Source organism: Condylostylus longicornis, unplaced genomic scaffold (genome assembly GCF_029603195.1).
Source record: "Condylostylus longicornis isolate FDR11 unplaced genomic scaffold, ASM2960319v2 ptg000153l, whole genome shotgun sequence".
NCBI classification, from domain to species: domain Eukaryota; kingdom Metazoa; phylum Arthropoda; class Insecta; order Diptera; family Dolichopodidae; genus Condylostylus; species Condylostylus longicornis.
Window position 1 is genome coordinate 1,172,341 of NW_026578121.1, and position 72,089 is coordinate 1,244,429.

General features: G+C 24.4%; 1 protein-coding gene across 1 annotated transcript; it reads right to left on the bottom strand.

Moving 5' to 3' along the window:
* Nucleotides 1-13,024: 13,024 nt before the first annotated feature.
* On the bottom strand, nt 13,025-56,320 carry LOC129615926 (zinc finger protein 112-like). Its single transcript, XM_055531351.1, has 8 exons — nt 56,027-56,320; nt 26,986-27,268; nt 26,346-26,687; nt 24,480-24,531; nt 24,190-24,307; nt 17,394-17,559; nt 14,719-14,802; nt 13,025-13,302 (listed from the first exon to the last, which is right to left on the bottom strand). The coding sequence occupies exons 1-8, from the start codon at nt 56,207-56,209 to the stop codon at nt 13,112-13,114; spliced, it is 1,419 nt and encodes a 472-aa protein (XP_055387326.1). The 5' UTR covers nt 56,210-56,320; the 3' UTR covers nt 13,025-13,111.
* Nucleotides 56,321-72,089: the final 15,769 nt, after the last annotated feature.

Sequence of the window (72,089 nt, forward strand, 5' to 3'; positions counted from 1 at the left end):
TCACACAGATCGACATCTCTTTCAAATTGTTTATTTATGTTTCCTTACCATAAAGAAGGACATTCCAGCGACAATTTGATATGCAAAATTTGGAGCCATTACATCACCTCCCTTATTGTACGCAATGTGGTCGGTGAAAAGAAACAATAATAAAAACACAATGGCGTTTTTTTTTCGACTTTTGTACCGTTTATTTCTTAACAACCATGTATACTTAGAATATCTACATAAATACAAGGGTTAATTCAAAAATATTGTTGCGATTTATCAGGTAAAATGTATATTGTCAGCAAAATAACGGGAAAGTGAACAACTTAAAAAACATGCACTGTTAATTAGAGCAGAATTGCATTTACTACTCGTAAATGTCAAAATTATCGTCAGAAGAGTACATATAAATTTAAAATTAATCACAAACACGTTACTTGAACCTAACATTAGAATAACATAGATTGTAGATTGTAAATTTCAAGGGAACCGAATTGGGCAACCACCCGAACCACCATGTCCAAGACAATTGCAGCGCCGAACAGCCAGTGCCGGACAGTCGTAAAGGATGTGCACGGCGGTTTCGTCGCCGCCCGCACAAAATCTGCACAGGGGGAGCCCGTCTTCCCCAGCCTATGCAAGTGGTACTTCACTGCAGGAACCCGGTTCCAGCTTATCCCCAGCAACTCTGCGGTGGATCAGCTGGAGCACGCCGAAAAAAACACCTTCGCATGACGGCACCGTTTCGTGCCCCGCCAGTAAAGGCCGCATTCCGTCCCAAACAGACAGGCAAGCCTGGTCATCACGGCGGAAGAAGGTAGACTACAGAAAGGCAGCGTCTGCACAAAGTCAACGCCAGATCCCCTCCGCGCTAGTCCATCGGCAACCTCGTTGCCCGCATGGCCACTGTGCCTAAACACCTAAAAAAGCATGACTCTTTTCTCCGATGCCAATTCCACAAGTCCAGCTTGGATGTAACCTGAGCCGAATGAAGCGCCAACAATGCAGCCCTGCCTAGAATAATATAACTTTCAAAGCTAAAATCAAGGATTTTGATATTAAAAGTTATTCTACTTAAAATTATTTTTCTCATTTTTCTCATTTGAAAGCTTTTATTTTGCTTAAACTTTTTCATCTCACATTTAAAATTATAATAAATTTGTAAATCTATGCGAACGTATCTCCAGAGATTCCAACCTCTTAGAGACCGGCGTTGTTTCTGTTATTCATCAATTAGGATTCGAAAAAGAATGGTAAATCGTCTGGAACATACCTTAATTGATCAAAATTTTTCAAATGTCCCTATTTAGTTTTGTGTAGGAATGACAATTTTTATTTGTTATAAATAGATTGAAGACAAACGGTAAATTTTTTTACTGCTCTTCTTTTATACATAAATTCATCGTCATAAATTACACAAACTTTCAATTTCTTTTATTTTTAACCGCACTATAGAGGGGCAGTTTTACAATGAAGAGAGAAAAAAAAACAACAATGTCCTAAACAAAAGAACAAAACTAATAAAATGAAGAGAAATAAAAAAAATTCTTTGGAAAAAATCACTTCTTTGACAATATGGTTTTATCGATTTCCTTTCTGTTTTTTTTTCAAGCCCGTATTCTTCAATTTACGGGAATAAAAAGTAGAATAAAAAACTAAGTTTCTTCTATTGTTTTTTTACCTCTATATTCATTTAAAATGCCGTTATTTTAGATCCTTTAAAATTCTTTTTTCTCTTTTCCCGATATGAGAATATGGGAGGGGTTGGGAATCAAATTGATAGGAAAATGCATATAGGGATACGGCGACGCACATTTCTCACAAATCTTGAATTCCTTTCGTTTTACAAATTACCCATTATAAATCATTATTGTGTCCTGTACTCAATAGTTCTGTTGCCTAATTACAAATATGCTTAGCTCCAAGAGATTATTTCTCGTTTAATCCTTGGTGAATAAATTACTGAAGCTCTTACATATTTACACATAAATCTTACAATAAATAGTCGGGAAAACTACACAATTTAGTTCTTTTTTTGCGTTTTTTTATAAACTAAATATGGAATAAATAAAATCAAAATAAATATTCTGCGGCTGATAAGCTCAACTTATAAACAGTAGAGACTGTTATTTGATATAATTTCCGTTTCTCTTTTTTCGTTTTTTGAATGGCATTTAAATTAGATTGAACAAAATTTTCTCATGCAGTAGTTCTGTAGACTGTACGTGATACCAAGAGATGATTCATTTAACATATATAATGTCATTTTGAATACAGGCTTAGAGTTTTTGAATTAAATTTTATAAATATTATAGTTAACATGCTAATACGAAAATATCAACTGTTATATCATAAGTTTATAAAATCTAAGCTTTTTAATAGTAATTTAGTTATTGACTTGTACAGTTACTGTACTTACTTCTATACAAGTTCTTTTCAGGTTTCCGACCATTAGAATCTACAAATAAATTAGAATTTACAAATCTCAGCCACAACTTAGACTCTTACCCAATTGTAGTATTTTGGCCAAGTAAAGGTGCGTGGTCTTCAATGTGTCCATCACAGAAATAACTCAGCTTTAATTGAACAAAAATTTCAAATTCGTAAAAAGATACCTTCCTAATTCATATTCTTTCACATAAAACTAGATAAATTTGTTCTTCGCACTGATCGACCCTTTTCAGATAGGCAACAGAAGGAGATAAGTACACTGAATAGCCCAAGTCCTTTAACAAATATTCTTAACTCTGGTGATCGTAGGCCCGTTCTTATACACGCAAACAGATGACATGAATTTTTGCTTTAAACATGAATAGATAGTACCCAAAGCAACTAATTACATTCGTAACCTTGCTATACTCTACCCAAACCTATATTATATTTGATATTTAATTCTTCCATCTTAACCATCTCAATCTAAAATTTGAGTCGTGGATTCGTCTCATTTGTGAAAACTTAATATTTCGCAACGTGTTTTTTTTTGTTCTCAATATAATTAACACAATAACGTTTATCAATTCATCTTAGTTCTCCAAAAAGTGACCTTCAAAAAGAGAATAATTCAGGCGTTCAATATAAGAAAGCAATATAAAATGTAATTAAGTTGAGAATATAACACTTATGCATTATACAATTACATATATAGGTAAATGGAGGCAATTCGTTTTTAGTATATATCGAATAGATCACTAGATCTTATCGTTGGAGTTAGGAATCTGCTTGGACAGCCAGCAACATTCCTTCATTTCAAAATAAACCACATTAAAATTTTTTTTATTTTTTAAATTAATTTTTATTATACAAATTTTGACTAGAAATTATAAAAGTATTATATACATTTTGTGTGTGTAACTCTTGTCATAATTAAAAAAAAAAATCAATCAATTATTAATAATAAAATTTAAATTTATGTAAGTTTGTTTGTTTTTTTACTTTTTTTTTACTTTTTTTTTGTAAATATTATAAAAAATGTTATATGAATTTTCTAAATCTAATTTCAAGTATATAATGATTATGATATATTAAATGTGTGTGATATTAACATTATATAAAGTGGTTATGAAAACTGTTATATTTTTGAATTTTGTTTATTACTTAAAATATAATAAAAATAATAATAATTTTTAGTATTAACATTAACTTTGGAAAAATATTGTTTTTATTTTTTTCTGTTTATTATTTCTCTAATAATAATAATTATTATTGATTAATTATGTTATATAATTATTATATTCTTTCCTATATAATTATTAACTGTTATAATTATATAATGTATGTATACTTATGTATAGAATTAAAAAAAAAAAGAGTTATTTACAATAACATAAAAATCTATTAAGAAAATCATATTTATTTAATTTAATTAAATTTCTATATTAACATTAAATTATTGGGTATATAAGATAAGTATGATAAAATAAATGGAATTAATTTCTAATCTTAAGTGAAATGTATTCTAAATACAGTGTGTGTTGTTATAAGATAAATGAGTATTTGTTGCCAGACCATTATCATTAATTCAATTTTATTCAGAGTAGTTTTTTTTTTTTGATATTATAAAACAAAATGCCGATAATATTACCAGAGCCTAGATAACAAATACAATGTTGCCATTGTAATTTATTTTTAAGTGAATATATTTTAATTATTAGTATATGATTTGATGAAATAGATGACAAAGCAATTAATTTAGGTCCTGATCGTATATCGGCCTATCTAAAATATCTCGCTATTTTACTCGGCAAGTGAGAAGAAAGTGAAGTGTAAAGAAGTAGTTATATTTGTATAATGTTATTTTCAAGCGAGAAGAATTATTCGGTAGTTGGCGTATGCCGTTTTTTTTTCTAAAATGTATACAAATTTTATTTACTTTGTTTTTGAAAATGCGACATTCAGTCGATAATTTAAGAATAAAAATTCAAAAAAGCAAATTAAAAAAATTAATAAGTAATCAATTTGAGTAGAAATTTTAAGTCTGCAAAACATACGATTTGATAGTATAAATCTTAGTCTTTTTTTGTTATATTACTGCACAATTTTGTAGTTATAAAATTTTGAAGTGTTGCTATTTGTATCTCTACTATGCCAACATGTAACTTTTAATTAGTCAAAACTGCTAATGGGTTATTAATTAAGTTGATTACATACGTAGACTCTCTATTTAAAATAACATAAGTAGATGATGTTGAATTCCTCGGAGGAAATATGTCAGATTTCAAAATTCTAATGCATTTGAGTAAATAAAATATTTAATTTTGTAATATACAACTTCAAAATAATACCGTTATGTGCCATACAACTTAATTATTTGTATATAAGAAAATATTTTACATTTTGTTTATTTTTTGTAATTAAACCTGATAAAATCTTGAATGCCATCATTTATTATTGCCTCAGACGTAATAAACACATTTACCTTATAACATTTTTTTTTATAATTTCTCTTTTTTTTTTGTATTTTTATTTTATAATATTTTTTTTGTTTTTGTTTTTTATGTTTAATAATAATATATAAGCATAAAATATTGAAGATGTTCAAATAAATCAATAAACAAATAATGTTAAAATTATTTTATTAATTTATTTTAATTAATATATAATATCGGACGGATTTATAAGATAAGTTTTAGATTTAAGATTATAGACACAATACAAATATGTCATAAATTATAATTTATTGTTAAACATGAAAATTTTTATTATAATTTTCACATGTATTTAAAAAAATATTTATCTAGCAGATACACAGATCGACATCTCTTTCAAATTGTTTATTTATGTTTCCTTACCATAAAGAAGGACATTCCAGCGACAATTTGATATGCAAAATTTGGAGCCATTACATCACCTCCCTTATTGTACGCAATGTGGTCGGTGAAAAGAAACAATAATAAAAACACAATGGCGTTTTTTTTTCGACTTTTGTACCGTTTATTTCTTAACAACCATGTATACTTAGAATATCTACATAAATACAAGGGTTAATTCAAAAATATTGTTGCGATTTATCAGGTAAAATGTATATTGTCAGCAAAATAACGGGAAAGTGAACAACTTAAAAAACATGCACTGTTAATTAGAGCAGAATTGCATTTACTACTCGTAAATGTCAAAATTATCGTCAGAAGAGTACATATAAATTTAAAATTAATCACAAACACGTTACTTGAACCTAACATTAGAATAACATAGATTGTAGATTGTAAATTTCAAGGGAACCGAATTGGGCAACCACCCGAACCACCATGTCCAAGACAATTGCAGCGCCGAACAGCCAGTGCCGGACAGTCGTAAAGGATGTGCACGGCGGTTTCGTCGCCGCCCGCACAAAATCTGCACAGGGGGAGCCCGTCTTCCCCAGCCTATGCAAGTGGTACTTCACTGCAGGAACCCGGTTCCAGCTTATCCCCAGCAACTCTGCGGTGGATCAGCTGGAGCACGCCGAAAAAAACACCTTCGCATGACGGCACCGTTTCGTGCCCCGCCAGTAAAGGCCGCATTCCGTCCCAAACAGACAGGCAAGCCTGGTCATCACGGCGGAAGAAGGTAGACTACAGAAAGGCAGCGTCTGCACAAAGTCAACGCCAGATCCCCTCCGCGCTAGTCCATCGGCAACCTCGTTGCCCGCATGGCCACTGTGCCTAAACACCTAAAAAAGCATGACTCTTTTCTCCGATGCCAATTCCACAAGTCCAGCTTGGATGTAACCTGAGCCGAATGAAGCGCCAACAATGCAGCCCTGCCTAGAATAATATAACTTTCAAAGCTAAAATCAAGGATTTTGATATTAAAAGTTATTCTACTTAAAATTATTTTTCTCATTTTTCTCATTTGAAAGCTTTTATTTTGCTTAAACTTTTTCATCTCACATTTAAAATTATAATAAATTTGTAAATCTATGCGAACGTATCTCCAGAGATTCCAACCTCTTAGAGACCGGCGTTGTTTCTGTTATTCATCAATTAGGATTCGAAAAAGAATGGTAAATCGTCTGGAACATACCTTAATTGATCAAAATTTTTCAAATGTCCCTATTTAGTTTTGTGTAGGAATGACAATTTTTATTTGTTATAAATAGATTGAAGACAAACGGTAAATTTTTTTACTGCTCTTCTTTTATACATAAATTCATCGTCATAAATTACACAAACTTTCAATTTCTTTTATTTTTAACCGCACTATAGAGGGGCAGTTTTACAATGAAGAGAGAAAAAAAAACAACAATGTCCTAAACAAAAGAACAAAACTAATAAAATGAAGAGAAATAAAAAAAATTCTTTGGAAAAAATCACTTCTTTGACAATATGGTTTTATCGATTTCCTTTCTGTTTTTTTTTCAAGCCCGTATTCTTCAATTTACGGGAATAAAAAGTAGAATAAAAAACTAAGTTTCTTCTATTGTTTTTTTACCTCTATATTCATTTAAAATGCCGTTATTTTAGATCCTTTAAAATTCTTTTTTCTCTTTTCCCGATATGAGAATATGGGAGGGGTTGGGAATCAAATTGATAGGAAAATGCATATAGGGATACGGCGACGCACATTTCTCACAAATCTTGAATTCCTTTCGTTTTACAAATTACCCATTATAAATCATTATTGTGTCCTGTACTCAATAGTTCTGTTGCCTAATTACAAATATGCTTAGCTCCAAGAGATTATTTCTCGTTTAATCCTTGGTGAATAAATTACTGAAGCTCTTACATATTTACACATAAATCTTACAATAAATAGTCGGGAAAACTACACAATTTAGTTCTTTTTTTGCGTTTTTTTATAAACTAAATATGGAATAAATAAAATCAAAATAAATATTCTGCGGCTGATAAGCTCAACTTATAAACAGTAGAGACTGTTATTTGATATAATTTCCGTTTCTCTTTTTTCGTTTTTTGAATGGCATTTAAATTAGATTGAACAAAATTTTCTCATGCAGTAGTTCTGTAGACTGTACGTGATACCAAGAGATGATTCATTTAACATATATAATGTCATTTTGAATACAGGCTTAGAGTTTTTGAATTAAATTTTATAAATATTATAGTTAACATGCTAATACGAAAATATCAACTGTTATATCATAAGTTTATAAAATCTAAGCTTTTTAATAGTAATTTAGTTATTGACTTGTACAGTTACTGTACTTACTTCTATACAAGTTCTTTTCAGGTTTCCGACCATTAGAATCTACAAATAAATTAGAATTTACAAATCTCAGCCACAACTTAGACTCTTACCCAATTGTAGTATTTTGGCCAAGTAAAGGTGCGTGGTCTTCAATGTGTCCATCACAGAAATAACTCAGCTTTAATTGAACAAAAATTTCAAATTCGTAAAAAGATACCTTCCTAATTCATATTCTTTCACATAAAACTAGATAAATTTGTTCTTCGCACTGATCGACCCTTTTCAGATAGGCAACAGAAGGAGATAAGTACACTGAATAGCCCAAGTCCTTTAACAAATATTCTTAACTCTGGTGATCGTAGGCCCGTTCTTATACACGCAAACAGATGACATGAATTTTTGCTTTAAACATGAATAGATAGTACCCAAAGCAACTAATTACATTCGTAACCTTGCTATACTCTACCCAAACCTATATTATATTTGATATTTAATTCTTCCATCTTAACCATCTCAATCTAAAATTTGAGTCGTGGATTCGTCTCATTTGTGAAAACTTAATATTTCGCAACGTGTTTTTTTTTGTTCTCAATATAATTAACACAATAACGTTTATCAATTCATCTTAGTTCTCCAAAAAGTGACCTTCAAAAAGAGAATAATTCAGGCGTTCAATATAAGAAAGCAATATAAAATGTAATTAAGTTGAGAATATAACACTTATGCATTATACAATTACATATATAGGTAAATGGAGGCAATTCGTTTTTAGTATATATCGAATAGATCACTAGATCTTATCGTTGGAGTTAGGAATCTGCTTGGACAGCCAGCAACATTCCTTCATTTCAAAATAAACCACATTAAAATTTTTTTTATTTTTTAAATTAATTTTTATTATACAAATTTTGACTAGAAATTATAAAAGTATTATATACATTTTGTGTGTGTAACTCTTGTCATAATTAAAAAAAAAAATCAATCAATTATTAATAATAAAATTTAAATTTATGTAAGTTTGTTTGTTTTTTTACTTTTTTTTTACTTTTTTTTTGTAAATATTATAAAAAATGTTATATGAATTTTCTAAATCTAATTTCAAGTATATAATGATTATGATATATTAAATGTGTGTGATATTAACATTATATAAAGTGGTTATGAAAACTGTTATATTTTTGAATTTTGTTTATTACTTAAAATATAATAAAAATAATAATAATTTTTAGTATTAACATTAACTTTGGAAAAATATTGTTTTTATTTTTTTCTGTTTATTATTTCTCTAATAATAATAATTATTATTGATTAATTATGTTATATAATTATTATATTCTTTCCTATATAATTATTAACTGTTATAATTATATAATGTATGTATACTTATGTATAGAATTAAAAAAAAAAAGAGTTATTTACAATAACATAAAAATCTATTAAGAAAATCATATTTATTTAATTTAATTAAATTTCTATATTAACATTAAATTATTGGGTATATAAGATAAGTATGATAAAATAAATGGAATTAATTTCTAATCTTAAGTGAAATGTATTCTAAATACAGTGTGTGTTGTTATAAGATAAATGAGTATTTGTTGCCAGACCATTATCATTAATTCAATTTTATTCAGAGTAGTTTTTTTTTTTTGATATTATAAAACAAAATGCCGATAATATTACCAGAGCCTAGATAACAAATACAATGTTGCCATTGTAATTTATTTTTAAGTGAATATATTTTAATTATTAGTATATGATTTGATGAAATAGATGACAAAGCAATTAATTTAGGTCCTGATCGTATATCGGCCTATCTAAAATATCTCGCTATTTTACTCGGCAAGTGAGAAGAAAGTGAAGTGTAAAGAAGTAGTTATATTTGTATAATGTTATTTTCAAGCGAGAAGAATTATTCGGTAGTTGGCGTATGCCGTTTTTTTTTCTAAAATGTATACAAATTTTATTTACTTTGTTTTTGAAAATGCGACATTCAGTCGATAATTTAAGAATAAAAATTCAAAAAAGCAAATTAAAAAAATTAATAAGTAATCAATTTGAGTAGAAATTTTAAGTCTGCAAAACATACGATTTGATAGTATAAATCTTAGTCTTTTTTTGTTATATTACTGCACAATTTTGTAGTTATAAAATTTTGAAGTGTTGCTATTTGTATCTCTACTATGCCAACATGTAACTTTTAATTAGTCAAAACTGCTAATGGGTTATTAATTAAGTTGATTACATACGTAGACTCTCTATTTAAAATAACATAAGTAGATGATGTTGAATTCCTCGGAGGAAATATGTCAGATTTCAAAATTCTAATGCATTTGAGTAAATAAAATATTTAATTTTGTAATATACAACTTCAAAATAATACCGTTATGTGCCATACAACTTAATTATTTGTATATAAGAAAATATTTTACATTTTGTTTATTTTTTGTAATTAAACCTGATAAAATCTTGAATGCCATCATTTATTATTGCCTCAGACGTAATAAACACATTTACCTTATAACATTTTTTTTTATAATTTCTCTTTTTTTTTTGTATTTTTATTTTATAATATTTTTTTTGTTTTTGTTTTTTATGTTTAATAATAATATATAAGCATAAAATATTGAAGATGTTCAAATAAATCAATAAACAAATAATGTTAAAATTATTTTATTAATTTATTTTAATTAATATATAATATCGGACGGATTTATAAGATAAGTTTTAGATTTAAGATTATAGACACAATACAAATATGTCATAAATTATAATTTATTGTTAAACATGAAAATTTTTATTATAATTTTCACATGTATTTAAAAAAATATTTATCTAGCCAGTGCCGGATCTACCATATATGCAAAGTAAGCATATGCAATGGGCGCCGGAAAACATGGGCAAAATTATAATGCGAAAATTGCAATGGTTACTGGTTTAAAAGCGGGAGGAGTGTATTTTTTTTGGAAACCACGTAGGGCAGCGAACAAATGAGAACGATGCCTGCATATGATGTTGTAGTTATATAAATTAGTATTTTTGTTTTATTTTCCTAAATAAAATTTATGATATTTTAGTATTTTTAGTATACGCACGTATCAATACATAAATGTAAGCTATAATAATTTGATATTAAATGTAAATTATATATAATATATTAGTATATAAGTTTGTTAATTTATTAGTTAATAATATAATAATATGAAAAAAATTTTCTTTGTGAGTACGATAAATGAAAGAATGTTAATCAAACGAGATCTTATAATATTTGGTGTTCATCAATTACATAAAATATATAATATTATATATGAATATTGTCATGTATAATAATAATAATAATAATAATAATAATAATAAACTGTTATATTAATAAATTTTGTTAATAAACGAGTATTATATATATATGTATGTATATTTTAAGAAAATTTAATTTATGATTTTAGAATAATAAAATATATATGTATATACATATATAAATTAAAATATAATCATTTATAATGTATAAAATTCAATTTATATTTAGTATGTCGCAATATTTAATATATACTTATGTGTATTATATATACATACTTTCATATATATATATATACGTTCTGAAACTTATATTGAATTTATTATTATGTAGTACTGTAATATTTTTTTTTTTATTTTATTATCATTAACTTAAAATCAGTAAAAAAAAAATTAAAAAAAAAAAATACGATATAACTTAATTTTTACATATTATATACGTTATTGAATGAAAATTTGTGCTCGACCTTTGGGCAAATATATATTTACATAATATTATAATATAATATATGTATGTAATTGAATATGTTATACAGAATATTTGTATATATATTAAGATTATATCTATATGTACATTTAATAAATTTAAATTCTATATTTATTTGAAAAAGAAAAAAATATGTTAAAAAACCAAATAAAATTTTAGTTTTCTTCTTAAAAAATAAAAATGTATTTACAGTGTTAGTGTGTGTATGTGTGTATAAGGATTTTTTTTGTAAAATAAATTCAATTTTTTCATTCCATATATTTTATATTTATATACGGCATAAAGAAGAGGTAAGTGAACAAAGGGGTTAACTAACATTTTAACGAAAATTAAGCTTTTCGAATAGAAAATCATTTAATTTCATATATTTTCAACTGTTTGATTACTCTTATAGCTAGAAATTTAATAGAAGACGAGATTGACAGTGCACATATGAGATAAGTAATAAAAAAATTTCTAGTTTTACAATTTGTCAATGAAAAAATGTGTGTAAATTAACCCCTTTGTCCACTTACTGCTTTATATTCTATACTTTTTGTATAGAATATAATGCAGTAAATGTACTACAATATTAATTATTAAACAATTATTGTTTATTAAAATTTTGTATAATTTTATGTATAAAATTTATATATGAACAGTAAAACACATTTTATCGGAACTCAATTCAATTATTTTTGTATAGTAGGACTTTTTTCAAATTTTTAATTTATTATTTAAAAGCTCAGTTTTTGAAATTAAAGAAATTAATTACTCAATTTTCATTATTCATAAAAAATTTTGCTGAAAATGAGATTTTAGAACAAAATTCATAATGATTGATTTCGAAAATTTTTTTAAGAGTATTTTGTTTTTAATCAAATATTTCAAATAAGCTATATAAAGTTTTTTAGCAATATTCAATTGAAAAATTATATTGAATTATTTCTTTTATAATTTTATGCTATTTTATACTATTGATGCAATGAAATATAAAATTTGAACATAATTTTTCATTTCTAAGACAAACTCATCAAATTTATTCATTTAATTCCGAATCGAGTTCATTATAAAAATGTTTCTCTGTGTAAGGTTAGAAAACAAAAATTTTAATTTTAATATAAGCTGTTTTCATTTTTCTCTCTCTTCAATTCTTATTGTGCCTCGCTAAAATTATAACATTCAATGTACACACTTAGTGTTTGTATATTAAAATGCAATATACTAATACGATTATAAATAATATGCACAATGTATATTAATAGTTTGACGTATACTAGTTTCTCATATATCCATTAGCATTTCATACACACGTACATACATGTATATACGCGTATGCTAATGTAATTTGATTTTATATGCTCATGTTATGAATTTATTTTTTTTTTAACTCATGCCTTACACTACACGTTATTAGAGAGTAGTGGACACATTTTGATTTTAATTTCTGTCCCTTTTATTTAAAATCATATATATATATAATATGCACATATGACATATTAATATATATATATATATATATATATATACATATATATATATATATATATATATATATATATATATATATTATACCTACATATGTAAATAAGTATTTCTTAAGTAAAAGTTACATATTTTATAATGTTGATTAAAAAAATTACAAAAAAAAAAAAATAAAACAGACAAACGAGAAAAGAAAACCAAAAAAAAAAAAAAAAAATCATATAATAAAAAAACCAAAGTTTAAAATCTTGAATTTCATTTATCGCTAAATTCTGTTTCGCCATTCGAAGATTCATCTTCAGTTGTAGATTCACCGGATGATCGAAAACCAGTTTTATGATTTTCATTTGATTCTTTAGAACATTTTGTGCAAATACCTTGCTTTAAATCATTTGAATTTGCTAAAAATACTTTACCACATCGGACACATTCATCTTGTGGATCACCTGCATATTATAAATAAAAATAAAAATAAAATATTTAGTTATACAATGCTATTTATATTAATTTGTATATAGATGTGTGTATATGTAAAATATATGTGAAATAAAAAACATTGAAAAATGAATGGACGGTAATATATTAATATGGAATTCAAATCAATTTTAACCAGATTTAAATCAATTGTGAATTAAATTTATCACAATTTTTTTTTTTTTGCTTTAATTTTTCATATACCTATACTACGAGTATATAGTTATTGGTTAGAGATTTTAAATCAAAATTTTCAAATACGAGTAGTAAAGAGTATTTTTAAAATCATATACAGTAAAAAGTTCTCTACAATCTTGTATTCACAAGATTTATTAACAAAATATTAGTATCTAGATGAATTTCTACCTGAATTCATTGAATAGATGGCATTGTGCAATCTAAATACAATTTTTACTAAAATCGTCAAAAATTTTTCCAAAACAAATTTTCTTGTAATACATAAAAGCGGCTGACATAACAAATCGTCACTAGTGTTATAAATCGTGACTAGAATAAAATGTAATATCTCATTCCTTAATATGAATCATATATATATATATATACACAGGCTCTATCAGAGGTTGAGACAAGAGAGACATTTGCCCTGGGCCTCACTATCTGCGGTGTCTCAAATTAACAGGTTAATATTTTAAACAAAATATTTTAATTGTCTTCAATGAAGAGAATTGTAAATATTTTGAATAAGTACTAAGAATCAATGAGTATTAAGAATATTGAACATTTGTATACGTAAGTCTAAATGAAATAATTCATAATTCACCATGAAAAAGATTTGAATTAATTAAACATTTCATCGAGAATATGTCAGGACCGACTAAATGGACTAGTAATTATAAACATTAATTATGAAACAGCACGTTTTTTATAGATAATTCGAACATAATTATTAAATTTGGTGATATAAAAGTGAGTAAAGCTTCTAAATATCAGTTGCCACAGACCTCACAGTTTCTTTGAAAGCCCCTGTATATATAAACATATTTCCAATAAATATTATTTCCGAATTAATTATAAAACATTGAATATCAGCCTAAAAATAGGCAATTTTTCAAAATAATATTTAATTATATATCTACATTTTAGTATATAGAGTACATTTAATTTGGTATAAAATTTGAAATCATTTGAAGGAGTCGTCTGCCGAGAGTACTTGCATATACATTCTTTCTTAGTCTAAAATTCAAAATTCTAATTTCAAATATTTGCATTATTTAAAATATGTGTTCAATCAACAGTGAAAAATTACATTCATATTATCTTAATTAAATATAATAATATAGTCATTGATTTCGATTCAAATATCTACAATATTGTACATTATATACATACATATAAATTATTATTTAATGCAAAAATGCTAATATTACCTTCATGTGTTTTCATATGCGCCCTCAAATTACAGGCTAAAGCAAATTTCTTATTGCATAGCTCACATGCATGAGGTTTGTCACCTATAGATATAGAACAGAAAAAAATAAAACAACATTAGCTATACATAATATATAAAAGAAAATAAATAAAATTGAAAATTCAAAAAAAAAATAAAATAGTCTCTTTAGATCTTAATGGCAATCAATATAAGTCGAACATAAATTTATACAAGAAAAACTCTACAAAAAAAAATCCAAGATTTTTTTTTTTTATTTTATTTAGTGTTATATAAGTATATCGAAGAATTGAACTTAAAAATTATAATCATATATTTCCATTTCAATGCATTTCCATTAATCATACATATTAAAAAAATAAAAAAATAAAAAATAAGAAAAATAAAAAAAATTGCGCATATTTTCGTATCCAATTTAAGTTCATAATGGTATACGTATAATAAAATGCAAGTGCAATATATACAAATCATAATATAGACACACACACATACAATTATACTAATATACATGCATAGCAGTAATAATGTATGACATTCATAAAATGATTGATCACATTACTGATTTACAGACATACTGTTTTTAGAGTAAAATGTCATTTTAATTCAGAAATGTCTGCATAAAATTTTTGCTTAATATATAAAATGTGTCTATATATAACATTCAAACCTACATTACAAATGTGATTGGTAATATTGAAGGAAAAATAAAAATAAAGGAAAAAAACAAATTCAATTTAATTTTCATTTTCAATTTATTTATTTCTTATGTTTTTTTTTTGCTGTATTTTTAATTATGATAATTTAAGATCTCACTTCTTTTATCAAATTCAATTTCCATCATCAACCTTTTTTGTAATTTTGTTTATTTATTTTTTTTTTTAAATGAAAACATTATAAATATTTCAATAAAATATCAAAAGTGTTTTTGTTTTTTTATTTGAAATTCTTTATGCTTCAAATATAGATTTAAAATATTTCACGTGTTCATGTCAACTATAAGATATTAAGTTGATAATAATCGAAAAATTTTTAATTATAATAAAAGTGTTATATATAAATGCTATACAATAGCCGTCGACAAACTTTTGTTGGTTATGGGGGTAAATATGTACTATGTGAGTATGATTATGTGCTGCGCGAGTTTCTGACATTTGACCTATCGTACTTACAAGAAAAATGATATTTTCAACTGAGTTTATTGATTGTTTTGTTCTTATATCTATTATCTCTGATTGAATTTTCAAAATTTTTTTTTGAAAAATTTTAATAATCGCAGTCGAATAAATTTTTTCCTTGTAAGCACTGTAATGGGCCACATTTTGAAGTTGAATGAGTTGCATGCTGCTCATGGGCTACATTTTTCCAACAGCAGCTATATAATATGCCGTACAATATCATTTGAAATTGAATTTAGTTTAAAAAAATAAATTGAATTCAGCTTTTATTATTTAATATTAATCCTCAGTTGCCATGGATGCGAACATATTAAAATAAAAATTTTAATTGTTTATGACCGTAAAATGAGGTTAAAGAATTTTTTTTTTGGTAGGATTTAAAAGAATTTTCAAATTAATACTAATAAAATAATATTAAAATTAAATAAAATGTTACAAAAATTTGTCAGCACATATTTTGTTATAATTCAAAATATTAAATTAAAATGGTGTCAATGACCAATGATCAAAATTGAATAATAATTTGAAGTTGCTCGGAAAAGCTTTATAATCAATGATTTTTTAAGCGTATTTTAATGTAGACAGTCACTTAAAAAATTTTGAAATTTTAATAACCAAGCATTTTATTAGAATTCGGCCAATTTAGAAAGTATTGTATTTCAAACTATTTTCAACTGATTAAGGGTTAAAATGTTACTTTAAACAAAAGTTATTAATCAAATTTATTTCGAATATTAGAAATTAGAAATTATTGATAAAATCTTAGCGTAGGTACTAGAAAATCAATTGAATCAAGTCAAAATAATTAGTTATGACGAAATATTTTTTAATTTTACTGACATGTCAATAAATTTGTCAAAAGTTGAAAGGGAAATTAATTTGTTTTTGGCCAGTTAGGAGCCTTAAAAATAAAACTTGCGAATATTTATGCCAGATTAAATATTAAAATCTAAAAATCCAATGATTTGAATTTCATGAAATATATTCTAGACGTATAACATATTCTTAATGACATAACCTGCCATCTTATTGAAAAATATAAAAATTAATTTTAAATTGAAAAATAAATCAATTTTCTGAGAATTTAATCATTGATTATTATGTTTTATTAATTAAAAAGGGTATAAATTCCTTTTTACCATTAAAGTACCTTAAAAATTTATATGTATATATAAATATAACCATAAATTGTTTAGTTTATTAATCATCAAATCAAGTTAAATTAATCAGATTTCTATCTTTGGCAATCAATAAATAACAGAAATTCATTTATTTTAATAATATTGATTCGATCTATATTGATTACGCTATATTGATTATGTTTTCTTTAACGTTTTTGTATATATATAGAGATTCATTAATATAAAATGTTAAGATATATATAAATGTATGGTAATGTCTATATATTTATGATTTATCTACCTGTATATGGATTTTTAAATAAAATACAAAACAGAAAACAAAAAATTTTGTAACTTACCGGTATGCAAGAATAGATGATTTTTAAGATTTGTATGCTTTGAGAAACCTCTACTACAAATATGACATTTAAAAGGCCAAGAACCACTATGTACATACATATGTGATTTTAAATCTCCAGGTGTTGGAAATGATTTTGAACATAAATTACATTTATGTGGTTTTTCCTGTAACGAAAAAAAAAAAAAATTATTTGTAAAAATTTTTAATTTTTTAAATTTTTTTTTGCAAAAAAAATTTTATTAATATAATAAAAATGATTTCATAAAATAAATTATATAATTGTAGTTGATAATTTGTGAAATAACTGTACTACATTATATTTAAATTATAATGTTATACTAATTACTATATATTTTCCTAATCAAACGACAACACTAACATTAAACGTCATATTCTTTTCTTTTTATTGTAAATAGATGACATTTTTAGCTGCGACCATACAGGGTATCCGAGACACAATGGTACTCCCGAAGCAGGGTGATAGAGTGACTTCAGACGAACAAAAAATACCTAGTGACTTTTTATTTTTTGGATCCTTGTTTTCAAGTTATAAGGCCTTAAAGTTGAATTATGGGAAAATTGTCTAATTTTAACATATTTTTTTATAACTCGGGAAATATGACAGGTAAAGATAATTTTGTATACTCATTTTAAAACGAGAAAAATTCTCCTTCTTTTTTCAGAGATATTTTTTTCCTTTGTAGTTACTCATTTTCTAATCTTTACACTTTAGTTAACCTTAACTATACTAACCATTATTAGAATTCACTTTCAAAATTCACATTTTCTAAGAAACGTCAACATATTCGTGTAATAGTTATTTCATTTCTCACTCGTTCCACCTTCCAATTAAATGTTACTTTAAAATTGTTCTGATTCAACACATTTAAATCTTAACTTATCATTTTACTCGCTTTAATCTCAAAGGAAAAGAAAAAGATACGATGGTTCATATAGTCCGCTAAGTGAATTAATACTGACATACAAATACAACAGATTAACTCTTAAATTGATTTAAAAATTATTGTGAATATACAATATTTTCACCACGACTTCAATAACATAAATTTGCTCATTTCAATCTAATATCACTACTTTGTGAGGAGCTTCGGCTGGTTCGAATTAGAAGCGGAAAAGGAGAGATCCGGCGATACCACAATGTGTCTAGTGACATTTTAGTATCGCCGGATCTAGGTGGCTTATGCATACCCATCGGGGAGCCGCGTTTAGTTAACCTAACCTAATATCAATACTTCTAACCAACATTAATGCCACTTTAAGTTCCTATTTCAGATTAATTTTTCTGTTATAACTATCTAATTCAATTACATATATAACACTTCTGATAGTATTCCGAAGCTGATTTTTGAATAATAACCATGTATAATTTTTCTAAATAAAATAGAATAATAAAATTCTCTTTTCCTGTTTAATTATTCAATATTATTTCAACAAAATTGTTCTCCTTTTTGTAGTGCTTGTAAAAGCACAAACAGTAAAATTAATAAAGTTCTTTCGAATAATTGAAAAAATTTATTAACATTATAAAAAATGTAAGTATTTTATCAAATTATTTTATACATTAATTTAGACAGAGTTACCATCGTCGTCATCATCATCTCAATTTTGATTATATCAGAAAATTTCTTTAAATTTTATTATTTTTTTTTCTCTTATTTTGTTACTCTCTAAATGTTATTATTGCCTACCTAATAAGTGAAAAGATGAAAAGAAAAGTTCCGCTTCAAAGGAATTAAAATAAAATTTAACAAAAAAAATACAAAAAAATTTACAAATGAAGAAAAACAAAAATAATATAAAAATGAACTCATTTTGTTACTCTTTGTATAGATGAGATTGCAATGGCATGGCATTTTTGCAAGAAATTTTCAAATCAATTAAGATTGAAGATTTTTATCTTTTTTTTTATTTTTCATCATTTCTCTTCTTCTTTTTTTTTGTGTTATTTATTTTTGATTTGCTTTTGATTTACATTTAATAATCTCTCACTTACTCTCTCTCTTCTTTTTCTCACTTCATATTAAGTGTTCTCTTGTTTTCTCTATATGCGATTTGAGAATTTCCTTTCTTTTTTTTGTTGTTATTTTTCCCAAAAAAAAAAAAATAGCAGTATTCAAACCGCATTACCCGCACTTTATTCTCTTACTACTTACTGCATACGAGTATAAGGAACAAAAATCAGTAGGTACAATTCTTTTTTTGTAAAATTCAACAATACTGCATGTATCTTTAAGTAAAACCTCCACACACACACACTTACACATAAATCTATGCATTTTCTTAATATGAAAATTGCAATTTTATAAACTTACCTAAAAAAAAATGTACCACAAGAGTGTGTGCCTCTTCTACATAAAACAACTTTGATTTTTAATTTTATTTTTCTATCTTATTTTTCTCTTTTATTTCATTATTATTTGAAATTGTGAACAAATCCCTTTTTTTCTTCAAAAAAAACAAATAACAATAATAAGAAAGAAAAAAATGCTTCCATGTAAAATCACAAGCACAATCATCACTTAAATATTGTAAAAACTCAACAACAAAATCAAAAATCAAAAAAAAATAAAATAAAATCGTAACAATTTAAAAATTTTAAAGCAACAATCATTTTAAGAATTTTTCCTTTTGATCGGCATCCTTTGAGTGCGGATCTCAACAAAGCATATTTCACTAATAGCGGAATAGTTCTTGATACGAATTATACCGCGCGAGTTTCTTTGCCACTGTATTTTTGTCCAGATTTTTTTTTGTATTTTTTATGATTTTATTCTTTTCCTGTTTTTCTTTGTTCTTTTTTTTTATATATAATATTGTTTATTTCAATTTAAATACCATAGTTTGTACGTCTGAGTCGCCTGATACTTATAATAATATAATGTAAATAATACATAAAGTGTATTGTTCAGGATTTGGTAACCAGCGGCCCTTCAGAATTTTTTATACAGCCCCCTAAACGACTATAACATTTTTAGAAAAAAAAAAAACAATAAACTTATAGAGCGTGAAAGTGACGAAATATGATTGGCGACAAAAATGCGCTCACAATGAGAAATCTATTTTATTGTTATCTAAATCTCCGGAGTAAACTATCTTTTATTTAGATTATAGATTAAATAATATACAACCGTCTTGCTAGTCGGTTCGACCTTCTTTAATAAAGTATTCAGCAAAACATATTTTGATTTCGTCGGCAATTTGATCACTCTGTGTGTAGAATTTCTGGATCACCACTCTCCACAAGAAATTATAGCATTTTGTTGGGATGCAGCTATATCCATTTAAGAATTTTGAGCATTGAACACGTTGAAATTTAGAACCGAATGAAATCTCACAATAATAGTTGTGATTTATTGCTAAATAATGAATATTTTATTGTAGAAATGATTAATAAAAATTAATGACGAAAACCAAGAATTTAATGAAAAGTGATTTTATTAATATTTTATTTATTAATAATTACGCAAAACCACAAAGAATCTATATAAGCGTATTCAAAGAATTAAGTTTGCGCCGTCACGAAATGCAAAAATGAGTATAACAAATAATGCGCTCAGAGCATTAATGGCCTATCCAAAATTTTTCCAGAAAAGAGTTTATTATGTTCAATAGAACTGTAATGGCCTAAAGAATTGTTCAATTTTTTCATAATACTTAGCTTACTACTCCTCTTTTTACTCAATTTTGACATAAGCTTGTTTTTGCCTCTTAAAAATTTTCTTTAAAATTGAATATTTAACATTCAATTTCATTTTACTCGAAATGTCATTTTTGCAAGTATGTCATTAATGTGCTGAGCGACTTAAATGTGATTCTCAATTATGTTGTAGCCACAAATGCGCTGAGCGCTTCAAATATGAATCTCAATTTTGTTTAAGCCGCATTTAAGTCTGCTGCCCGTATAAAAAATATTATTTTTAAAAATAATATTTTTTTCCACCGTCCTAAAGAGGTTGCCGACCCCCTGATACCATTGATTGTTTCTTTCGTTAAAACGATCATAATACAATGATTTTTTTTTATATATATACTTCGACTCCTTTTATATAAATATTATAACTTAGTTATTATAATTATATTGTATGCTCTTTACGTACAGATTTTCAGAACAACAAACGAAAAAAAAATGCGCACTTGCACTCGTTTTCATACATAATAGCAATGACAATATGACTTTTAAGTTTTAATAAAAAAAAAAACAATTTCCAAACAGTAGTTGATATTTTTTTTATTTTTGTCGCTTTTACATAGCATCTTTCCAAATAAAGTCAATTTTTTTTTTCTGAAAACTTAAGAATTATAGAAGAGCGTGGAAATAATAAAAAAAGATTAAAAAATGGGAAAAAATTGACCATAACAAAATAGGATTTATTTTGTAGAATATTTTCCTTGGTTTAAGAAATTTCGAATTACTTAACTTTAGAAAATTTTATCCTATATCCAAGGGAAGTACATATGAAACACTAATTTGCAAAAAAAAGAAAAACTTACTCCATTTTCTAATTCAGATTAAATTTTTTTTGCATTCTCAAGTATAATTCTTACTAATATTTGTATTGTGAATAATATGGACGACATTATAGGCTATTAAGATTAATATCCATGAAAATTAATTAATTGTATTGGAATTGAACCGATTTTTCAAAATTAATTTTACGGAAAATTCTAATTTTCGAATTACTATTCGCGTTTAATAATAAAAATATTTATTGAAATTTTTTAATACATTCCACATAACTACAAGATTACAGCAGTATTGTGAATTACCACACACAATATTCAACAGTGATAATCTATTAGGTGAATTGTGTATAAATACCGTACAAATTATAGGGGCTTTTAATATTTTTTTTTAAATTTTTAAATTTACCACTTTTTATGAAATAGAAAATCTATTGTGAATTGAAATTCCTATACGTACACAGGATTTCTCAAAATATTTTGAATTGAAATTTTAATAAGAAAAATTTCATTTCAATTATTTTAATTAAAATTTACGTCATTCGGAAGTTGATAACTAATTTGAAATTTTCTCTATAGAAAAAATGTATTTTTTAATATTAAACTATTAGCAAAATTTAATATTAACAGTAGCATAATGTACACATTAATATTTTATTAGAAGATAAAATAATTCTTATAGCTTTAAAAATTCCTTAAACATTTCATTACTATTCAAACCAGGGATAAGTACGTCATTGGGAAATATCCGAACTGTATTACAGACACTATGCAAAACTTCTCAATTTACCACAAGCCTTAGAGCTGTAAAATGAAAATAATTCAATATTCAAAAAAGTATAGGTACTTTCTTCTTATATATGAGACCTATTAATAGTTCATACTAATTTCATCAAGAAGTTGCGCAAATAACCAACGAAAAATAAAACATTATTGAAAATTACATAGGTATAAAATAAAAGACAAAAAAAAAATTTCCACGTAATACTTGAAAACTGATAAAGGGTCAATTTCGCGATATTCCCTTTGAAAATAAACACACTCATAAGCATATATGTATGTATGAACAATGCACACACATTGCATACTGTGTTCGCAAAAAAATCTTCAACATTTTAATCATGAAAAAAGGTTAAAAATTGCGTTATAAACACAATAAAAATCTTGAAATAATTTTCTTAATTTTCTGCTTTTCTTCTATATTTATGCTTATATTGTCATTTTGCTTGCCCTTTTCATATCTATATACTTAGGTATGTGTAAGAGTAACAGTCCCCAATAAAAATTTAACGTTTTTTTTTTCCCCTCTTTTCTTTCCTTCCGTTCATCTCTTACTAAATAGCGGCAAAATTGTTTTATTTTTTCATTTAATCGTGATGCCGGTAGCTCTTTTTCTTCGGTTTTTGTTATTTAGAAAACAAGGAAAAAAAAAAAATTCATCATTGGTGCTCTCTGATAAATTAATTTGTCCTGCTAAACACTTGAGAAATTAAAGAATTTCCCATTTGAGGTAATAAAACAAAAAAAAGAACGAAAAATAAAAGCACAGAAAATTAAAAATTGCAGAAAAAAATTTTTTTCTTTTCTACGCGTCTTTAATTTAGAATTCAATAAGTTTGACACATCAAGTTGACATTAAAATTTAGTTGTTGTGACAGAAATTATTTTAAAATAAATAAATTAAAAGTTTTGATTTAATGAGATCATTATGAACTTTTATAAATAAAAAATTATTGTTTGGGGGGGATCTTTATGGAATTTTGGGTGTAATTTACTAAATAAGTGTAAACTATACCCTTTTCTTGAATATAAATGAGTTTCATCCTCTCATTTACGTCACTCTCATTTATGACATACATATGCGTCATATATAATAATTTATTTACAAATCATATCACTCCAATCGATGTGTTTTAAAAGACTATGTGATATTATTAAATGGAATTTAATCAATAATTATTGGGCAATTGTTTTCTACCAAAAATTATTTTATTTTAAAAGAATTTCTGGAAGAAGATTTCTAAATTCGATTTCACTCATATTACACAATATCTTATTATATTTGACCGCAATAAATCTCGAATTTACATTCCAAATGAAAATATTTATGAAATGTTGCAAGGATTTTCTCAGACTTTGCAATACATGTACGCATACACTCCAATATATATTTCAGTTGCAATATATCTGTTTTGACCGAACCTATACTCCGAAATAATAATATTGTTTTACAATATTAAAATTGAAAAAAAAAACATTATCAATATAAATAGAAAGTAATAAATAAAAATCATATATACAAATATACATACCTTAATATGTGTCATACGATGATAATATAAATTTGAAGATGCAGTAAACCGTTTCCCACAAACTTGACATTGATGAGGTTTCTCACCAGAATGTATACGTCTATGTGTATTAAGTGAACTATAATATAGAAAAATTTTTATAATTATTTTTCATATACCCAATAATTCTTAATAAAATATAATATTTTTTTTAGTTTTCTTCTATATTCAATTGCATATAATACAATATTTTCAACAATAAGACTTCAAAAGTTTTCAATGTTAAAACATATATATATATGTAAGCTTACCTTGATGTTGAAAATCCTTTACCGCATACCATACAGACATGAGGTTTTTCACCTGAACAATCAAAAAAGACACATGAAAGAAAAGAAGAAACAGAAAACAAACAAAAATGAAATTAATAAAAATCATAATAATTTTTTAAAGAAATTTTTGCTATAAAAATAATCAATTATGAGGTACATGGTGTTTAAAAATTAAATCAACATAAAATGATGAGAAATAATGAGATTAAAGTAAACGCAGAAAATGTATAGTAGCAACATTCAATAAAATGTTGATAAATATTTAGTATATTGAGTTAAACTAAATTCATATTTTCGGAAACAATCGTCAAAAAAATGTCGGTACAAAACTCAATATTTAATGAACTCTAGTTAAGAGAAATTAATTTTTAACCGGAAAATCATAGAATTTCTTTTAAAAAATTATAATCTGACATATAATCCACTTGAGGAACTTGTATGCCGAATACTGATTCGAAAAATAAAGAACTCCTAAGTAGAGAAACAAAGAGAATGGCTAATATTTTTAAATATAATAAAAAAGTAAAGCTTATTCGGTTACTGACCTTTCCAAAAGAAATAAAGAGAGTGTAGGTTGAAAAAAGAGTATAACTAAAATTAATTGTGAAAAATCTTTCGAAAATTAAAAAATGTTCGAATCAAGAGAAACGTAAAATATTGTATATTGTTTCACTTAAATTGGTTCTCAGACCTGATTGATGCAGCTACAAAAATTTATTGTAATATCCCACCGTTTATAAATCGCCACCTAGACCTGTAATCGTCACGTAATTAAGATTTGTCCAAGCACCACCTCCCAATCTGAGGCTACCACCACTAATGAACTTATCGCCAATTCCAATGCCTAACAAAAACAGAAATATTATTCATTCCCCTCATATTTGTCATGAGTGATAATCCAAGTGATATAACAGTCTGCAATGTCCAGGCCGACCACCAAAATATCCTCTCTCTTATTTAACGCCAACAGATCATTGATTCTTTTAGGAGACGGGCCAGGAATGAAAAGAATCGTCTGCCCCGACCCACAATAGGGCAACTTCATTACTCTAACGAAGTTCCAATAGCTCTTACAGACACTCCCACACTAAATTCGATTTTATTTGGTAAGAGTTAAGTGCTCAAATAACCGCCTCATTATACGAGAATATGTTAATAGTTTTGATCACATTAAAGAGGAGAGGTAAGTATGAGTTTTAAATAAAAATAATAAAAATTTGGAATTAATTTAAACTTCAGCCATTTTTAATTAATTAATTAATGTACGTACAATTAATCGAAATTAAATGTGATGAAAGCATATGAGAAGAGAATTTTCATACTTTACAATATTTCAAGTATAAATTTAATTTTAAAATTATTAGTAAAAATTTTGAAAATAAAAGTGGAAACCTGTGTTTTTCCTCTAAAAGTTGAAGTACTAAAATTAATGAACAAGGGAAAATGAAAAACTTATTATGTTTCCTTTAAATTACTAATTATGCCTTATAATTTCTTTTTCTCACTGCATTTATGCCTATACTTCACATTAAACCGTAATATCATATTCACCATACACTTTATATAATTATATATATGTATAAGTATATGTGCCTTAATATACAAACAGTATATTTAGTTACACTATAGAGCAAAACAAGTATTGTCTTAAAAATTTCAAAACACACAAAAACTCAATTGGAAAAAGAAGGAAAAACGCCGATAAAGAAAAAACCAAAGAAAATAATTCTTATACATTTTTCTTTTTTCTTCTCCTCATTATTATTATAGTTATTGGTATTATATATTTTTTTTCCACCATATATTTATTTTTTTTTTTTATATTATTATATTCATTAATCTCACCTGTATGTGTACGCATATGTCTTTTAAGTAAACTTGGACGATCAAATGCTTTACCACAAACTTCACATGGTAAAAGTGAACGTTCTCCACGGCTGCTGCGTGCTCTTTGTGGTGTACGTACATGATGATGATGATGTAAATGATGATGATGACGTGATGGACTAAGATCATGTTCAGCACCTGTTGAACTTAATATAAGATCACCTGTATTTTCTGTTAATGATGAGATTGATCCAGACGATTCACTTGATATTGATTTATGTTCATCTTCGCTACTGGATGGTGGTGATATTGGTAACATAACACGATTTATTAATGACATTGATAGATCTAAGGGTGAACCTATATATATACATATAAATAATAAAAATATATTTATGTAAGTTATTATACATAAAATATTATAAAAGATGTGAAAAGATAAAAAAAAATTTATTAAAATATTATAAAGGTTTTCAAAGGTTAAGTTAAATCACAATAAAGAGTAGAGAAATTTAATTTGAAATATGAGAAATTAAAATTATTGAATTAACAAGATAAAAATTACAATTGAAATATAATTTTAGCACTCACACATAGTGATTGTTCGGAAGATATAATTTATTAATAAAAAAAAAAATTAATTATATTTTAAGAATACCCTCTAATATTGAGTCCATTGTTTGACGATATAATGATGCTCTCATTCTAACAAAAAATTGTTCTTCTGGTCTTTCGGGTAAAAAGAATACGACTAGTTCTTGATTTGGTAATATTGGTTTTACTATTTCATATATTGGTTCACCTTTAACTTTAGTACATACTAAATTTACTTGTGGTCCATATGATTCTGATACTCTTAAAAAACGTACCCAATTACAATTACGTACACGTTTACCAAATGTATACGAAATTTCATCGTATAAACCAAATCGATATCTTATCTGAAATTAAAAAAAAAAATTAATATTAAAAATATATTTTTTGTTATAGGTTTGTAAATAATTGATAATGGAAGGTTAAATATAAGTTATCACGGTGTAAAGTAACATATTCAAAAATCATCGAATTACATCTTTAGTACAATACTAATTTCTGTTCACATGTAAATTGCTGCCACAGCATCTGCAATCGAACATGTTTAACCATGAAGAAATTATGAAATTATCGTTCACATCAAAAGTGCTGATGTAACGTCTACAATTTTGCACGAGGCCGGAAATGAAGTTAATTTTAATTAGTATAAGTACCGTTAGATTTTAAAATGGTGTCAATAATAGTAGCATGAAATAAATTAAACTGTTAATTAGAATCTCGATTAAATTAAAAATCTATTTTTTAAGTAATAATTGTAATTTTGTGAAATAAATTTTATTTTTTTAAAAATAAATTAACAAATAAACACATGAAAACATGATAAGCCCATGAGAACCCAACAAATTCATACTCTGCTCGCAGCTCTCCGATGGAATTACAGTATTAATACGATGGAATGCAAAAAGAGATTTGACCTCCTACACAATAGAGTTAATGAAAACCGAGCCCTTAAGAATAAAAAACTGAAACACATATACATACCTATATTTCAAAATAAATAGAACAAGAACAGGAGAAGTAACAAAACATTTAGTTACCTCGCTGGCATAATTACAAAAGGTGGAGAAATAATTTAATCTCATTTATAGCTTTGTGTACTCATTATTAATTTTGATTTGTGACTTACAGCTAAACCCGTTAATAATAATCTTACTGTTTCTAATTCCTAATAACAACGAGTTGATTATAGCTTACAATTTAAAATTAACACTTAGTTAAAATATTCAAATTTTTTTTTTCATAAACCACCATCGTGTTGTTGTTAAAAATGTCGAGATTTTATATATAATAATATTTCAAATTTAAATTTTTAACTAAAAAACTAAAAAATACATAAATTTTAATTAATGTTCACTAATATAGTTCAACATAAAAATAAGTTTGCATTCATGTTTACAATTTAACATATTATTCAATCGCTATATAGCCAGAACATTTTGAGAAATCATCGCATATGCAATAGCAGTAGCAGACCACAATTTTTGTAAATATTTTTCGATTCTACGAGAACCTACTTCTCTCATAGACTTAAAAATTTTGGAAAAAAACCTACATTGCCAGTTTCTCTGGCAGTTCAGAATTAAAATTCACTTCAAAAATAATTCAATTTGCGAGTTATAATTGCTAAATTGTGTATAATAACAGAGAAGATGCCATAGAAATCCGAATGACAGCTATATTGTTTAAAAAAAAACCAGAAAATCTCACATAAATTTCTCATGGGCGGCTTTTAATATAGCTTCAAGAGAGAATATCAAATTCTTGTTATTCTGAAAGAGAGAATGTACAAAATTTTGATAACACTTATTTTACGACACATCTATTGTGAATGTAGCGTTCAATAATCTATCAGCAATTTTCGAGAAAATTATTAATTAATAAAATTCTTCAAAAGTAAAAACGATAGACAGACAATATACAAAATAATGAATCAATTTCAATTTATAATAATAAAATTAAATTTATGCAGGTAATTTAAACAAAAGTGTTGCAAATTGTATTAATAAAATGGGTTTATTTTGTGTTAACATTTTTTTTTTTAAAATGTTGTTAAATTAACATTCCAATTTAACTTCAATCATGTGTTATCTACTAGTAGTAGCTAACAAGACTCTAATTCATACTAATGGTATATACATACTTATCTATATATATAATAATATATAGTCTCATATATTGCACTTATTTGTTGCTATATTATAATAATGAATAATAGTAATTAGTGTTATTTAAAATAAAAATTAATAAAAAAAGAAAAAAATTTTACACAATTTTTTTTTTGTTAAATAAAGATTAATATATTAAGTGATTCGATCATATTGTGCTAATATGTAGTATAAAATATTGGAGTAAAGCAACAGTATAGATATATGAATTTCAAATAATTAGAATATCAAAAAAAATTCCAAGACTTTTAAGCCTTACGAGGAAAACATTCAATATAACTATAAAATTTGTTAATAATAGAATATAACAGTTTTATTGTTTGATCAAATCTGACATTGCAAATTAGAACAAATCACTGCAAAATTCAGAAATCTACACAAATAGGTCAATAATTTGTTTTCAGCCAAGCGTCCATTGGGATTTGCAGTAAAACTATAAAATCCTTTAACCTTTTCGAACCGGCTCGTACACATATATACCAGTTTGTTTTATACAATAAGGTAATACATCGTACATGTGAAAAATGTTCTAACTACACTATTCGAAAATCGGGTCAAAAGGGTTATGGTCGCATATACAATAAATTTTACAGCAAATATTCTAAATATCAGTGTGCCCAACTTTTGTTGCATTGCAACAGGACTCTTTTATTCTACATTCTGAAATTTCTAAATTTTTAAATATCCTACACTGCAGCCTCAATATTTGCAGTAAATTTTACAGTGCCGGTGTTCAAATCAACTCATTTTAAAATTTTGATTAAAAATTTTCATTTTTTAATATTCTCAATTTTATATAAAATCAGTTCACAATCCTAACATAGTGGTCAAAAACTGCAACTTCATAATGTTTATATTTTAAATGACATAATTATAATTGAATAAAATTTCGGACATCCGTTCCCATGTTAGGGTATATACTACCGTTTTATGTAATTAATATATACAAAAAAAAAATTTCTGATTATAATTTTAACCTTGTACAGAAAAAAAAAAATTGTGATCGCGTAACATGTTTTTTTACATAATATTTTTTAATCAATAATTATGCATAAAATAGATATAATATTATTTTAATTATATTGACATGTTCGGGGGGAAAACAAAACCAAAAAAAATATTTTAATAAAATAAATATGTTTACAATAAAATAATTTATGATTTAATTAGAATTTTTTTTATCATTTTTATGTAACTCATATTCTGTCAAAAACATGTTATATAAACTAAAAGCATTGATAAGAGACAAGACACCATACACCATGGACAAATATGTCTACATATATAAAAATTAGATTAACTAATTTACTTTATTTTATTCTATTTCTTTTTTTTCATTTAATTTTAAAAAGTAAAACGCAGAAATGCTTTCAAAATATATATTCATAAATATAAGTATATGGAGAGAGGAAAAAATTAAGACGTAAAATGTAAATTATGTACAGCTATTTTGAATTTATAAAATTTGAATTAAGTTTTAGAGTCCCCGATAATATATGTACATGCCAATTTGTTATTTTCATTTCAATTAATTATATTTAAAATAGAAAAATAACATTTTATTCACTAAATATGTAATCTAATAAATTAATTTACTTTTAATATTTATTCTTAAATTTTTGCATATTGTTTACACTTAATATATAGATCATTTTGTATTTCTAATGGGTGATTTTTTTAAAAGCTGATTCTCAGCTATCAACTGACAGATCCGAAATATGACATATTTCTTAACAAATATAATATGTTATTAATTAATTTTTATTAAAATACTAATGAAAACGTCTCCCAAACAGCAAATTTTTCACAGTGAAATAACAAATCGCATTGAATTGAATTGATGTTGACGACAGCTGTAGCGATTCACGAATGAAATGTCAAAATGAAAAACCAAATAGGATAAAAATATCACCCATTATATTTAAATATGGAAATTGTGTATGAACATTTTTTTTATTAGCGACTGCTGTTCTTATAATATTATTTTGTTATAAAAAATGTCTACATGCATATATGTAGGTAAAACTAAAGTGTATGGCACCATCGATCAGTGTGGTCAATCTAATATAAATTTATTTTTTAATTTATTTCTATTTGTTTTTTTTTTTTTTTTGTTAATATCTATGGAATTTTTTTGAATTACATACTTGTATTTTTTTTCTTTTTTCATATTTTCTTGTAAAAATTTTATTCAAAATAGAATAAGAATTGATTTAATATTATTAATGCAATATATTATAAATTTATGTGTATTTGTATAATGATATATGAGTATTAATTATGTATGTCATATATATATGTAAATATGTATATATTTATAAAGAAACTCCTAATATGCAATCGGATACCTTAAAACCGGACAATTCGTATAATATTATAAAATATATAACATGCACCTGCATGTATGTATAAAAGTATAATATACTTTTGTATGTAATATTAAAATTTAAATAAATATAATTATTTAGAATACTTGATGTATTTCATATGATTAAGAAAACAAAAAAAAAAAATTAGAAAACAAAAAATAAACGTAGGAAAAATGTCAAAGTCGATATGAATTTTAGAAAAAAAAAATGAATTTGCGTAATTTCAACAGGTGGAATGTGACAATTTATTCAATTTATTTTTTATAAATATTTTCTTTGAAAATAAAAAATAATAATAACCATATAAGAGTTTTCTCTCTATTAAAAATTTTTGATTTTAAATTAAAATGAAATTCAATCAAATTTTTATTTAAATTTGACATTCCCGTCGTAAACAAAGCAAAACGATACAAACTCTAAAGTTGTCATTTTTGACAATAAGGCTGATGTGTCATTTCTTGCATTTTTAGTTAAAGATAACAATCGTAAGTTGATTAATATCGACATTGAAAGAGAAATGTGAATGTAATTATCGTAATTCTCTGTTAATCTTCCAAAACTTTTGGAAATGACCACTTGTTATGACAGTTTTTAGGTAATCAAATATTAAAATAATTTCTGTTTGTTTTAAAAAATTAGTTTAATAGTAAAAAAAATACTAAAAATTCCAAACTACGTAATAAGTAATTCAAAAATTTAAATTATTTTTTTCTCTAACAAAATAAATAAAATATAAATAATCTGTATATAAGCTAATTGAATAAACTCAAATCTTTTAAGGTTATATGTGTTAATTTATTAAATTAAATTAAAACCAAATTATAAATTAAAAGTTTTATAAATTATTAAAAATTTAAATTAAAAGTAATTTTTTTAAATTTATAAAAAGTGCTTTTTGTTTTTTAATTTGACATGGTGAAATTTAATTTATTTAATAAATATTTATTTAAACACTTATTTAACATTATCTAATTTAAAATTACTTACATTATTGAATAAATTATAATATAGTTCATTTTTCTCTAGAGTCAGTACTATTGTGAATATGCAATTAATATTATAAAAAATTCCTAATTAAATTCCTCTATATAATATAAAAGTATTTATTTAATAAAATTGAGAAACTAAAATGTATATATAGGTAAGTATATGTATAATCGCTCTATAAATGTCATATTTTTATAATTAGACTAATAGCTTTGAATATATTTATTATATAATTATATAGTTTTATATAGTTAGAAAACCTAACTATTGGATATTAAATTAAAATCGGAAATTAATTAACTTAAATAATATGGATAAAGAAAAAATATTATTTATAAAATATACTTTTAGAATTTAATTAATTTTAATATTAATAATATTTATTAAAAAATGAATTGATTGAGAAATTCACCAGTAGATGTTTTGAATTTTATTTTAAAATTTCCTATATTTTTTTCATATTCAACTATAAACTGTCATTTATGTGAGGGAAATTATAGTTTTTGTGAATATGTGAAAGAAATTTTGCATATGACTTTTTCCAATTATTTTATTTAAATTTATTAGGTTAATATTAGAATCTAATTGTCAAATAAATTATTTTATTAAATTTTGTTTTAAAATCAGAATTTTCCTTCATTTCATTTGCATTTGACAATTTCAAATGTGTGTAGCAGTGGCGTGTAAACAATACTTATAGTAATCATGATAATTATTATTGTATAAAGCAATACGGAGAACAATTTGCCTAAAATTTCTTCATATCTATGTAGCTCAGTTGGTATAGCGTAGGTATAGAAAGCAGTACGTCACTAATTCGTGTCCAGTTCGAGGAGAATTTTTTTTTTATTTTTCTACTTTATACTACTATAATCGGAATTTCCATTATTTATTCAAATTTCCCTTAGTAATTTATAAAATCGTCATCCAACCTGATTTAAATCATGATATAAGGTAGAACTATTCCAATTTCCATGAGTAATTTATTAATAAAGACTAATACTAGTTTAAATTATCAATTACATATTTATGACTAAAACTATTAAAAGTAAATTAAAAGTTTATACGTCATATTAATTAATAATCTTAATTACCATATATTACTTAACATTTCTTGTCTCCTGCCAGATTTATTATTGTGTATCACAAACGTGTTAATGGAATTAGAATATAATTTACATATTAATTTATTATTCATAAGAAATTGTATATAATTTAATATAGCCACCATATATTATAATAATTAGTATTATAAACGTAATTTATGAAATATTTTAATTTTTAAAAAAATTTTATTTTATATAAAGTTTAAGAAAAATATTTGAATAAGTGAAAAACAAAATTAATTCCTATAAGCTCTATATTGATAATAAATAAGTAGTCTACTTATTTAACATCATTGAATTTGTATAAGAAAGAAAAAACTTGTTACACCCTTGCAATCTATGCTAATTCAGAAAAAATAAAAAAACAACAGTAAGAGCTTGTCACAAAAAAAAAAAAATAAGTAAAATTGAAAAATTCTTTTTTTAGTTGCAGCTATTAAAATAAAGTTGGATTCAACCAATGGTTTGTAATGTAGCACTTTTCCCTTCAACAATAGCATTGCACTACATTATTAAAATTACTTTCATTCGTATACAAATATATTTCAAAAATTGCATACATTCAGGATGAACGATTTATGCAGTCTTTGAAATAAAGCAAAAATAAATTTAAAGAGAGGTAACATAATGCTCGATTTTAAGGGTTTCTTATTTCTACGGAAATAAGTTTGTGGTAAAGATTTGCGTACATATAAAATTTCAGCCTTCTATCTTTAAAGGTGTAGAAATTTTGTAAACATGTCCACGGACAGACAGACAGAGTAAAATTAATAAGCAATTTTTTTCAAAAGTTTTTTGGAAAAGTGCTTAAAAAATAAAAAATTAAAACAAAAATCGTATATTGCGCGAATAAAAAATTTTTTTATTTATTTGAAATTGATATTAAAGTGCGATATATTAATAATTTGTGATTGAATAAAAGCGAGTATAAGTGTATGGTGTCCCCATTGACTTATTTTTATTTTTTTTTTTAATTTGTATAACTGTCATGAACACGTGCGCAGATTGGAACTTATTTTATTTATAACATTCATAGATTATTTAAAATTCTCATCTCCGTTTATAATGCTAATTGATATCAGACTATTAGAATGGTGCATTGTGACTCAATGTTATCGAATTGTGAACCGATTTGATGATGTTCTTCCGTTCAATTGCCCAAAAAGCTGTAAGTATATCAAATTTTTCCAAATTGTTTAGAACAAGTTTCACATGGATTTTATTTACTCTGGGCTCAAATTCTGGACAACTTCTTCACTCTAGTTCAACATGAACAATCAAAGAGAATGCCATTCTAATAAAAAGTTAGTATAAACGCAGTTTGAATAATCTTTTCGGCTAACAAATATATAAACTTTCATAAAATAATTTTTGCGAGTATCATATAGAGTTGGCACGTTCAACTCAATCTATACTCCTTTTATTCATATATTCTACAAGTGTATATTAATAAGTGAGTTTACACACTATTTCGAGTACAATAATACGTTCCGAAAAAATAAGCTTTTCGGCACGTCGTATAGATTTTTATTTTGCACTATTTTATTAACTTAAAATTATAATTAAATTAAATTATAAACTAAAATTATTAAATATTTTATAATGACTTATTTATTACTGACATTTACAAATTTATTTGAGTATTTATTTATTGAAATTATTATTGTGATTTTTTATTTTGGTGCTCGCATATTAAATTTTATGACATTTCAACTCTATATTCGAATGACATATTTAAACACCGCACACGCATTTCTTTATAGTTTTGTTATTATATACAAACACAATTAAAAACAGTTGCAATAATCAAATATTTTTTCATATATATATATATTTTAATAGTTTGTTTAAGTGATAATTTTGTAATTAAACATTGTTTGACTTTTTATAACCTTTTTAATATTATGATTGTTCATAGTTTATTATTTTAAATATTTAATATTCTTTCCTACTGTATAATTAATTTTTAAATTAAAATATATATATTTTTAATTAATAATTTAAATAGTTTTAATTACATATTATTAATTAAAATTAAAAAAATTTTTATAAAAAAAAAAAATTATTTTTGCTCCATGGAAAATTAAACACGCAATTTTAACCTTTATTACCACTCTTAATTTCTATAAAAGAGTTATAAAATCCAAAACATATTTCAATTACAGAGTAAAACTATGAGTAATTGAGAGAGAAATTTTGTTGAAAATTAGAAAAACACTGAATTTTTCAATTATTATCAAAATTTTCAAATATTTTCGTAATTGTCAAAGTATTTCTTAATATTATTAACCTAGCAATTACTGTCAAAAATTATCTTTTTTTAAACAGCGTTTACACATCGATTTTGCTCAAAGTTTAATGATATTGCTCGATTGGATGGAAATTTTATGAAAATTTGATGTGTAAACATCCAAAAAATCAGATCAAATTGTATCAGAAAAATGGAATCTTATTCGATCCTAATTGACAGAAATAAAAAAAAAAGAAAGTGACGAGAATAGATTTTACTTATTAAAAGCGCAGTGATCAGCTGTTGATTGGGAAATTTGTATTTTCAAAAATTTTTTTTACATAGTTTAAAGTTTTTAATAGTGGCTCCCAAAAGGGCAGTCTAATTGAATTTACTAAATTTTTTTTAATAGATAAAAAAAAATAAATTTGCCATCAGACTTCATCAAAATAATGTTTGATGTATGAACAAAATTTCACATCCAATTTCATAGTTGTCAACTTTATTTGTCAAACTTAATTGTTTGATGTGTAAACGGTGTCTTACACTAAAACTTCATACACTTACGTTTCGGACGGGATCATTTTTGCGTTTACGATATTGAATTGTTCATGTAATAGCACCTTTGATTTTTTTTTCTATTTATAAAATATTTTCATTAATTTTATATAATTTTTATAAATTCTAATTAGGTTACACCTAATCATAACACGATATTTTACTATGTAAATATAATAATGTTATATGATAAATCTTGTCTTGATATAAAAAAAATATTCATTTAAGAATTATAAATAAGGAAAAAATTTACCTAAATGAATTTTATTTGCCATTTTAGTTATTGTGTTATTATTTACAAAGCCAAGTGCAAAAAAAATTTAAAATTCTTGACAATTCAAACATGAAAAAAAAATTTAAGCCATACGTAATGATTTTAATAATTATAGCAAATTAATTTAAAAATGAAAACAATAAAATAATACAAAAGAAAAAAAATTAGATACCAAAAATGTTAATTATTTTAATAAAAAATTAATAAAAAAAAATTTTAAATAAAAAATTATTAATGTCACAAAAATTATTAAGTCATATTTTGTGTTTGTTTTATAAACAATAGATCAGTAATCACCAAAATGGTTTATGACTACATTATTGAAGGGATCTTAACACCACCCCATAGGCTATTGTCATTCCTAATAACAAAATATTGAAAAATTCTATATAAATATAAAAATATAATGAAAAATTGTTAAATTTATATTGCAGCTGCCTCGGTAACAGTATATAACCACTAAAACCGAAACGTCCTTTCATATTTATTGAAACTCACACTACTTGTAAAATTAAAAACTTTTCCTTAGAAAAGTAAAACGCATTATTTTAGAATATTCTTCTTAGAGTAAAGCTGTCACTAATTTGGATAATAGTAAAACTTGCAGAAAATTAGTAGACTTATCAGAATTGTAATTCGTAAGAACGGCTCCCACAACTAGTTTGGAGGCATTCATTTAACTATCACCTACATTTTGCGGGAACCATGACTAACAACTTACAATGACTTCTTACTGGTAATGATGTCGCAGGAAAAACATTTGCCAAAGGTACACTTTCTTTCGTCGAGCCAATTCTCGGGATAGTCATCTCAGCTATCTATCTTACACAATATAACTTCAATTAAGGATAAAAAGTGGTATTTCTTGATCGACTTGTGTAAGGACCGTGTCGTTTTTGAAATTAATTTCAGTGTATAGTACACTAATGAGGCCAAAATTGACTTGGGGGGTCGGCTCGAATGTATAAGGAGTGCGTATTAGCACGAGCTTGGGTCTTTATTGCTCGGTGTTTCAAAACTGAAATACATGCAATAGCAATGTACCTGAGAGAAAATTTAGAAGACGGACATAAAAAATTTTAAAATTTTAATAAACAGTCTAAAATTTTAGAAATTTTGATTCTACATACATACATACATATATCACTTTGATTAATTTCTGGTGAACAATTTCATAAAATTTTGAATACCTCTACAAAATTTAAAATTATTTATGAATTAAGAACAAAAAAAAAACTAATAATGCTTAATGCTTAATATTAAAAATTCTAATTCCTGCCATTTTTATTTCTCTCTCTCCCTCTCTCTCTCTTTCTCTCTGCTTAATAAAATATTCTCATTATTTATTTTTCTTGTTGTGTTTACTTACAATTTACGAATTACGAATGAAAATTTTGACGAATTAACTTTTTTAAGAAAATAAAACGAAATAGTAAGAAAAAACAAGATAAAAATAAAAAAGGACGGAAGTATTTTTATTTTGAATTTTTCTTATTATTTCATGTCCCATAAGTGTACATTAGTGAGTAATAGAAAATTTTCATAAAAATATTGTAGCCGACTTTTTTAATTTTTTTTTTTATTTCTGTTTTTTCTCCAATTTTTTTTTTTTTTGTGTGTTTTGTTGATTAAATCACGCTATTGTTAGAAAAAAAAACAACATACGAAAAAAAAAATTCTGCTTAATCGTTTGTAATGCAGCAATTTTATTCATTTTGTCTGTCTGAAAAATCAAAATAATTATATTTTGTATATATATATAAATATGTATGTATGTGTATTTGTTCTTTAATATCATCATAATCATCATTATTTTCACGAGATTTTTATAATATTTTTTTTTTCTTTTGTTTTCTTGGTAATTTTTGCGCTGCTGTTCTTTTACCATGATGATATTTTCATGTTCTTTTCTTAAAAACCAAAAAAAAAAGATTCATTTTTTTCTTATATGGTGATTAAATATATTTAATATGTATGTATGTATGTGTATTTTATGAAGTGTATATATAGAAAATAATAATGGTTTAAAAACTAAAGTAATTTACGTTATGGATATTATGCCTTACATACATTTGTAAGTGTGTGTATATAAAAAATTTTTGTATCGAAAAAAGATGACTTCTGATTTCTTAACATAAAAATAATGAATATTATGTATGTACGGGCTCATATACATTTATACATAATATATGTATTTATATGAACGTATATGAATGAACGTAAATTTTATATGATGGACAATCAAATTCTTGATTGTCTTTTAATAACTTTTTAGCGTTCTTTTTGAAATAAAATTACAAACAAACATCATATATATATGTATATTAATACATAGCTATATACATACATATGTACATTGTATGTGTATATACAAAATGATGTGATATTTATTATTTTATATCGCATTTTACATCACAAAAAAAAAGTAACTTATCATTTTTTGTTCCCAATTTATACGATACACAGAGCAGGTTAAGAATTTTTTAATTAGTGAATATTTTTGAAGAGCTTACATATTTTACACATATTGTTTCGCCATTTCACGGTAGAGAGGCCAATTTCTAAGGAATATTTGCAAACTATTTAAGTAGGTATTTAATTTATTAAAATTTTGAAAAGCAACTAATTTTTACGTTTTGGGCCAATGTTAAATGGTTACTGAGATTATGCGACTAAACTTCTAATTCCTACCATTTTTATTTCTGCCTCTCTTTCTCTTTTGGAATCTGCAGATTCGATAAATGATATTCAATGTATAATTAGTGATATTAGAACCTAAATGTCCGATAATTGCATAAAACTAGAATTAAACTAGTAGACTAGAATTAACATAAAACTGACTTTTATACACAATTAAATAATTTCAATTCAATTTGAAAAATTCATTTAGAGACTTATTGTTCACCCCTTTTTTTACAAAATAAAAAGAATCACCCAATACAGTCAAAGTTACCCGTGTCACAAAAGTGAAATATTAAAAATACTTGAATAAGAATTTTTTGATTCACTAATATTTCGTTGTCAGTATATTTAATATAACGAATGTATATAAGTATAAAATACTTAATAATGATAGCCAGTAGAATTTAAAAAAAAAAACAAAAAAATTAAGCAAGTTAATTTTAAGATTTGTTGTGTTCATTACTTTTTTTTTTTTTGGTTTTGTGTACTAATGCCGCGCGCAACAATTTAAACATCTCTTATAGCAATACCAGCTAAATAGTTTGGTTATAGTATTAACCGATATATTACCCATATACATACATATATACATATATATATATTTATTTTCATTCAGTTTCCGGATAATCTTTATTTTGTTTTAATTTTTGTTTTGTATTATTAAAGTTGAAACATTAAGAACCATAATAATAAAAACAGAAAAACAAAAAAAGAAGATGACTGTTTTTTTTTTTTTCATTTTGAGATTAAGAAGATTATCTTGGTGTTTTAACACTTAAGCTACCAATTTTTTAGTTTCTAAATATTCTTAGTCCAGTAATCTATAATAAAGGATGGGTAGGATGGAATCTGGCGTCTCTGTCTGGAGAAGGACGAAACGATGGAGTACTTATTGTGTGAATGAGAGGTGATGGCTCGCCTATGACTGAGATGCTTGTGAAGGGGGCTTGATAAGGCTACTATTAGCCTGCAATTTGTCAGGAGCTGCAATTTGTCAGGAGCCTAGGTGTAGGGCTAATGTATGTGGGGATGTGAATCACAAAATATTCTGTGGAGGGTCGATGTGAGAATGGCTGAATGTCTGTCTAAGTCTCTGACGGGGGAAAGATAAAAAACTCTTTGTTGCTTGGCATTTAGAGTGTTAAAAAAAACAAACACATTGTAAAGCATATTAAAAGAATAAAATCAAATAACCATTTTTTTTTCTCTGTGTGATAATTATATTGTGATTATTATTTATATTTTACTTTGAATATTTTTTATTTCATCTACCAATTCGTATATACCCTTTAAATATCTTTAAAATAAAAAAAAAAAGAGTTATGAGTAATGACATAAAAACTTTATGGAAAATTATACTTAATAATTCGAATTTGAAATTTTTTTTATCTAAAAATCTCAATTCTATACTTTTTAAGTTTTGGTTTTTTTTTTTCATTAATTTCTTAAAATTTTATGAATTTCCTTTTAGTTTTAATGAATATGTACACTTACTATACGGTCTACGGTCATATGTTCATAATATTTTTTTTTTAAAATCCTATCCTATCATCAAATAATTACACGCCTTCTGTATTACATACATACATACATTTGTACATCGATATTAGAATTAATAATGAATGAAAACGGAAGATGATGGTTACAAAATTTTCTTTTCTATATTTTTAATTTTGTGTTGACCACAATATTATTATTAATGAACTGAAATGATGGTTATAATGATAATGATAATTTGAACAAGTTAATAAAAACAAAAAAAAAATTTATAATGATAAGTCTATTAATAAATTGAAAATATGATTATTTTATTTATTCAATCTATTATTTGATTTGATTTGAGATTTAATGAAATGATCTTCATTTCATATTTCCTTCCGTTTCTATAATAAAAGAAAACGAAATATTAGTAGAAAACAATACAAAAGATTTAAGAGAGAAACTTGATTTTTTTTTTAAATACATTATGTACTTAGTTTTTTCTTTATCACAATATTTTTTTCGATATTGTGATCAATATAATTAATTATGGAAACGGGTAATGTAACAGAAAATTTGAAATAGAACTTGAAATCAAATATATATCGTATTTGATATTGTGAATTTAATCGTATTTTATAAAATTTAATTTGGATTTCAGTAAATATTTCGTTTAAAGGACAAAGCCCTTATGGTAAATAGAAATTGTAAGCAATATTTTTTCTCAAATATCAATACTCAAAAGCCTTCAAGGTGATGTTCTTACACTAATTACTTAATATGAGCGGGTTTTTGTGTATTTGAGTGATTTTTTATGAAATTAGCAGTAAAGAAGTTACTTCATTACTAAAATGTCTCTGTATCTCCTCAGCAATAATATTTTATCAAATTCGAACTAGGTTTAAAAGAAAGCCTGAGAAAATTATTTTTTCGTAAGAAGAAATAATAAGAAAGGACGAAAGTAGATGTGATCTCAAGGTATAATGCCATTATGATTTCAGCAAAATTCAGCTCAATTTTTATCAATAAAAATGTTAACCCCCTCCCCGCGCCCGCCCCAGAATATTCATCCTAGTTTCTATATTTTTTTTTTAAAACACAATTCTTAAAATATCTTCCTGAATTAAAATTACTTTTAGGAATTAAAATTAAAAAAAAAAGCATTTTTTCTAACTATCAATGTAAAGTTAAAAAAATGTATTTAAACATAACAAAAGTTAAATCAGAAATCAAGCAATCAGAACCGTAAATAATTTTCAACGAATAATGTAGAAATTTGTGAAGATTATTTACGTGTATAGCCATTATAGATTGTAGAGTTTTAAGGGAACCGAGTGGGGTAGAAGTATCCTACAGACCACCGCAGCAGTAGACTTATTGTAGTCTCCTCAAGCGAGCCTAGCTTCCACGGCGGAAGAAAGCAGGCCACAGAAAGTTAGCGGCTTCAAAAATTCAATCCCAGATCCCCTCTGCGCCAGCCTATCGGACACTTCGTTGTCCGCTTGTCCACTGCGTGCATAACCATGTATAAAATGCAATAAACTTGATAAAATGCGAAAATTACAAAATTTTTTTTAAAATTAAACAAAATTCAGACTAATTACCGAAGCCGCCTTTAATTCAAATTTCATTCATATACTATATGCCAGGATCTTCAAACATCTTTTTAAAATTAATTCATTATTTCAACTATCACACCTCTTTACTCACACATTTTACTATTATTAAGTCTAATAATAATAATAATTTCCTCATATAATTATATTAATATATTTAATCTATATACATATCTATATACATATAAATTATATATCTAATGTTCATATACTTATATTCACATAATTAATGTATATAATTAAAAATTTTGATTAACATTAATGATAATATACAACATATAGACGCATATAAGTATATATAGGAAATAAGGAAAATCAAGTTAAGGTCAAAGACTTTGTTTGCCATACAACAAACTCTATTATCTACTAATATAGCTTTATTGTTTAAAAATATTGAAAAATTTCTATTTAATAATGTTGATATTAAAAAACAAACAAACAAACAACTAAAAAATAAAATTCCATATTTAAATTTAAATAACATTTTTCGCAAATTTTATTTTTTAATTATTTTTATTTAAGAAAAAGTTTTACACTAAAAAATAAATATGGTTCAGTTCATAATTATTATTTTATTTTATGTTTTGTATGTATGTGTAAATATAATTATAAAAAATCTAGTATATTTCATTAAAATAAAATGAGGAACTAATTGCAGTTTTACAACTTTGCATATAATGAACATTAAAAATACCAGAACGCGAATATACCAGATCTCTTCAATAAAACTATAATTAATTATAAATATAATATAATTATAATATGGAGCGATTACACGTATATATATATATATATGGTGAGATAATGTTGATCTTCTGGTACATTATTGCATATTTTGCTTATGTGTTATATAATAAGTTAAAGTTGCTATTGCTAAGCAAATATGAACATTGATTTTAAGCGTAGTTTTTAAACAAGTGCAACTTTTGGATTTTTTTTTTCCTCTTTTATTTTTGATTAATAAAAAATTGTTTTTTTACTCGTAAGACGAAAAAGTCCTGAACTATTTTAAAAATTTTTAAAATATTTTTTTGTTTTTAATCTTTGACTTTCATTCCTTTTCTATTTATTTAAGATGAAAAAATTTTAAATTTTGTATATATAAGGGAAAAGGCAATGAAATTTAAAAATTAATTCGAATGTGTTACTAGTGACAATGTGATTCAAATAAATAAGGTACCCAATTACCTCACATGCCAACACTATTATAAAAATATGCAGAATCTTGGCAGACATCTCATGTATAGATTGTTAATCACACTATGAGGTGAGACATGACAATGCATTGCAATTTAAGAAAACGTTCTACTATACACTCTTTACTTAATAATCAACTACTTCTATGAAATTAGGGCCCTATATAACAATCAAAGTAAATGAATTCGAATACCTTGTGAACATCTGATTTACCGACAAATGATATATTATGGTATTATTTAAAATTATATGTATAATTGCGTATGCTATATAGAAATGTCCAGAGGAAAAGAATTGTATACCAAACAAAAAATGTTAAAATCGTATTACTAGGAACTTTCTTATTTAAACCGTAACAACTTCATAGAACATAGTGTTATTACGGTACAGTATTTACACATATATTGGCTCACATCTATAAATAATTACCACATTATTGAAACTCTTATATATACTGCACATATTGTATGGAAAACATTCAAATAACCGACGTACATTCATCTAAGGCTTAAATTTTCGAAATTGCTAAAGATTGCTTGTAAATATACAAGTATTTTCAATTTCCCACACATTACAACAATACGTAAATATTGTATTTTCACAACGCCTTCGCAACTTTTCAAAGGGCAAAATCGTATATATATGAAAAATATATATTGCAGATATATGAAGCTGTACACGTATTCACATATTAACAGGTGTAATTAATTTCATATAATTGCGTAAAAGCAAATGCGTATATGTGGCTATGTATATGTATATGCATGTACATTTTCATAATTATTTCTCATACACTTAATCTTGAAAATGTATAATATAAAAAAAAAAATTGCTCGTGGACTTGCTCTTGTTTTTCCATATTTTACGCACAAGTGCATAAAATTTTTTTCGATCAAAGTTGATAAAGTGAAAGTATTTTTTTTTTTTTCTTAATTATTGCAATTTTATTTCCATCATCACTTTATACGTCATTTATTATAACATTCACATGTAATATTAGTAGCGAAAAAAAAAATCCTAATTAGATCATCTAGTTGTCGCTTAAAATTTTTTTTTTTTTGCCTTTTAACATATGTTTTTGTTTAATAAAATTAATAATCGAGTATTTATGCTATTCACTGGAAAAAAAATTACTTATTTATCAAATATTCATATAAAAATGCATACAGGGTGCTTATCAATTTGTAAGGGGTGCGTATAGCAAAACTAATTGCTAGTATAAATATGTATAACATTTTATGTGTTTAATACTTGCAACTACCACTAGACTACACAAAAGAATTGTTAAGAAGAGTCCATATAGTTATGCATATTTATTCCGGTAGATGGCTTTATAATTTTACATGGAAAGTACACAACAATATCTGGAATATTTAATTTTCGGGATTAGTTTTTTCTCCAAACCCTTACTTTGAATTAGTTCGAAGTAAAAAGAGCATGCACATACTTAACTACTCGCAATTACACTGCTCGTTTATACATTTATTCCGATAGATGGCTTATACAAAATCTTTAATATGACAGATAAATGTCAAATTCATTACATAATTAAATTTTAAAGCTTTAGTGAAAGATTGTAATTTTTGAAAAAAAAGTGCTTATTGGTTCGTCCGATCGTCCGGCGACCCGTTTACAAAACTTCTGCACCCTTGAATGCAGAAAGCATATATACATACATAATTTAAGAAAATTCAAATTTTCGGCACCATGTATGTCCGAAACTGCAAATTGTTGTAAATTTCCATAAATAGAGAAAGCTAATGGGCCAACAAAATATTCATATATAACTATTTTTCTAAATTCACGCATTTAACACTTGAATTTGTGCATTATGGTTGACACCTCTTCAAATGTTTTTTTTTTTGTTTTATTTCAAAGATTGCAATGCTCATCCTAAATGTATACAATATTTGTATTATTTTGGTATAAAATTAAATGTTTATTCTGTTTTAAATACTATAATTGATTGTTATTAAAAGCAGTAATTTCACCTGTTGAAGGAAAAGTGCTCTTTATTAAACCATTAATTTGATCCAAATTTATTCAATTGAAATTTTGACAATTTTCAATTAACAGTAAAAGTGAAAAAGAAATTGTATTATACTAAATAGCTAACGTTAATCATTAAGAAATTCGAAAAACAATTGAAATTTAACAATTAAAGATTGGAAATCAAACAATACATTTATAAATCATTTTAAACTGTCAAAAAAAGTATTGCCATATATATGCACACGTGAATAATTTTTAATAAGTTGAAAGTTAAAATTTGAAACAAAGCTCTTCTCAAATTCATACATGAACTTTCATTTACATAATAATATTTCCCTGCCGGCCCCCCCCCATATTTTCTGAAAGTTTATTGTTGTTTGAACCAAAAAATTTAACCAAAAATTGGATTTAAAATTTGAAATTAACAAAAAAAAAATACTACAAAATCACACCATATATGATGTGATAAATTGTGACATTTAAAAATACTAAAAATTCATTTTTACAAAAATTAAACTAGACTTGTAGAATTTAAAACAACAAAATAGTAAAAATTATTTGAACTGGTAAAAAGAAAAATTTCCTTAAAGACACGATGATTTCCAGCAACAAAAACGAGTCTAGTTCAATGTTCGCGCTTATATTAGTGGTGCAAGAAAAAAACAAAATCAGAAAGTGAAAAAAAAAAAATTATTGCACTTCTGTGCACCATGTACAACACACAACTTAACAACATTTTTTTGATTTTATAATTTTGTTACAATTTAATTTTGTGTACTTTTCACTAATAAAGCTCTGCATAAAGGCAAAAAAAAAAAATTGTTTCCACTTGACGCTTTTCAAACAACAAAAAATTAGCGAAAAAAAAAACTAATATGAAAAAAATCACAGAAAACAGAAATTGTAAAGGTTGAAATTCAAGCAAATTAAAGAAGAAAAAAAATTCAAGATCTGAGCTGAAAATTTTTTTCTTTCTCTTCTCTTCTGTTTTGTTTTTCATCTCTTATCGTTTTTTATCTTAGAGTTTTTTTTTTTCTTTTATTTCAATTTCAATCAATTTTTATCACTTGTTGCACTCATTTTCACGAAAATATCATAAAGATAAATTCATTATACACATATATACACACACACAATTTTATAAAATATTTATGTGTATGTATGTATAATATGTGATTATTGCACCTGTTTAAAAAAAATAATATTATTTATGCGCATTTACTAGTCTTCGGCTGAGTTCTATTTTGCTCTATATGCCATTTTTGAAAATTTTCATTTAAGAGTGGTTTAAGAGGTTTTGACGGGAGCTCTTTCACGTCACCAAAACTGTTTTTTCCTATCTTCCTTAGTTTTTAAGTTATTCGGTGTCGTTTTTGTTCCATTAACCATATTTTACAGATTTTTTTGTGCTTAGGTGCTCCTTTGACCAAAAAATGGTTAATTTACATGAAAAAGGCGTGATTTCTTTATGTAAATTTTCGTGAACTTTATAAATTTAGTAAAATTGCCTAAAATTATGCATTAAGTTTTGATTTGCTCCAAGTGCATTTAAAATGTATTAAAAAGTATTATAAAAATTTTTAAATTCAAATTTCATCTGCATATTTGCCGCTTTTAATAATCATATTTCTTATATTCGTTTTTTTTTAGCTTATTTTATCATAAATGACGAAATGCATAGTTTTCCTTCAAATTTCTCAAATAATTTTCTACCCCATTATAGGATTTCAATAGAATTTAACTGACTGATTAGAAGTAATCACTTCTAATGTGCTTAGTGAGTATTAACAAGCCAATTGAATATAGGACAATGGCAAAAATGAACAACTTCAAAATTTCTTCGAAAAACCTAGATTTGGAAAGATGAAATTTTACTCCGTTATACATAAATAATTAATAAAGTAAACTGCAAAATTTAAATAAAATTTTTCGATCATAAATTTTTTTTTTAATTAAGGTTCAAATTTCTCGAATTCGTATTTGTGGCGAATAGTACAAATTAGAACTGAGTCAACGTAGTGCATTCAACACACACAAATATACCACATACCTAATACATAATATATGTATATTATGTATATGATATGGTGTTAAACTTGTAATGCTAGTTAATTGTATAGCATATAGCATAAATATTTATTATAAAGGTAATAAAAATTATAACATTTAAGTGTAGCAAACAGTTAAAATTAACCAAAACCAGATTATACCTGTATTGTATACATATAAGATGAAGTAACATTCCCATAATGTGAGATGATGATAATATGCGCATTATGTAGATTTTTATTAAAAGAAAACTTCCTCTTTGCGTGTTATGGCTTTTAATTTTTTTAACATTTTTATACTTGAATTTTATAATAATTTTTTTTTTTTCTGTTATATTATAAGGAAATTTTTATTATTGTTATACAAATGTGCATTTGAAAACTATATATGAATATTGTGAAATGTGCATAAAGGAAGGATTTTTTTCTCTCTCTCTCTCTCTCTCCCTCTCTGATTTTTGAATTTTACTTTGAAGTTCCATTGAACTTCTACTTAATAGCTATTACTTAAGTATTAATTATCACACAAAAATGATTAAAATCTTGTTTTAAATAGAAAAACTGGTGCGATTTTAATTTTTTTTATTATTTTTTAGTTTTATTGAAAAAAATTTTCATATTATGAAAATTATAATGTATTTTTGGTGAAAAAAATTAAGAAAAAAAATAGAGTGAAAATTATTTTATTTTTTTCTATTATAAAGGTTTCTTGATAATCAATAAGGAAATGAAGGTCATTATTTGGGCGTATAATAGAAAAATTAATAATAATATGTGTGTGTATACGAAAACAAATTAATTGAATTTATTAGCAATTAGCAAATTCAAAACCTAAACGTATTTATTAAAAATAAAAATCTGATGTGAACAGCACAGATTATCGACTAGATAACCGACTGCAATGTTTAATGTAGCGAAAGTGTTACTTTTTCCAAATTTTCAGGACTCTACCAAACGCTTAATTAACATACCTTGAAAAATGTGAATTTAGCTCTTACCCGGGTTCTGCTTTATGCCATCCGAATTCAATAAAAAGTTCGAGAGTTAGTTTCAGTAGAAAACAGAACGCAAATATTAAATTTTAAAAAAATCCGTCAATTAAAATAAATTCAACCATTAGTTAGGTTTACGAGCCCTGATATTCCTAAAAATCTTACTTTATTTTTTTAACACCCTGAACTCACATAAATAAAATTTGAAGGAAATCGATTGATTATTTCTCTTTATATGCGCATAAATGTAAATTTGGTCCGTATAGTAAATGTTCAGTAGTTGGCCTCTGATTTATTGTGCTGTCAGACTAATCTTATATATACAAAATTTTAGGAAAGGACTTGACATATTCCAAAAGTTGATGATCAAACTGTTTCATTTTTGATACAAATTTAGTTATAAATATTTTGTTAAAATCTGGTCCGGTCGAACTTAAAATACTGTTCTACACAGACAGACTAAGAGACTGACAGACAGACATGCAACCAGATAGAACGAGAGACATCTCTCGAAAAATAATCTAATTACACTTCCCTATAGTATTAAGAAACACATTTTCGCCGAAAACTGGAAAAACGAAATTCGGTGCAAACACATAACAATTTCTTATTGCATACAATGCAGTGGGTAAAAAATATTAATACAATAAAAATATGAAATTCAAGGGAGCTGTAAGTGATTGTTGTAAATTTTTGTTTATAAATTTTTTATTCAAATTCTGAATTGAAAATTTCATATTATTTTGAAATTTAATAAACATTTTTTTTATATATTTTTAGAATGTTATCAATTGCCTGCTTATATTAAACATTTAGCACCATTTTATATAACAAGGAATGAAGCATAACACCATCGAAATTGAAAACCATTATTTAATTGTAATATTGTTTGTGATGATCAGATTTTAAGTTCATCATTGAATTTAAAATTGTATGTAAGCAAAAAGCCTAATATACGGTCTATAAGACGACATAACGCACAGAAATTTTCCTTGTCATTTATTTCTTTTCAAACCAAATTCAAAACGCAATTCAAGTCGAAATCACACCCATTAAATTTGATCCAAAATTTATTTTATTTTTGCGAAATTTCCACAAAATTGAGATTGATTGATAACAAACTAAAAGAACAATTCTGTAATATTTCAACTATAAATTACAAAATCAAGTAAAATTCAACTTACATACTTGAATACCTAATCTGGCCCAAGTTTGAGCTTTCTATATTATCGGTAACAAGATCGTCTTTACTATAAAAATACTATAAATATTTCTATCTATAATCTATGTATTCTATCTATGTCTTTACTATAAATAAATTTGAAGATCGTCTTTTGCTATAACAGAATGTCTAGCTAGAATATGAATTTCAGCTCTAAATTGCATTTAAATTTTCACTTTTAAATTGCATCCAAAAATTTAAATACACTCATATTTTATTTAAAAAAATTTTATATTTTTAAACCAATCATACCCTATATAAGCGATCATTTTCAATACAATCACCCTCTATGTCATTGTACCTACATCAATCTATTAACAAAAATCCTTTCATATATAATCAACTTTGAAAATGCATTTGATCCCTTTGAAAAAGAAAAGGAAAGGCTAATTATTACTTTATTTTAAACAATACTGCACATTACACTTAAAAAATTTTAAATAATTTTAAAAAGAACCATTTTTCAAAAATATGTTCAATTTTAAAAGCCCAATTTAATTTGATGAAAATGTTCGTGACTAGACACTTTTTAGTTTTACAAAACAGAAAAAAAAATATTCCAATATTGATTTCTAATAAAAAAAAAATGAACAAAATTCATGAGCTCATAATGAAAATATCAAAAAAAAAGAGAAAATTATTAAAAATTTTTCACGCCAACTCAAATACAATGTTCATGGTAAAAATGTTCTTTTGTCTCAATAAATTGTTGCCTATAATCATAGGTACCTTATCAAATTCTCATATATCAAAAACAAAAATAGCATCATCAAAGACCGATTTACCTTATAATCCAAAAGAAATACAAAATTATATAAATCCCATGAGCAATCTGATTTTCTGGATATACAAAAAAAATTTCAACATCAAAAATCAAAGAAATTAAAATTCCATTTGGTTGTTGTCCAAATCAAAATCATCAAAAAAATGAAAATATTTCACCTGTCTTATAGTAAAAATTTTCATATCTGATTTGACCTTTTCAAAAGAAGAGATTTTCGAATATCCTTTAATGGGATTATATAATTTTCAATATATTACCTTATTACCTTATTTCTGAACAATAAAAAAAATACCTCAAATATATACGAATCAAATACGAATTAAAATTTTGTACGTAATAAAAAGGTATTGCACCTGTTTTCACCTATATAATATATGTAAAGATAATAAAAGTTACCTTTTATTTCATTTGGAAATCATAAATAAGAAGAACAAAAAAAAATTAGATATGAGGAACAATAATTGTCGATGGGAAATTGAAAAGGGCAAGAATCTTTAAAATCATTTTTGATATTCCGATAATCAAAATATTAATGATTTTTTTTGTTGTAACAACGCTCAGGTTACCTAAAAATCAAAAAGACAGAAATCGATATTAAATTAATGACAAAGGATTCCAACAATATAAAATAGGAGCTTCTTCTATCATTCTTTGAGGGTATATGAGAATATTATAAATCATTGTTATAAGGAATTGAAGAAAATCAAAAAAAGGACTAAATATTATCCTTAAAAGAAAAAAAAAATCGACGGTGATGGTGACGGCGGCGGCAGCAGCAATATACAATAACATTAAAATAACTTTTAAAATCTTAATAGCCTTTAAATATAAAATCTTATAATATACAAAAATTCGAATAACTTAGTAAGGATTTTTTTACAATGACATTATTTAAAATCAATTTAATGTTAAAAATTTTTTTTTAAATTTAAATAAAGAGGAAGTTGCACAAGCAAAATATTATGACAACAAAAATATTGACTGTACGTATATTAATAGAACTGGAATTTTGTAATTCATTTATTAGAAATCAATCTGTCAAATAGTCTATTATAAATGAATTTATACATACAGTGCCGGATCTACTATATATGCAAAGTAAGCATTTGCAATGAGCAGTGCAAAACAGTGACGCCATTGAGTACTTAAAAAGAAACTAAATTTTAAAAAAATCAAAAATTTATTCAAACTTTTTCTAGTATGTGTTTCCCAAAAACAAATTTTTCATGCAATTTACGGGAAAATTAACTTGATAACACGTACCTATATACAAACATTGCAACACAAAAAGCTAAAAAGATTACTTGAAGGCTTTAATTCTATAATTAATTTTGCATTTAACTTGATAAAGTTCCGAGAAAATGATTATTATTCGAAATGTTTAATGTTTTTTGCATATTACTGATTTCTTAAAAAGAAAAGGGGGCGCACTCACCGGATATCGTTTACCGAATAAGATAGAACCGGGTCTGTCTACATACATTTACATAAACTGAATTGGAATTTAATAAATAAATTTAATTTTAATTTTTCAAAAATAAGATTAGAATTTTGTGGTTTTTTGCAGCTCCAGGCAACATTTACCCTTAAGTTCAATTTTGTTATTCTGGCTTTTATTATATAATCTGATACTAAATACTCAGATCCACATTCAGTCGAAAAATTTTTTAATATAAATCCATGAATTTTAAAATTATTGCCGAATATGTATATAAAAAGTTCGAACTTCTTATATATGAGAAATTAATTCTAAATTTTAAAACTCATATTTGCTAAATCGAATCCGATAATCCGAATTTTTAAAGCATCCATCGAAATTTTGTCAATTTTTGTGTCTAAACTTAATTTTAAAATTAACTTTTACCTTAAATTTCGAATTCAATTTTTATCTTAATGAATTCAAAATGGTGTCGTTTCTATTTAGTCAACATTCTTTCAAATGTGAAGAAGTTTAATTTAAAGTAATAAAAATTTTTAAAATAGGTCTGTGAGTTGAAGCCCTTTTTTCTCCTCTAATTCACCTGTTAAAATTGCATATTTTGTTTAAATGACAAATAAATAAATTTTAACTATTTTAACACACAATTAAGTGCTAAATTATAAAAAATCAATTTTCTCTGTATAAAATAAAATAAACACATTTGTATGTATGTATAGAACCCCCTACTTGCCTATAACAAAAGACAATGTAACCCTCAGATAATCATTAAAAATGAAAACATAATCACTTTGAAAAATAACAGAAAGTTTGACTTTGAAAAAATTATGAAAATGTAGGAGTAACTTTGTACAAAAATCTTCTTTAAACACCCCTCCACTCCATAATTATGAAATTTTCTCAAAACCCTTAGAATAGAAAAACAAAGAAGAATAAAATCATAAAAGAAAAAAAAAATTTTTTATAATTTTTTAATCTTTTTTTTTTACTTCCTTATTTTACGGGTAATCCTAACACAACTACTTAAGTTCAAATAGTATCACAATAGTTCAAATAGTGTCATGCAAGCAAAATAATATTCAAGTGTTTTATAACAAAAACCTTTACATTTTCTGTACTTAAGTAACAAAAATACAGGAAATGACTGTATAAAAGGATCATAAACTCTTATTAATCTAATTCTAAATTTTGTTAATTCTAACACTGGGAAAATTTCTTAAGAAAAAATATCCTTTTTACCAATTCCGTTTTTTGCTTTTTGTTTTTTTAAGGATTATTACTTAACTTTGTAATTTAAAGTCACCGTAAATAATTATTTCACCCCTATTGAATTTCATTCCGAATATTTTTAAATGCGGCAATAAACATAAAATTCAGTAATCTCTTATATTATGAAGGTTACTCGTTATTATTCAAGGAACTCAATAATTAATGAATTATACAAACATTGTTGTTTTGTATATAAAATGATGACATTGTTGATGAAGATGATTTAACAAGTGAAGGAACAAAATTAGCATATATAAAAACTCCTTTCCTACATTCTCTCTTTCTTTTTTCATATTTCAACAATAATATGCTGGATTGATGGGAAAATTCCCACGATATTCAAATTGTAAATGTTTATAATTATAAGTGAAAGAGAAATAAGGAAAAATTCAACAGGTTACAACAGGTATAGTAAATTTATAACAATTAGATGAGGGTTAATTTTATTACATGAATAATTTTTTTTTTTTTTTTAAAAGTATATTTGGTTTTCACGGTTACTAACCATCATAATTTCTATTTTTATTATTTTCTTCTTATTTTTTCATACCTTCTTCTCTTTGTTTGTTGATTGTCTAATTCACTTGTTCCTTGTCTTTATTCCGTTTTTAATGTATACAATTTAAAATGTAGGAAGTTCACATATTTTATAAAATGAATTCATTACTCATACTTTGTATATGTGAGAGTGATAGGGAGAGTAAGAAACAATTTAACACAAAACCAACCCTAAATATGAATTTTTAATACAATTTCGCATTTACAACAAACATGTATGGTATGTGTGCAACAAATTGTTACCTGTTTGTTAATATTATGATGGTAATTTCATCTATTATGATAAGGAAGTAAATTTTACCTGCACATGAATCTCTTATTGCATTAGAGTTTATAACAAAAGGGGATTACAATACAAAAAAATTTCTTAGCGTGTTAAAAAAAACTAAAAACAAATCTTGAAAGAAAATTTTCTTATGAAGGGTTCTTTCTCTCTCCCTCTCTTTATTAACAAGTGTTTATTTAATAACTTATATAGGAATTTCATATTAGGGTACTTAAAAGAGGCCAGGAATAGGGAAGAAGATATTCTTATTTTTACTGGTTTAAATTTTTATACATTTATAAAAGAAAACCGAACAAGTGTAAGACCCATTGAAATTTTAATGTTCACTTTTTGAATAAAAATTTTTGTGTTAATGTATCATGTTATCTGGTCACCCAATAGGATCATAAATAAAAAATTCATACAAGTTTGATTTTATGATAGAGGGAAAGAAGAATAGAAATATTTGCGGTTAAAATTATAATTGGTAACCGTTAAAATGTAAATATAATTCAATTTAAAAATTAAAAATTTTTGCTTGGTTAAACGTCCTTCAAAGGCTATTCATTGAAATTTAAATTTATTAAAATTTTAAACGATTTACTGGAAAATTTCAATGTAAATTAAACACTTATTCATTTCTTCTTTAAATATTTGTTAAGATAGTTATAAAACGGTTAAGTGTAATGTAGCATGACAATGAGAACTTTTTTTCTCCCTTGATTTGAATACGTGCATTGAATATTAAACTGGTGAGAATTATTTGTACATAATATAGTAAAAAATGCAAATTTGGCAAGGTATGTGATTAAAATATGAGTTTAAAAATTTTTAATCTAGGATAGATTAGAATTATTATTCGAATTAAAATGCGTAGGCTTTGTGTGAAAAAAGAAAGGAAATTCCATTAAATTCTCATGAAACAGAATTCTCAAGATTTTTCAATTTCCAAATTTTGCTTCTTTATTAAAACAAAGTAAAATTCACGAACAATTTGTATTATGAGCTGAACGTATGAAATAAACTTTCATACAAATATTCAAAAGACTCAAGTGAAAAACTTGAGAATTCAAAATCATGAAATTTTTATTTATTGTGTCGCTCAATTCAAATTTAATTAAAAAACTGATCAAAATAATTTTAAAATTAATTTTTTTTTTTCAATATAGCTGATTTTTTGCTTTAATTTGTAATAAATAAAATGGAAGTTACATTATTCACATTACTTGAACATTTTATTACTGACTGGTCATACGTTTTAGTCATACTCAAGTCAATATAAGAAATTTGACTGGATTGTTATTGATATTCTTCAATTTATTTTGTAACGCAAAACAATTTCATCAAATTCAATATTAATTTAATTTTGATTTGAAGATTCAAAAATAAAATATATTAAACCAATTAATTTTACCATTTTAACTACAAAAAAAAATTTTAACATATACCATTAAAAATAAAAAAAAACAATATTTCGCTTGTCTTTAGATATCAAACATTGTTCATACATTTTGTTCGATCTATTCAAAATTTAATAAAAGTATTATACATCAAAATGCATAGGCTTTTTGTGGTAAAAGAAATTGAATGCCATTAAATTGTCATGAAACAGAATTCGTAAGATTTTTCAATTTCCAAATTTTGATTCTTCCTATTAAAACAAAGCAAAATTTACAATACAATTTGTATGACGGTTGCAATGTATGAAATAAACTTTCATACAAATATTCAAAAGACTCAAGTTAGAAACTTTAAATTAAATTTTAATTTATTATATCGCTTAAAAATTAAATTCTATGTGTTCAAATTTAATTGAAAAATATTAGATTTAAAATTTCAAAAATTAATAAATATAATAAATATTAATTACTTACATCTTCATCATCTAAATATTTCATAACATCCAGTGTATCAATACGTATTGTACCTTGAAATGGATAAAAAAATTGTCCCTGTTGTATTTTACATGTACTCCATACAGTTATCCTTTGATCATTAATATCATTAGCTGCTAGAGCTAATGAAAATTCTTGTGGTATTAAAACACACGTTTCCATTTTTGTTTTTTTTTTTTATTTTTCAATTAAGTAATATTTTTTTTTAATTAATAATTAATCACAATTATTTGAATGATAAAATCATGAATTAAAAATCAAAATATATTTTTATTTTTCTGTTTTGTTTTTTTTTTTTGTAATTTAAAGTTTCATTCAATTTTATCAAAATTCAAAGTATTATTAAATGAGTATTTCTTGTACAAAATCTAGTCAATCAAAGTTATATAATTTGAAAATGTAATTTGGAATTTAATTTGTTAACACTTTTTTAATAATTTTTCTTCCTTTTTTTTGTAAATTTATTTTATTTATTCTTCTCTTTATTTTAATTTAATGTTCATTTTCCAATATTATATATAGAACAATATTTAATATTTTCAATATTTGTTCAGAATATGAAATAAATTGAACAAAATATATAAATAATAAATTACATACAAATTTATATACATATATTTATATATATATATATGTATATGAAAAATAAAAATCCCAAATAAAATCCTTCGTATAATTAAACGAATTAAAAAAAAAAAAAATATTTTTTTTTCTTTTAAAAAACGAAATTCAAATAAAACAAAAAAAAAAACACACAAGTTTTCATATATCAATTATCTGTAATGTTCCGCGATTTGAAAAGAAGAAGACCCATTTCTTCAAACTGATCAACTAATACTGTCCGATGCTGATCGAGATCACCAATATCTAACCATGACCTTCTGAAAGAAAATAGCGCACACACTTGATACAACACCACATATAATGAAAAGCAATGAAAATAATATGAAAAAATACAAAACAAAAAAAAAAAAATTTTTTTTTTTTGTTCAACACAACAAATAAAAATGCTTGTTATTAAATAACATAATATGCTACATATATGAGAAAACCAAAATAATAATAACAACAACAACAACAACAACAATAAGAGTAAAAATACTTAAAATAAAGAGTAAAAGCACAATCAAGAAAAAATTAAAATAAAAAATTTACAAAAAATAAACCAATATAAATTTTTTTAATACACAGGTAACACAGGTACACATAGGTAACAAAATAGCAAAAAAAAATTGTATCAGTTAAAATAAAAACGTGCACCACAAGGTAAAAATGTTATTTGATGTTCAATAAATAACAAATAAGAAAAACAATAATAAGAACAAGAAAAATAAAAAAAAAAAAATTCTCAATATTTTTTTTTTGTTTTCTTTCAATATTTTTCTTTTCATAGTGATGCATGCTCCTTACACAGAGAGTAACTTGTATGATGCTCTTAAATAATCTTCTCTCTCCGCATCATAATATGCACGTGTATGAATGTGTGTACGCTCTTTTTTATAATATTCTTATATTCTCTCTTATTTTATTATTTTTGTTTTTTTTTTTCCAATTTTGAATTTAGAAAATTTTCTTGTTTTTTTTTTTGTTATTTTTTAATATTTGAGTACCCATTCCTATTTATTTTTTATTTTTATTCTACTTTTCCTTAATATTTATTTGAATTTCATTGTTAAAAGACAATAATAAATTGGTGTAGAAGAAAATTTTTCTCTGCTTCTGTATTAGTTTTACACTATTTCACTTGTTGTTGTTGCTGTTATTTACTCTTGCTTTTGTTTTTTTTTTTTTTTTAGAATATCTTTTATATGAATTCATTCAGTATTTAATTTATAATAATGGACCCGAACTATTTTTATTATTTTTTTTTTAAATTTCGCTATACATTTATTAGAAATTGTATGTGTGTATTCACGTATTAACTTTTTAAATTTACTGATCATAATTTATAATACTCGTAGTTTTCTGTACATATTCATATTTATTATGATTAATCAGTATATTATATTATAGGTACACCAACTACCGGCTGTAAAACAAAAAAAAAAAATCTATTCTAGAATTTTTAATATTTTGTTATCTTAAATTTGAAAAGTAAAGTATTGGAGAAGAAAACAAAAGAGAATTATTATTATTGGAGTAAATTGGAGAATTAAGAAGAAGACAATGAGTAAGAGAGTAATTTATTTTGTATTTTTGCAAAATTATATATATATAAAGAGCTCTCTTTCAATTTAAAATTATTGTTGCTGTTACTATTGCTGTTTGTATTATTCAATACAAACTCTGACACAAATACAATAATTTTATGATAATATAGGAATGAGAGAAGAGAAAATATTTTATAATATAAAAATTCACCTGATCGTATTAAATTTTTTATTTAATAATGCACATTAAAATTATGACAATAATATTATTTTCTCTTATTTTTCAGCCAATTATTTATTATTAGTTTCAATACTAAATTATTAATTAAAATTAATATTCAATATTCTTATAATTATTTTAGTAGTGTAAATTTTTAAATATTAAAATTAATAAATTTTTTAATCTATTAAATTTTTCCATAGAGTGCGATTCAATTTGAAAATGCATTTTATTTTTTGTAATTCTAAAATTAATTTTTAAATTTATTTCACCGTGTATGATCATTAAATCTCATATAAATTAAATATTATAATCGTAGGTTGAATAAAAAATAATAATAATTAAAAAATGAGAAAATTTCATAAAAGAGAGTTTATATTTTTGTTGTTGTTGTTATAAGATGCTTATATGGTTTTATACAATATACTCTAGTTTTTTGTTAATGTATAAGTGCTTATACATTATTCTATTAGTAAATATATAGTGTATTAAAAGTATTAAAGGTAAAAGCAATTAAATGTTTAAGATAAAGTAACCATAGCAAAAAAAAAAAAACAATGAGAAGGAAAAAAATAATTAAAAAAAAAAAAATGTGTGGGCATACCAGCATTTCATTCAATTTGGCAAAACCAGTAAATTACGACTTTAAAATGATTTTGTATGCTCTTTCGTTTCTTTTTTTCTCTTCTTGTTTTATTTTTTTCTGAGTATTTTAATTGTTTTCGTTATATTTTTTTTGTACTTAACTTTAAGTTTTATTTATGGTATTTGTAATGGTTGCTTTATTGGGATCAGGAATCAGGAAAGAAAACACAAAAAAAAAAACAAGTAAAATAATTATGTATATTATAATTTGTTTATAAATAAATATATAGATATGTACTAAATGTATACTTATATAAATATTTTAATATGTGAGAAAAAATTTAAATATAAAAGACAAAACAAAAAAAAAAACGAAAACAATGACAAGTGAATGAATTTTTTGAATACACACGTTTTTGTTTTCCCAATATATTCAACATACTATTATGACAATATTATGAAAGATATATATTTAAATGTCAAAAACCTTGAATGATGATTAATTGATTTAAATATGTTATTATTATAATTGGAAAATTTGTACCTTTCAAGAGATATACGAATACAAAAATTTTGAGTGTACATTTTCCGACGGAATTTTTGCAATAAAATTTTCATATGAAATAAATTTTATATTAAGGTATAATATTCTATATGTTGGAAATGAAAACTTAATTTCTTCTCTTAATTTTTAAAGATTAATGAATAGCAATAAAATTGAATTCTTATTTTAATTTGAACAATATAAAAAATAGCATATTTTAGGGCGAAATTCCAACAACTGGCCAGTTTGTCAAAGAACCGAAAGAAAAATATTGTATATAGTATACATGTACCCTACCGAATTTAAGGTTAGAAATAGAATTATTTAAATTGAGCTAAAACAGAATGTTTCTTTTTTTTTTAGACGAACCCGCTAAAGAAAACATTAGAGGAACCCGTTGCTTCTCAAAATAAATAATAATCTTGTTTAAATAAAGGGTTACATCTCAAGAAATATACCGTGCTAAATGATGATATATTGCTCGTGTGTACTCAAATTTTACATTTGACCTTTAGTTGACCTTTAAGGTTTCAATATTTCAAGAAACATAAATTTATTAAAAGCATTTCGTTCTCATTGCTAAATATTTAGTAAAAAAAATTTCATAGACTTCGTAAATTAAGAAATCATAAAGAGGAATAGATTAAGAAAAGCAAGCTTCCCCAAACAATTATCCTTGTTTTAATATTATTTCTAAAAAAAAGAAAACAATACTCTTTTTGGTAACAAAAACAACTGAACATTTCAATAGAAATTGCAATAGAAAAAATTACAAGGAATAACATGAAATGGAAGGATAAACATGAAATTCTCAATTTAATTTATAAAAATCCGATTATAAAAAATTTAAATTAAAAAATCAAATAATTTTCTTGAGAAAAATTTCTTATTAGAAAAATTTGCTTACTAAATAAATATAATATTTTCTTTAAATACAAAATAACACACACTTAAATATTAATAACACTATTGCCATAAAATTCTTAAATATATGCATGTATTTGTGTGAGAAAATTTAAAACAAAACACAAACATAAATAATATAAAATTAAGTTAAGAATTTAATTATTCTAAAAAAGAAGTTTCTCTCTTAAGTCTTTTGATTTTTTTTTTTTCAAAATTTTTGTTCTGAGAGAAAAATACAGAGAGCTCAAAAAATATCTATCGATTGAATTTGAGAATTCTCAAATAAATTTTTTTTGTTTTTTTTTTTTTTAGAATTTAAAGCAATAATAATAATAACAGAAAATCAAAAAACAAAATAAAAATTTCAATATTTTTTTTTTTTCATTTTTAAAATTTAAAATCCAACAACTCCGCCTTTTCTTTAGCATAAAATACTAAATGATGAAAAAAACAATAACAACAATAAATGAAGATACCAACAAATTATCATAATGCAGAAGAAAGAAGAAAAACATAAGGAAGAAATCACTTAGAACAAAAAATAAATGGGAGTAGAAGAGAAAGAAATGATTTTTTTTTTTTGTTATTTTTTTTTTGTTTTATGATTTCAATTGTTGCAAAATAAATAAAAAGCAAGTAAACGATTGCTGTTGATTGCTATTCATAATTTCCAACTGGCTATTCCACCATCACAAATATAATATATATATATATATATATATAGCCACATAAATTTTAAATAAATATAAAAAAAAAATGAAAATTTATTGGCGGTTATTTAACGTATGTTTTATTTTTGAAAAAAAAAAAAAAATTAAATTAAATTCAAATACAAGTGTCTTGGGTGTATTCTCTCCTTTTAATATTCCTGTTTATTTTTTTCATATATACCATAAATGAGTTTCCGTTTAAAGGATATATGTACATAATGAGTTTTATACAGGCTTACATCATTTTATATACAAGATAATAAAGATAAAATCAGCTTATATATATATGTATATATATATATAAGATATATATAAGATATATATAAGATATATATAAGATATATATATATATAAAAATATCCTTTTAAAATTTTTGTTAATGAATGATTTTATTTGTGGTCAATAAACATGTGTCTTTTTATTTTTATTAAAAAGCGAACGCATTGCCATATGTAAAAGAAAAGAGATGCACAGGTATTGTTAACCGTAATTTTAAATTTAAAAATAAAAAATATATCAATTATAAAACTATAATAATAAAAAGACGAAAAAAAGAAAATTTTTTGAGTCAGGTGCAACAAAATGAGCACTTGACTCATCATTGAAATTTTTTATATATAGAAAAAATAAGAAATGTGAAAAAAAAAACCGTTTAACGTAACGTACGTCTTATACTATAGAATAAATATTTTTTTAAAAATTCAAAATTTCTTTTGAATATTTTGGCGCTCAACATTGAGCACCAAGCGGAAATTCTTGTATAGTAGCCTTGTTTTCTTTATTGTATTTTTTAACAATAAATTGTCGTTACAGTAAAGAAAATTCTGGAATAAATGAAGGGCTCATTTTTTCTATGAAATTGACTGCATGTTAATGAATTTTATTTTTATTAACATATAATTGTGTGTGTGTGTACATGAAAAATGCACATATCATACAAAATATTTTCATTTATATTGAAATTTATAGTGCAATATAAATTTCCTTGCAATAAACATGATAAATCATTTAGATATTGCTCATATAACTTGAAAATTTCGTAAAGAGAACAAAATACAAGAGCTTAAATAAATAAAATATTTCTATATAATTAAAAATTCAGGTCCAGTTCAAAAATTAAAATCTGGTGCAAAGTTATAACATTCTCTGTAAATAAATAATTGAAAATTTTATTTTAATTATTCATTTGCAACTTTTAAAAATACCAAAATTCAATTGGAATTACGAATTTAATTTACCATATTTGATACAATTTTTAATATTTTATTTAATAACAGAAATACAAAATATATCAGGTTAAAAAAATAATATTTTTCTCAAAATTTACAACATATTATTAATTAAAATGATATTTTTATGATATCATTTAACCCTTTCGACCCCACTGATGCACATAGGTACCAGTAACGTCCAAACATTCCTCAAACTTAAAAAAAAAGCTTTGTATTTGGTTCTCTGTTCTTCGTTACTTCATTTTTAATATGATTATAGGCACATTAAATTTTAACACAACTTTTTTCAATCACAGACAGTTTGTTTTATATAAAAGTAATAGATCTGACATTTGAAACAAGTGCTTATTACACTATTCGAAAGCCGGTTCAAAAGGGAGTGGAATGCTAATTATTACAAAATTATTTAAAACGCTCTTCATTTAAGAAAAAAAAACGCTTTGCCGTCGCATTTTTCTTTCCGCACAAAGTCAACAATAATATTCACTCACTTTTATGGAAATTTGAATTTGCAATATTTATTCGGAAAAAGTTGTTTGGTTTCATTACATATAAATTTAAATTTAATATTTTAATTCAAAATTTTTTCTTACAAAAAGGCGTGTTTGAAAAAATATAAAAGTTTTGTGATATTACAAAAATATTTCAAGTTTTTTAACAAATTTATGTAAATGCTATAGGTCTATTACATCCATAAACTCAAAATATCAACAAATTGATTTGGTAGAATAATTATTTCAATATTTTTATTGAGATTTTATTTAAATTTAATTACACAATACAAAAATTACAGACAACACAATAAAATAATAGCTACCAAGGTAATCGGCTTATAATTTTTTTAGTTTTATGAAATTGTTATTGGCTTTTACCTTTATTAAAAGACATCCATTTTATCGTAATATTTATAATTAATTAATAATATCTTAATCTATAATTTTTATTAATTGGAATTTAAAAGGACACTTATCAAGTCAAGTGTGCAACATTTTAGAGTATTATTTTTAAACAATCTTTGAGAGTGGATACAAAATACATGCAGCTGATACAAAAAAGAATTTTTGCCCTCTTAATTAAATTATTGCCAGATGTAAGCTTTTTAATAATTAAAAATTCCAATCATCAAAATCAAGTAGACTATAAATTTTAAACTTTAATATAATAATTTATTCAAATAATTTCATTTCGATTTATAATGAAATTTATAATAAATTACATTGCGTTTTCGAATTATTTCAGTCATTTAAAATCAGCAGTGTTTTTTATTCTTGTATTTCAATTAGAATTTTTCTTCATTTTTTTGTTCTAATCTTTTACTTTTTTTTTTTGAAAAATAATATTATACATATATGTATAAAGAAAATATTGTAAAGAAATGGCGTACATTTTGATTTCATTGTAATAAAGTGCCTTATTAAGTATAGGCTTTCAGCATATTTTACTATAATAAATTACAACAAAATCATATTAATAATTTTTTTATACACACATACATTTATACATTTTACATGACAAATACATTAAGAAAATTTTTGTTTTAACCAATCACTGCTCACATTAAATGAAGAGCACACATTAAAAGAGCCAATAGTGAAATATGTAAATAAAAAGAAAAAAAAAATAAAAGAAAAAATAATAAAAAAAATACAAATGAAATCAGAGTATGATTTAAAAATAAATCTCGCTCAAAAATCTCAGTAATTTTCTCTCTTTGAAATTTTTTGAAATTTTTTGAAATTTTTGTTTTTGTTTCTTTTTTTTTTATGATTTTATCATTTGCGTTGTATTGTATTTTGTGTATTTTATGCCGGCATTATAATTATTTTCAATTTTGAGAAAGAGAGAGAAAATGAGAGAATTTATGATTTTAAAATAATATTTAATAATATTTTGTTTGTAGTAGTAATTTATGTTGGATACAGGGGATGAGGGATAATACGTATCACCTTGAACTTTATTTAAAATTTCGTATAAAATCGCATTTTATATGAAAACATAATTATTATATTTTATGCTTGATTATTATATCCTATATATACGAGTATATTTGAAATGTATATGGATATGAATTTAGATTTAAAAAATTTATGATTTTAATTGAGAAAATACATTGTCAAATTAAATTAATTTTATAAACCAAAATAACTTACTTAATTACGTTAAAATTTTAATAATAAGTTTTTTCAAAATAGCAGAAAATTAAAATAATTTTGTACTATAACAATTGTATTATAAATATTGCAGATTATTAAGAATTTTGAGCAAACATTTGATCGAATGAAAACCATCTTAAAAGATTTCAAAATACCAAAATTTATTAAATATATTTCCATACATATATACATATATGTTTATGTAAATATATGACTAAATTTCAAAATAATTTTATTATAATAATTATTTATGGTAATGTTTGGCTACTAATAATAATAATTTGCATTTTATGATTATCTAGATACCCAGAATTCAAATAGAAAATTATATTGATTTAAAAATTGCATATTTACAGGCGCAATGATATTTTTATTAATTTAATTATCAAGTAAATTTATACTACTAATTTATTATAGAAAACTAAAGCAAATATAAAACTAAAACTTAGTTAATATTTAGAATATGAATTTAATATTAGAATTAATTAGAAAAATTAAGGCTTACGTATTTTTAAACCTCTATTCGATAATTATTCAATACTAATTTATGATTCCGTTTAAAAAATTTCTGTATACGCCATTTACACTGTTTGAAATAGGCAAATGATATTTAATACACAAACCTTTCTCTCAAAAAAAATTCTCTCGCTATTTTTTTCTCCCCCCTCTCCCTCTCCCACTTCCTTCCCCACCTCATTACTCCTACCCAACATCTCCCTACCCCTCCATCTTCCATTCACCCCACTTTGTAAATTTTAAAACCTTGAAATTCATCCCATTGAGCCACTTTGAGCCCTTTCTTTTACTTACTCAAATGCTCACAAAAATCTCTAATTCGCCTTATTTTATGCAAATTTTCATTTTCAACATAAAGATTCCCCCTAATACCAGAAATACACATTTCATTAATAATAATTGTCTTATATAACTTCTTAATTAAAAATTTAGTATACATTATAATATACCCATTGTATCATATGGATCAATTGAATTTTAAAATATGAATGGTATTCTTAAAAATTTTTATATAAATCTACATAAATGAATGCAGATAGCATGTGAACCGCACCAAAAAACATTTTATTTTAAAGCAGGTGAATCATTAAATCGAACATTATAATATAAAAGTCAAAGGAAGATCCTTTTTTTTTTTGTTTGTTTTTTGTGTTCATGTTTTTCTTGTTCTCTCTTCCCTAATATATAAACTTATAAAAATATTCCATATGATTATTACGCGCATTATAATGTTGAGTCTTAGTCGTAGTACATATATAAAAGCACCTGTTTAATATTCTATTAAGAGCAAAGGGTCGGTCCTTTACGACTTGAATTTTACTTTTTTGTTTTGTTTTTGTAATAAAATGACAAGGGTCAGTCACAGAAAGAAAAGGATCCTTTAAAGGTAAATTTTTTTTTTCGAAAAAAAAATTAATTTTACTTTTATATTGCATTTTTGACTTATTTATAAGATAAAGAGATTGTATTTTATTGTGCATTTATATACATATATATATATCAGATATATAGTTGATAATATGTGTGTATATTGTTATATAAACAAGGATCATATAAAATAACATTTGGTTGATTGCATTTTTTTAATAAAATAAAAATCGCGCCAAAAAATTCATATTTTTTTTTTTCAAATCCTGTAAGATATTTAAGAAACCCTGTTAAAAGCTGAAGTATATTTAAAATACATTAAGAAGAAACATTGGATATCCTTATACATAGGGCTATATTATATATAATTCATTTTAATACTGTTATCCTAATATATATTTTTGTGAAAGAACACCTTGAAACAAAGAATATAATATTGATTTGGATGTTTTTTTTTTGTTATTATTATTTTCTTAAATGGTTTATTTTACTTTTAGCATAATTTCTTTTGTTATTTACAAGATGAATACTTGTTATATATGCTACAAACACAGGTACATAATTGGTTAACATATAGGTACGAATTGGTTTTGTATTTCTCTTTCTTAAATATACATATAGGTAGCATATGGTAGATGATGGGTTAAATTTTATTTAAGAATTTTTGTAATAAAATTATACGAGCAATAATAACAATAATAATAATATCCTTGAGAAGAGGAAGAGGAAATGAAAGCTAGAAAAAACATGAGAAAACAGGAAAATGAAGAAAGTAACTATTGATTATCATCCTATTTGATAAAACAACAACACAACAATTTTTTTTCAAATTTGGTTCCTTTTCCTCAATCGTATAAATTCTAAGAATCTTTTAAATTAATCTGTTATATTGTTTATAAATTTCCTTAAATTTTTAAAAAATTATTGAAAAAACAATGAAATCACAAAAATATTTTTTAGTATTACATTTTACATATGAAAAATAAATTCTCTTATATAAGGACAAAAAAATGACAATTCAATTTAAAGGATTAGAATGATCAAAAATAATTTCTTGGTTAATATTGCAATGTAATCATAGTAAATGTTTGAAAACAACAAAATAATCCGATTTGAGCTCATGTCAATTAAACAGTTAAGACAAGATGTTGAAGAATAAGATTATGAAAATTATTTTATTCTTGCAAATTCTTGGAATAGTTTAATATAAGAGGGAGCATAAGAAATGAAAAAGACAACAATGCATACTTAAATTCTTAATCAGCAAAAATGTTTCAGTCGTCTAAACCCTACACCTTGACATCCCTGAGTATAAAGACTTGTATTTGAATTTATTAGAATTTCATGGTTGTATGGCAATTGCTTGAACCTGTTAGACATTAGTTTTTTGAAGTGAAGCCATTTCAAAGAAAAATTCATGAATATGTGCAACCTATATAATTGTACACACGACTGCCAAATCTCTTGAACGTACCTTAATAATTTTTTCCGAATATTTAAAATTGGCTTTTGGAGTTGTATGACAGCTACCCGAATCCGTTGGTCGGATAGGTCCGTATAACAGTCCATGGTACAGAAGAAACAACTTGTAAAAGTTTGGTCGTACTTGCTTAATATAATTTTTGAGTAATAGTGCAATTGGACCACGAACGGACGGGCATTTCTATAAATCAACGTAGAATTTTACGCTGAATAAAAATATATACACATGTCCATACCCCATATAACTAACTCCTTCGACTGGTTACAAACTTTATACCAAAAATCAATATACCCTTGAGGAAGAAGCAAGGTATAAAAAATAATTTTAGAAATGTTTAACACAATTGACAAATTTGAAAAAAAAAATATAGGTAATTAAAATGAAAATGCCTAAACTGAAATAAAGCACATTCCGAATATTTAAATTAAACCCAATTTTTTGATTTAATTAGAAAACAAATTGCAAGTTCTTCAATAATTACTCGAGATAATTTAAGATAATTACTTACTAACTAAGGTACTTTAAATAAATAATCTCACAAAAATTATTTCACTAATTCAATTAATATTAAAATGCAATCATTAACCCAAATTAATAATCAAATTTTAGCACACAAGAATGTGTTAAAAGCAACAAAATACGCCACATAAAAATTCTCAATTATACTGCCTACTTTTAATTCTTAAATTAACAGTAAAAATGCAATAACAAGCAATTTAACAACAATTAATAATTTGCAATTAAAGAAACTTGAACTAAATAACAATTTTTATGCAACATTAATTGATTCGGTTAATTAATTATGACACTATAACAATTATTTAAAGAAAATCAAAAGCATAATTAAGTATTAACCCTTTTCTTCTCATGGTACCCTTTTAACCAACATTATAACCTGAGTATTATAATTACTTTGTTTCGAAAAAACTTATTTTTTGTTTTCTTTAATTTGGTCTTAAATCTTAGCTCATGTTAATTATATTCTTGAAATTTTTACAAATATTTGGTAGAGAAATGAGAGTGAAGCAAATGTCCTTCATTCAAAATGAATTTACATGCTACTAATGCAGAATTCTCAATAATAAGGGTTAAAAATTTTTATTTTGAAGAATACTTTGTTTTAGTTACTTTTATAATGTTTCTCTTTGGTTTTCGCCTGTTAGACATATTTATTCGTGAGATTTTGACGATATTACGTTACATGAAAATTAAAATCAGAATATAAGGTCCCTCTTCCTATAGATTAGGTAGAAAACGTTAACCAACAAAACTTTCGACATCACTAATATACCGTTATAAGAGAACTTCCATGTGTTTCAAGATGAGTATCAAAAGTTGACATTAACGACCATATTTCTTGAATTATATCAATATAAATGTAGGAAATAAATTGGTATAAAAAATAAATAAATTGGTATAAAAAGCAAAATGGATTATTGGCTGGTTTTATTTGTCTGAAATTATGCTATCACCTGACCACGGGAATACTGTTGAGTATCTGAGTACCCATGTATATCAAGTGGTATATAGAAGAACAAAAGGGTTAAAAATAATCTAACTAATTTAAAATTCACGATTATTAATTTTTCATTATCATCTTAATTAAATTCACTGAAAATGAATAAAAAATTTTGTTTGTTAATTCACAAAATATTCACAATAGTGCTGAAATTTTTAAGGGTTTTGAAATTTCACTTGTTTGATTCCAATATAAACCATAATTTGTACAAGAACCTGATTTTCATATACAATTTATTAAAATTTAAAATTTATTAAGAAAAAAAAATTTTTTTATTACTTTTCCCATATTCTTTTTTCCGGGACTATAATTATTATATAATTTTTGATTCTAAATTATAAGAAAGTTATACTCCTCTTACATCCTACATATATTCCTTGTTCACCTATATAACATAGTCATATACTCGTACAAAATTTATTAAAGTACTAATTAAAGCCCTCAAAAAAAAAAAAAAACTATCTCTTATACACAAAATTTTTTCATTTCAGAATAAAAAGCATATAAAAAGCAAATATATAAAAAAAAAAGAAGAGCTTCAATTGCTACTACACTTACGAAATTTTTAAAACCTTAATATAAATTGCCTGATCTGCTTGATTTCAAATATAATGAAATTTTTGACTTGTTTTATATTTGGCTATCATATTCAAAAATAATGACAAATTCTCAACCCATATTACAATATTCTTTAAAAATTACATTATATATAGGAATCGGTATACACATATACAGAATAACTTGTAAAAATCAGAAATCCTGTAAAGAAAACCAAAAAAAATCAATTACAAATGGTGGTAGCTGATGATGATATTTTCTTATTTTCATCATATTTATATACCCACTGGTCATGTACATTTACACAATATATGTACATACATACTCGAATATATAGCAGGAGCTCTTAACATATCTACATAAACCATATTTAAATGTATGTACTACATATTATATGCAATATCTTTAAAAAAACATAAAACAGTGATTAAAATGAAATTTTATTTTTAAAACTAAAGAAATTGCAATGAAAAAACGTACACAAAAATTGCTACAAAAAAAAAAAAAAATACAATAATTTTGTACTGTCATTTAAGGTATTGCCTAAAGGTAAAGTATAAAACGTACCAACTTTTGTATGTGCTGAGAACATGAATTTGAACAATCATTAGCTTTTATAAAAGAGTGCTATGATTACTTTTGCCATCACGGTGTGCAACGAAAAATTCTTCTATACACAAAGTTAAGAAAATTTTTTTTTTTTATTTTTTATTTTTATTTTTTCCTATATGTAATATTTTTCTTAATTTGACCTGACCAATAAACAACTATTCGCTACCATGGAATTATAACGAAGGACTACAAAATATTCTCAACAGGAAACTGAGAATTTCAAAAAAACAAAAAATAATATAAGAGAAAAAATTTAAATTACAAAGTGTGTTACAAGTATATTTTCAAATTCAAACGATTTATTATTTATTCAATACAGTAGAGGACAAAAAAACAAAAACAGGAAAAATTTATTGAATTGAATTTTTAATAAGTTTAATGTTTAAAGAATTTTCTACTGTATATGAAAAGAACAGAAGCCATCTGGTGACATTTTTAGTATAAATAGGAAAAAAAAAAGAGTCATATAACAAGACTACTGTGTCATGTAACAAGTTGAGCTGAAAAAATATGCAAGAATAACGTAACAGGCCGTGTACAAATTCATTAACAAACAAAAATTAAATTTTTAAATTAAAAACATTGTTAATAATTCGAAATTATTAAAAATTAAAAAAATTTTCAAATTTTTATTCGCTTAATCTAATTCTCCATTAATTCTTTGAGCTTAATTATTGTCAAGTATTAATTAGAATTTTAATTTTAGCAACAATAAAACGCTTTGTCAGCTAAAATTAAAATATATTGCGCCAATTTCGGCTTTTTAATCTCTCTTTTGTGCAAATTTTTGATTATTTAATAGAAATTTGAGATCATAACGGAATTTCGCTGAACGTATTTCGCTGAATGTATTTTCGCTGTATGTATTTTCGCTAAGAAAATTTCGATTTTTTAAATCTTGCCTTTTCAAAATTTCATTTTTACAATTTCTGAAAAAAAAAAAATTTTTAGAGAAATAAAAATTTCGTTTTCGCTTAAAAGTATACGAACCCACGTTATCAAATCTATATTGTTGTTATCGTAAATTGTACAAATGTAATCGTAATCTATTTTTACTAAACTGTTAATAAATAATTAATAATCATAATGTATTTAGGAAATTTAAATATTTATTATAATACAGATGTTATAGGTATAAGCAGTGGTGAGCTGGAGAACTGTTTTCAGAGAACCAAATTCGACTTTGCCAATATATCGAATACTGCATCAAATTCAAGGTTAAAGAAAAGAATATAAGTTAAAAAATATAAACACTTTCTTGTTTGTTATTTTTTTTATAAATTTACAGATATTAAGGTGATTCGCAACCTGGTTCATAGAAATTTCTCAGCTCACCACTGAGTACAAGTGTTTATTTTCATATGAAAATTAAGATTTTTGCCCTAATGTGAAAAAAAAAATTTAAAATTACTGAAAAACACTGAAAAATTTTTATATTGAGTTCGATTAATTAGAATATCGTAAGATCTTTCGTGCAGAATTGTAAAATTATTACAATAAACCTGAACACTTGATATTATTAATATATATTCTATAAATACTATAGTAATTATTTTCATACATACAAATATAATAGTTTTAGGCTCGTCATCTTCCTAGTAAGCTCAATGGCGCAAAAAACTGATTCATGGTTATCTACAATATCATGCACCAGCTGTATGCTTCTCCCAGGAGCGAACTACGATAAAAATTATTTTATTAAAACAAAAATTATTATTTAAAATAAATACGTATAACTAAAACATTAATATATAGAGAAAACAACAATAAATCTATAGGAAATATAGAAAATTTAAAATAAAATTAAAAATAATTTTAAAGCTTGAAGCTTATTCTAAAGAAGAAACTCTTTTTTTTTTTTAAAAACACAATTATTTTTTTATAATTCCAATTAATTGTAAAAAAAAAAAATTTATAATGCGTACATGTTTTATTTTTATTTTCACGTATATCATATATCAATCGAGTATAATAAAATAAATTAAGT

Excerpts from the sequence above, each read along its gene's own strand:
- LOC129615926 (XM_055531351.1), bottom strand. The coding sequence starts at position 56,209 with ATGGAAACGTGTGTTTTAATACCACAAGAATTTTCATTAGCTCTAGCA. Across the intron at positions 27,269-56,026 it reads AATATTTAGATGATGAAGAT|ATAAGATATCGATTTGGTTT; the intron begins GTAAGTAATTAA and ends TTTTAATTTCAG. Across the intron at positions 26,688-26,985 it reads AATGGACTCAATATTAGAGG|GTTCACCCTTAGATCTATCA; the intron begins GTATTCTTAAAA and ends GTATATATATAG.